Source organism: Cryptomeria japonica, chromosome 8 (assembly GCF_030272615.1).
Source record: "Cryptomeria japonica chromosome 8, Sugi_1.0, whole genome shotgun sequence".
Taxonomy (NCBI): domain Eukaryota; kingdom Viridiplantae; phylum Streptophyta; class Pinopsida; order Cupressales; family Cupressaceae; genus Cryptomeria; species Cryptomeria japonica.
The window spans coordinates 709,322,321-709,394,409 of record NC_081412.1 but is presented as its reverse complement, the minus strand read 5'-3'; the positions used below and the strand labels follow the sequence as shown (position 1 = coordinate 709,394,409).

The following is a 72,089-nucleotide window of genomic DNA, read 5'->3' as shown; positions in this document are numbered from 1 at the left end:
TTTCGTTGTGTTATTAGATGTGCAATGGTTTAATACAAGCACTTGTTCTTTAAAAAAAAAAAATTACTTCACCCTTAGTTGCATAGATTGTGATGTTTTTCCTTTAGGGTTCCTGGCGGGGCATTACATCACCTTGACACTAAAATGTCAAAAGAAGGCAGTGGCCACCAAGTTCTTTAGGCATTAAGCAAATCAAAGAAATATGAAGCCTAGTCCGAAGGATAGGTGGATAGAAAGCATGCCAAGAGAAAGATTAAATAAAAATCACCCATGTTCTATAGTAATTTATTAAATCTATGGTAGATTTAAGCTTTGACTACAGTACTCTATGTTAAAGTATCCATCAAATCTACTAAAAAATGCAAGTATAGTCCTCTCACCCAAATTAATTGAGATTCAATATGACATGAATAAAATAAAATGAACTCGATGAGTTTGAGGACCTTGCAACTTTAAGAATAATATAAAAGAAATATGGGAGTTTTGAATAGACCAAAAGGGGAAGCATTGTATTATAATTTAGTGTTTTTGACTAATTTGATTGAACAAGTCTTTAAATCAAGATTGGCTGATTATTTTTGCATACCAAAATGGCAAATCATTTAGGCATGCACTACGACTGTGTTGAGCAGAGGGGAGATAAAAAATTTGCAGGGTTGTTTCGATGTAGTGAGGATCCTTTGACAAAGGATATTGTTATTAATGTAGTTGAAGAAGTTGTTTGGGAGCAGGACCAGGGTCATGTTCATGTTGGGGTTACCTATATGACAGGTTGTTGACTATTATGGTTCAATCTTTTGGAAATACAATGTGGGGCATCGGTATTGGTAGGCACTTAGTTGCTCCTATTAACTATGGTGTCATCTTGGATTTTGTTAACAAAGTTCAAGTTAAACCAATTTCTAGACTATTAGTAGAACTATTTTACATGGAGGTAGAAGACAAGAAGGGGAGATGAAAAAAGCGTGGAAACTTTTTGAGAAATGAATTAACAACAACAATATGAAGGATCTTAGCTCCTTCTTGGCCAACAACAAGGACATGTTCTCTCCCATGTAAGTAGCTAGGATCTATGAAGTGAGCAAAAGTAACTGGTTTGCCAAGCAAGAGAGCAATCATATGAAATATATCATCTCTAGAACTCAAGCTAAAGTCATGGAAGGTGAACCTAGATAGGAACTCTTGATGGGAGCTCCTTAGCGAAATATCTGAGAAAAGGTGAAGAACAATAAGTGTGTGTGCATAACAACAGATGAGAGCACACAGAGAGAAGAAGAGTAGCACACAGAGAAAAGAAGAGCAAAACACAAAGAGAAGAAGAGCAACACACCAAGAAAAGAACAATAGAATAAGAAGAGAAGAAGAGAATATCAAAGAGAGAGCAGCAGAGGCAGAGGTGCAGAATACACATCAGAGTTATAAAAAATCATTTGTAACAAGGTACTTCGATTATAATTGAAATTTATTGTAATTTATCTGAGTGGGTGCTCAAATCAAGAGTTGGTGTTCCTTTTGGTTAGTGTCCATAAATCTCAAGGTTTGGTGCTCCTTTGGGTTGGTGCCCATAAACTTTAGGGGTTGGTGCTCCTTTGGGTTGGTGCCCATAAAAGTTGTAATCAAAGTATTTCCATCATGAGGCCAAATTAGAGCATAGACTCTAGCAACATTTCTCACAGAGGTTTTTCCCCACCGTGGGTTTTTCTTGTATGCCTTGTGTTGCATGTGTATGCTTTCCTTGTGTATGTGTTTTTATCTCTCTGTATTTTAGTTAGTTGTGTTTGATTGATTAGAAATATATTTTTAATTACCATTGATTCACCTCCCCCACCCCTCTCAGTGGTCTATTTGTGTTCCTTCAAGTGGCCACTTGAGGGTATTGTATAGGCTCACAAGGAGCTAGCTAAGATTTTAGCACGTATGTTGTGTAACTCCCTTAAATGGAGAGATATTCTGGCTTGGAGCCCTAACCCAAAAGACAAATTCTCTACGACCTTGAGTTATTTGGAGTTGGATAGATAGTTGTATGGGAGGGTTAGTGTTTCTTGGTGGCAGTAAGCATGGAATAATTTTTCTTGACCCAAATAAAATTTCTTCCTATGGTTGGCAGCCTAAAATAAGTGTCTTACTTGAAAGAATCTTCAAAGGAGAGGCTTTCAATGTCCTTCTATCTACATGTTTTATGCAATAATAGTGAAGTATTGTAGAGGAGGGGATTTGTTGCCTCTAAGATGATAAATCTATAGAGAACAAATTTATCCACCACTACCTCATTTATATTGGCGTTAAGGGTGAGCTAGGGGATAACAATAAAATAAAACTACACTAATAAAAGAATAGTTGAGCGATTAAAGCACAAAAATGGTGAAATATAAAAATTTGAGCTAATAGCTCGATACAGGCTTAAGAGTAGATTATACTAGAGAACTGGGAAGGTCTCAGGTTTTGGATGCCAGTGCGGTGCATGCACGTTTGTGTGAGGCACTGTCGGTTATACGGCTAGAGAGCATAGAACTCCACAACAAGCTAACAACAACTCTTCTCGACTATGCAGAACCTGTTCATCACCTACACACATAGAGACAAGGGAAAATATTGGGGTTGTATAGGGGCCTGCCTTAGTCAAACCCCTGTTTTGGTGTTTCCACCGCCACAGGAAACCAGATAGATAGATTGGATAAAAGATAAAATGCAAATAGAAACTATAATTTGCTTAGTAGAAGAAAACCCCTATTGCAAATAGGTAAAAAATGATATATTGATAAGCTAAATGCACCTAGATAATAGATACAATTAGAGATATGATAAATAAATTGCATGCAATTATAAAAGATAATAAATGATGAAGAGAAGAAAAGGCATGTAGCCAAACCCCCCTTTTTGAGATACTAGCATGATGAAGCTCAAGATACTTTCTTGTTGTTGCAAGATGATTGCAAGAGTGTTGTAAATAGAGATAGCTTTAGAGCGCTTGTAGAGTGTTGAAGAGAGAGAGATCAAAGAGCCCTAAAGTAACCAAGTGTAGAACCCTTTCAAATGAGAAAATAAGAGCTTTTAAAAATTTGAAAGAGATGCGAAGAGCCGTTACAACTGAAGGTAAGCCATGGGACATGCGTCAGAAGGTGTCTGATTAACTACAGGATGCGAGATTCCATGGATCTATCGGGATGTTAGAGTGGTGCACAGACATCTGCGCGTCGCATTGTCGTCCTCTCCAAGATAGGCCCAAATGGGGTTTCGAAGAAAACATGGGCACTTTGTCTTTGTGGCCCATGATGTCAAAATTATGGGATTTTGATTGTGAGTTTGTCATGAATGGACTGAGTGCCATGCGTAAGTGTCGTAAATGCACTAGATGCAATTTAGGACACTACATTTTGCCCCCACTTTAGTGGACTAATTGACTCAAGGGATCAGGCACACTAAAGTAGTTTTAGAAAGATAAATCCATTAAGCCCATGCAGCATGATGAATGCAATAAATACTTAGCCCAAAAAGGATACTGTAGAGGCCGCAAAGGTCAAGTTACAATTCATGGATGATACCCCCAAATATCCATGAGAAACCACAGTGTTTAGTGTGATGCCTCCAATACTACAAAAACTCAAAAATTTATCATCACGAAAAACAAAGGAATCTACTTCGACGAGAAGAATGCTTAAGAAGAATTAGTACAGGTAGAAGACAGGAAAATTTGATAAAGGTGAGTATATGCCCCATCGTTTTTTACCCCCAACAAGGTGGGGAAAACAGGAAGGAAAATGAGCCAAGATTGGCCCAACATGATTGAGAAAAACTTCAGGCAAAAATTAGGCTATATACTCAAAAGTGGGCCTCGAGAAGGGTCATTTTCACTATTCATCATGTGTACTTCTACTGAGATTTGTATAGAGCCTAAGCAAAAATTCCATGTAGACAGGAGCACAAGGCTAGTAGGATTGAGGAGATTTGGACCATAGTGGAGTAGGGCAATGAGCCTAAGTAGGTACGCCTCGAATTGCACTCTTATGTTTGATTTTATGCATTTTTTTTACATATTCAATTTTGATGCTACACAAGCGTCCAGGAGACGCGTTCGGGTCCTAACACCGCACATTCATCTAGGGTGCGTGTTGTCATCCGGTGGTTGCTCATTAGTCCCTCCTGGATGTTGACATCCATGAGATGCGCTGGTGTCTCAAGGATGCATTGTCGTCCAGATCAGAAGGTTGATAGAGATTGATGAGAAGTTCTTGTTTTCGTGCAAACTTTGCCTGAGATGTGGGAGCATACTTCGGGACATCTGCTATAGACACAGTGAGACCAAGCTAAGGATTTGTCAGCTGCAGATAGATGATTTCTCAAGAGAGTGGGACTATGGTGGACCTTCCATCTTCCAAAGTTCCAGTTTCACACATCTATGCTGCGAGCCCTGATGGAGAGATGGGATGCAGATACCATATCCTTCCATCTTCCCATAGGGGAGATGACTGTTACATTGATAGATGTTTATTGCATCATCCAATTACCCATCTAAGGAGAGAGAGTATCCCTTGTCATCCTGGCGGGAGCAAAGTTGGGTTGACAGCAAGCGTGGGCCCTTTGTTGAGTAGTTGACAGGACCGAGCACATCTACCTGCGAGTGTTGGCCCAGGGATGAGTTTCGATTCCCTTGGTTCAACATGCATCATGATAGCAACTATGGTGTGTCGAGTGCTGATTGATGGCCGCACATCAGAGCTAACAATCAAATTCATGTCATTTATCCGGGAGATGGATGAGCGTAGGACAATGTATGCATGGGGGTGGAGAATGCTCGGACACCTCTACTATGAGCTCTCCCATTAGGTCCACCACGAGTACCAGAGCCTAACAACGTGCACCTTGCTGCAGCTTTAGATTTTTTAGAATATTATGTATACTCGACCAGTTGGATTTCCTGTGCCGATGCCCCTAGACATGTCGAAGGCACATGGCTACCCATTGTGGCATGGAGTGGCAGATTGGGGATCTCACATACTGGAGGTTCACCATTGACCATCTCGGGATTGGCAACATCGTATGGTAGCCATTCCATAATATGGGGGTCTGGACCACAGACCGCACCTAGCTCCCACAGATGCAACATGATTGGTTCTTGCTCGATTGACAATATCACATTGTCATGTCATACTACTGGCCATAGTGTATGCGATAGTTCGAGCGGGTGCAGATCATCCCACCCATCGCCCCCACATATGTTCATTTGGCTAGGAGCATGGTGCGACCACAGGACCTACCTCGCCTCACCCTTGGAGGTGTTCGTGATAGTTCTGAGGGCAGTGGCAATCGAGATATCATGTTGTAGATTGATATTGATGATGACGAAGTCACCCACGACTTCGCAGACTGATGGGGCACAATAAGACCTACACCGATTTTTCCATCGAATGCAATAAGAGGAGACATCAAAACTCTGGGAGGAGACAATGACGACCATTTGTGTACGAGTGATGAGGGTGATAGGTTGATGCTAAGACAACAAGTGGGGATCTCGAGCCCAGAGAGACCAGTGCCAATAGTTAGGGGTCTCCCACCATTGCTTGTCGCACAAGCACAAGCACCACCAATGCGGGCACCGGTAGAAGCTGTGGGGGCATCTACTAGTAGGACGCCTTTGTGGGATCTATATTGGCAGAGGGGTGATCCTGGTATGCATTGTGATTTGAGTTTGTATATTTCATTTTTTCTCATACACACTTTGATATATATACATTCATATATATTTGATGTTATAAATACTGATAGATGGTTTTTGTGTTTGCAGAGGGCATTGCTGAGTGGCTGAGCTTCATCCATCAGGCACTCGCAGAGATCATCCCCGATGTGCAGACTCGAGGCCCAGTACTAGATGCTTACCGACCCCTTCAGACAACAGGGAGGCACACCCACCTGCTTGAACCTGTAGCATGGCTTCAAACAAGGTATGAGGAGGGCCAAGTGGAGCTGGTGCAGGGAGTAGCACAACTGGCCACTGTCACGGGACAAAGGGACTAGGCCTTGTTGGAGGCCTGCATTATCTTCAGAGAGAGAGACCAGGCAGTGACGTGAGCCGAGAATGCTGAGCGGGCATGTGATGCTCTATAAATCCAGGTCGATGACCTCTGACGATAGGTGGATGTTGCATGGCAGGGCGCAATTGATCACCTTGACCACCATGGAGTGCGCCAACTGCTAGTGGACCTGGAGGCGGCTCTCCAGAGAGAGGCTATGTTGCGGGAGGAGCTCATGATGCAACAAGAGACCATGACAGAGCTGCAAGGAGAGCCGAGGGGCCTATGATCATGAAGCATTACAACTATGAGATTATAGTCTACCTCAGTTAGACAACCATCATGTCAGGATCAAAATCCTTTAGTGCTCGCGACCTCAGGGACCCATCCTCCTAGGGGATCATGAGACATTTTGAGTTTTATAGATTGATCCATTTTTTATTCATCGGATGTATAACATTCTTTTTATTTGTATATGGATGTACTGATGTAGTTCGGAGACACATATACCAACATCACACGATTTTGTAGTGATGTGATACATGCACATTGATACTTTATAGTGACATCATACATATATATATATATATATATATACATATATATATATATATACATATATATATATATATATATATGAGAGAGAGAGAGATTCAGCATTCCGATCTTATCTTGTGTCGTTATGAATGGATCTACTTTTAGCTCTATATGCTCATTATGTATGCTCATATGATGTATGGTTTAGATTAAATGTACTCATGATTTAATTCACATATTGTTGTATATATGCATGCTTAAATTCCATGATGATCATTGCATAGATGTTTTTGAGACATAGACAAAACATGTATACATATGCACACACACACACACACACACACACACACACACACACACACACAAACATATATATGTGTAGCGTCCTAAAATTGCGACACTTGCAATTTCGACTGCATTTGGGTCTTCACGATGGCGGCACAACATTGAACCTGAATGGAGACCCCGAAACTTGTTCATGACATCAAAAACTGCATTTTTCAGCACCCTGGCCTGATCCTCCTTGCACCCTGCTGTCCCGGGAGGTGGGACCAGGGCGCCCAACGCCCTGGTCCCTGGCCCTATTTTTGGGCCCGGTCTCTTTTGGGTCTCGGGTCTTTAATTTTGCAAATTGGAAAATAATGTTTCCTGGTCGGCCTAAGGTCGGGAAAATCAGTCTATCAACCCTAATTGACAAGTATATAAACTACATTTCCTCTCCCATTTTGGCAGAGGGGAAAAAGGGTGGAAACGATATTCAAGCATTCAAGCATTCAAGCATTCAAGCATTCAAACATTCCTTCAAGCAATTGAGCATTCTAAGTCTCCATTCAAGGCTAAGTGTTGCATTCAAGACAAGGATTCAACCATTGAAGAGGAGATCACATACAACATACAACATACTACATACATTACACCTTCACATGTAAGAATACAAACATTCTTACAACAAGGTATCAGTACTTGTTTACATTACAAACATTTACATTTACAACATTCTCATTTCTTGGTTAATTCCAAAACCGGGGTTTGACCTAAAGGCAAACCCCTCATCCCTAACCCCCCAATTGTCCTCTCTTTTCTGTGTGTAGGTTGCAGGTACGCGGCTTTAATTGAAGATCTGGAATCCTTGTGCAGAGACGAACAGATCCCCCTTCGTTTCGCGGATTTTTCGGAGGACCGTGTGCACACCGGGCGCCATCGTCCCGTCAACTTTCGCTCAAATTTGCAGAACAGCATCGTCTCGACATTTTACTGCTAATTCCAGGTCCGCAGCTTCATCCCATATCCCTATCTCTATTTATAAGCGAATCTTTCCTACTTTACATGCATTCCTAGTTCAATCTTTCTATCTACATTCTTTACAAAAGAGGGTATCCTTGATGTCTTAACCCTTGAAACTCATTTAGAATCCAATCTTGCATTGCGTGGGATTGGATCTTGTGGGTTTCAACCCCTCTTTTGAATGTAAAGTCTCCCCTAAGTGAAAACCATCAACCCTAGTGACTCTCCCTTCTCTCTCCTTGGAGTTGGGGAGGGGAGAACGACTAGGGTTTGATTTTTCCGCTTTACATTTTGGTGAACCCGACGTGAACATCCTCATTCTGATTATTCATGGTTAGATCTGAAAATTTTGCTTTCCTAATTATATTTCCATGTTTGATCTTTTGCAAATTTTAGAGGTTGATTGCATAAAAACCCTAAAATTTTCTTTTTAGTAATTGAGCTTGTGAAATGTTTAATTGTTAATGCTTTTTTCAGATCTACCCTTCTATTGCAAATTGTCAATTCATATTTGTGCTTTAATTCTGAAAATTAAGTGGTTAAATGTCAAAACCCTAATTTTTAGAACCTTCTTGATTCAACCTTTGACTGATAATTTCACTAATCAAAACACTTCCAAATCGGCTGTAACTTTGGATTCCGCAACAAAATCACAATATCTCTCATCCCTGAAAATTTGGAAAAAAGTTGCGAGGACCATGTGCACCCCAAGCGCCATCGTCCCCGACATTTTTTCCAAAATTTCGGGAGCTAGATCTTACTGTATTTTTCTGCTAAAATCCAAAATTTTGGCTGATTTTATCAATTTTAACACTTTCAAAATTAAAGTCAAAGTTGGTCTAGCGATTGCTTGGATTGAGGCTTCTAATCATTCAAAAATTGTTGAAATTGAAATTTGTATCAAAATTGTGTTTCTTACAGTCCTAAATCTGAAAAGTGTGTTGGCATTCATTCGAAATTTCAGTGTTTTATTCAAATTTTTGCAGTTTGTGACTTTTGAAATTAAGTGTTTAATTGCGACAACCTTGATTTCCACTTTCAAATTCGAATTTTGCATGAAATCGAGTCAACTTTTAAATTTCAAAACTTGCATCGCTTTCAACATTCCCTCTAAAATCATAAAATTCAAAATTTCGGTTTCCCTCTCTTTTTCAAAATTCAAATTTTACATTTTTCAACAATCTTGATAGGGTTCAATTTTGAGATTGCAACTTTAATTTGGCCTATCTACAGATCGTAAAATCACTCAATTTTTTCAAATTAGCTTTAAAATCATCATAACTTTCATCCCTGAAAATTTTGAAAAAAGTTGCGAGGACTGTGTGCACTCCGTTCGCCATGGTCCCGGACATTTTTTCCGAAATTTCGGGAGATTGTCCTGATTGCATTTAACACCTTAAATCTAGGAGATTGGCTGGTTTTATTGAAATTTGCTACCTCTAAAATTCAAAATCTTCTCTCTTTCTTTAGTGCATGAGTTTTACAACAATAAGCCCTACTTACACTATTCCCGTTAGACGAAGCCTTAGAATTAAGTCTTTCCAAGGTGTAATTACCGAGGAGATGGAACCTAATTTGAATGGCCTTTTTCACGAGGACATGGGTAATTCCTCTAATCCTCTTAATGATGAAGAAGCTCTCCATGAGGTTTCTGTAGAACAACTTTCAAAATTGGATAACCAAATTGATGATTTTCGACAATGGATGTCTCAAGAATACCCTGATAGTCAAGCTCTTTCATTAATTGAGGGTCTAAAACGTATGGTTCAAAGTGATAAGAATGGAATTGATATTTTGCATGGTATTGCACACATTGTGGATTCGAATGTGATGCCTATGAAAAGTTGTGCGGAAACTTTAGGTTATACACAACCTCCTACTCAAGTTAATCATTCTATTCCTTTGACAACTCCTATTGCTAGTATACCTACTTTTACATCAAACATAATGACTACTTCAATACAAGACATTCCTCCTATGATCACTAGTCATGGGGGCAATCCCTCTTCTTCAATCAACCCTCTTCCTTCATTCAATTTTGACTTCTTCATTCATTCCTTCAATGAGTGTTCCTATTATATCTCCACAAATGAACATGACGCAAGGGGGCAATTCATTTAACCCTTCCATTCCTCCTTGTAGTGTTCCTCCTTTCCAATCATCTCCTATGACTAACTATCATAGTGTCCCACCACCTTACTCTCTACCTTCTTTCAATAACATAACACATCCATCACAATCTAACACGTCTAATATGAACTCTTCGACTGAAGCAACCATTAACAATCTTGCACAAACTGTCTCTTCTTTACAGCAACAAATTGCCTCTATGAATCAATCTAAGTTTAGTGTGCCCACATTTGATGTTGCGAGCCCACTTTCTCTTGACATTGTTCGAGCTATCCCCCCTAAACATGTTGAAATTCCGCATTTGGAGCTTTATAATGGTAAGGGTGATCCTCTAACACATGTTAAGACCTTTCAAACAATATGTACTGATTTTGCTTATGACCAAAGGTTGCTTGCAAAACTGTTTACTAGAACATTAAGAGATAAAGCCCTACAATGGTATTGCTCGTTGACTTCTTATTCTATTACTTCTTTCGAACAACTTGCAAATGCTTTCATTCAACAATTTCAAAACAATATAAGTCCTAAAGTTACTTTGATTGATTTAATGCATTGTAAACAAGGTGTTAAAGAAAAAGTGACTGATTTCATTGGTAGATATAAGCATTTGTATGCTCAAATTTCTTTTCCAGTGCCTGACAATGATATTCAAAGAATCTTTATTTCTAATTTACAAAAAGATATTAGAGAAAAACTCCTGTTTTCTGAGTTTACTTCTTTCCAACAGTTGTGCGCAACTCTTCACAATTATCAACTGACTGTGAGTCAAATGGAACAAACAAATCCTATGGCTCCGAGTGATAAGGGTGATAGTAGTCAACAACCATTTGGGAAGTTTAAACCGAACAGAGAGTCCATTAAATTCAATGAAAACATCATCAACAACAATGTGAATGCGGCATCAGGTGTGCCTCCTATTTCTAAGTTTTTCAAGAAAGAAAGAAAGTTTACTCCTTTGAATGAATCATTGCATAGTATTATGAATAAGTTATTGGAACAAAATGTGCTTACTCTTCCTCCTATAAGGCAAATAGATCCTGCAAAGATTAACTCACCCTATTTTGATAACAAATCCTTTTGTCAATTTCATCGTCATCCTGGGCATGATACTGAAAAATGTTTTGCTTTAAAGGGTAAAATTCAAGATTTGATTGATAATTATACTATCTCTGTTTCTGGTGTGAATGATAAAGGCAACACATCTGTAGCTCCTCCTAACCAAAATCTTCAGATTTTTACTGATCCATTGCCTTCTCATACCTCTAATGCGATTGATACTAATGATTCCTCTGTCTCAACTGATGATCTTGTGTCCATGACTCCGAATGTGATTAACTTTGTAGAGAAACAGAAAATCCCTAAAGAACCTTCCATCACCTTTGATTCTAGTGAAACTATCAGGGCACCTGATGGTCCTTTATATATAGTTGCAAAAGTCAAGAATACACCTTGCCGTGGAGTGCCTATTGATCCTTCTTGTATGGTTAATATCATTACTGAAGAATTTCTTTTTACTTTGCAATTGAATCAAGTGATCTATGATGAAACAAATGTGGTTGTGAAACTATTTGATGCATTTTCTTCTTCTACAATTGGTTCTATTACATTACCTATTGAGGTCCATAACAAATCCCTTGATGTGGACTTTGCTATTATTCCATCATCCGAACAATTTCGTGTGAAGCTAGGCTATCCTTGGCTATCTTCCATGAAAGCTATTGCTTCTCCTATTCACAAGTGTTTGAAATTTCCCCATAATGGTGAAGTTGTTACTGTCAATCATAGTCTCTTTAAACCAGCTGAAAGAACCTCTAGCATTCCTATTGATTACTTTTGGCCTAAACAATTCCAATCTCTTCCTCCGCGAAGTGATCATCTTTTTAAATCTTATCAAAAGTGGAAGAAAGATATGATCCTATCTCTAAGTGAACCTAGAACACCCAAACTTGACATTCCTATCGTTCTTGAGAAGGAAGTTCTTCCTTTGAAAGATAAAACTAATGTCTTTCCTCAAGAATATTCCCAACCCATCCCTATGGATGTGACTATGCCTATATCTAATAAACTTCCTAAAAGTAGACCTATACCCCCTCGTCATGATGGACTTGGTCTCCTTCCTAAACCGAATATTCCTCCCTTATATGGAGCAGTTCCTCCTCCTTCCTCTTATGGAGAGAAGAGACCTTCCTCTTCTCCTATTATTCAACCTAAGAGACCACAACCTAAACACCCAAGTGAAAAGGATGAGAACATTCCTCCTCCTCAATCTTCTCAACTTCCTACTAAGACTAGACGAAATCGTTCTGCACGTGAACGCCGACGAAAGCGTCGTCTTAGAGCTCAGGCAACTGCTTCTCAAACTTTGCAATCCCCAAAAACACCTTCCGCCAAAATTATTCCATTTTCTCCTCAGCTGACGATTGAGCCGAAATCTCCTAAACATAAGATGCATGATGGCCTAGATCCTGTGCGAGTTAAAGATCCTATTTTTATAAATCTTGATGATGATATAGATGAAAATGTTATTCATGATGAAAATGTTACTACTGTTCATTCTGATAGTGAATATGAATATGTTGATGTTGATAACCATCTATCTAACGAATTTTCTAAAGCACTTATCTTAGCTCCTAGACAAGAACACCGTGGCTTGGGGTACGAACATAGCCCTTGTTTGGATCTTGTGATAGCTCCATCTACTGTGTTGGATGTTCCTCCTCTAGCATGTTTCCTGCCTTCCCGAAATATTGATCAGCAAGATCGGGGGGTAGATGATGTGCTAGACTAGTTCATTAGCATAGCAGACTCTCTCCTCCTCTCTTTTGTTACTTCTTCTATGTGTTATTCTCATTCTTCTATTTGTTGTCCTTAGTGTTGTCTACTTGAGGATGATGCAAAACATTGAGATCTCTTTTGGTCTCTCTCATGTTGACTCAAAAGACACGTGTTCCCTTCTTCTAGGTGACCTTCCTTGATTGGGGAATGAAGAACAATTATGCATACATACATATGATATACATGAATTATCATACAACATACTGACCCCAAGGAAAGCGAAGTCACCTTGTGCTTTGTGTTTTGTGTCTATTATCCTTGGGCTCATCTCACACTTGGGGGCTAAATCCTTGTGATAACGTGCTCCTTTCTCATTTCTTATATGTATCACTACCTTAAAGCAATCACCCCCGGTGAGGCATGTGCGATCACTTTAATGTAGGGGGGCATACATCCCGTTCATATCTTTTCAAGATACTTGAAAATTTCTTGACAAATTTAGCTTTGCCTTGAAATTTTTTTATATCTTTCTTGCATGACTCATAGTGAGGGAACCTTACTACTGACAGTCATGGTTCTCCCTCGTGATCTTCCCTTTTACTTTGTCAATCGAAGTCGTAAGATCCTTAGTCCACTGGGGGCTTGGTGTATCTTGCCTCCTTGACGTGGTGAAAGTTTTTCAATGTTGTTTCCTTGTACTTTACCAAAAGTATGAGCGTACGCTTATACTCCCGCTAAAGTGGGGGCTAAATGTAGCGTCCTAAAATTGAGACACTTGCAATTTCGACTGCATTTGGGTCTTCACGATGGTGGCGCAACACTGAATCTGAATGGAGACCCCGAAACTTGTTCATGACATCAAAAACTGCATTTTTCAGCACCCTGGCCTGATCCTCCTTGCACCCTGCTGTCCCGGGAGGTGGGACCAGGGCGCCTAGCGCCCTGGTCCCTAGCCCTATTTTTGGGCCCGGTCTCTTTTGGGTCTCGGGTCTTTAAGTTTGCAAATTGGAAAATAATGTTTCCTGGTTGGCCTAAGGTCGGGAAAATCAGTCTATCAACCCTAATTGACAAGTATATAAACTACATTTCCTCTCCCATTTTGGCAGAGGGGAAAAAGGGCGGAAACGATATTCAAGTATTCAAGCATTCAAGCATTCAAACATTCAAGCATTCCTTCAAGCAATTGAGCATTCTAAGTCTCCATTCAAGGCTAAATGTTGCATTCAAGACAAGGATTCAACCATTGAAGAGGAGATCACATACAACATACAACATACTACATACATTACACCTTCGCATGAAAGAATACAAACATTCTTACAACAAGGTATCAGTACTTGTTTACATTACAAACATTTACATTTACAACATTCTCATTTCTTGGTTACTTCCAAAACTACGGTTTGACCTAAAGGCAAACCCCTCATCCCTAACCCCCCAGTCGTCCTCTCTTTTCTGTGTGTAGGTTGCAGGTACGCGGCTGTAATTGAAGATCTGGAATCCTTGTGCAGAGACGAACAGATCCCCCTTCGTTTCGCGGATTTTTCGGAGGACCGTGTGCACGCCGGGCGCCATCGTCCCGTCAACTTTCGCTCAAATTTGCAGAACAACACCGTCTCGACATTTTACTGCTAATTCCAGGTCCGCAGCTTCATCCCATATCCCTATCTCTATTTATAAGCGAATCTTTCCTACTTTACATGCATTCCTAGTTCAATCTTTCTATCTACATTTTTTACAAAAGAGGGTATCCTTGATGTCTTAACCCTTGAAACTCATTTAGAATCCAATCTTGCATTGCGTGGGATTGGATCTTGTGGGTTTCAACCCCTATTTTGAATGTAAAGTCTCCCCTAAGTGAAAACCATCAACCCTAGTGACTCTCCCTTCTCTCTCCTTGGAGTTGGGGAGGGGAGAACGACTAGGGTTTGATTTTTCTGCTCCATAACATAGAGATGATTAGATGTCATGTTGATGAAGATATATCATGACATGACTACAATAGAGATCTAAGTGTCACACACATGATACATAGAGCCTTCCTTCTATGCATAATATCTATGTAGGTGCAAGGTGTTGACAGGCTCCTTGAGGAGAGTACCTTCCATATGGGATAAAACATAGGCACCAAAACCATAGACAAAGGTGACGATGTATGGACCCAACCAATTCGGGCTAAACTTCCCTCTTTGATCAAGTGGCACATTGACATTTATTTGATTATAACAAAGAACCAAGTCACCTATCTTAAAGGCTTGGGGTAGCACACTCTGGTTATATTGTTTACACAAAGACTTTTGATAAGCTTGAAGATGTTGAAGGGACTTCAAACGATGCTCATCCAACAACTCAAGCTAATTGAGGTGAAGGGTACAATAATAATAATCATTAATATGCCCTTTCAAGGAGATGAGTAATGATGGAATCTCTAGCTCAAGAGGCATGATAGCATCGACACCATACATGAGGTTGCAAGGCGTTGTCCCTGTAGTCATTCGTACACTCGTGTGATAGGCCCATAATGCATGTATGAGCTGAGTATACCAATCTTTACCATGTTTGGTAATGGTCTTACGTAGAATATATTCAATAGTCTTGTTAGATGCTTCCACTTGACTGTTAGATTGAGGATTATAAGGTGTAGAAAAATGATGTTGGATGTGAAACTTCTTAAGAAACTGCTTAACCTCTTTGTTCTTAAATGGTGTACCATTATCGAATACAAGGGTAGCAAGAAAACCAAAATGAGAAATGATGTTATCCATGATGAATCCATAAATCATGTCAGTAGTGGTTGATCTCAATGGTATAGCTTCGATCCACTTTGTGAAATAATCTGTAGTAGTGGTGATAAATGTATGACCCTTAGAGGAAGGGGAAGATATCTTGCCAATGATACCCAACCCCCCACGTTTGAAAATGCCATGGAGAAGCTTGAGTTTGAAGCTCCTGTGTGGGGGCTTGAATCAAGTTACTGTGTTGTTGACATTAGGGGCATTTCTTGACAAAGGAAAAATAATCTTGTTCTATTGTTTTGTAGTAATACCCCATGTGAATCAGCTTGTGGATAAGAGGATATAACAAGCGACAAGTTTCTGATTCCGCACACACAAGCTCTTGCTAGCATCATTGGAAAAACTTCTGGTTTTGAGATAATTATAAATGCGTGCAAACCATTCTCCTGAATCGATATGAGCACACATGAAATTATCGAATTGGGTTTGATTGGTTATAGCCAGAGAGCAGAGAAATTGTACCACGAAATGATATTCGTCCTAAAAAAAGTCTAGGCCTACAAGGGAAGCAACGCTTGCCATTGCATTCGCATGACGATTTTCTCTCCACAAAATACTATCAATTGTATAAGTAGTGAAATATTTCAGTATGGTTGTGACCAAATCCTGCTCAGTAGGTAGTTTCTCTTTCACATGATCTTGTTTCTTAGGAACTTCCTCCTTCAGGACTTCTTCACTCTTTTTCCCTTCCTTTTAGGGGATGAGACAAGAGTAGAAGCCGTCATTGAAGAGGATAATGTAGGTACAAAATTTTGAAAAGAAGGCACAATCAAGGCTTGACCAACTGCGGCTATTTGGAAAAGGCATATAGCTTCAAGATCAACCTTGATTGTGACAACCTGGTTATTAGCTACAAACTTTACAGATCCATGAAGTGTAGAAGATACAGTTCCCAAAGCGTGAAGCCATGATCTACCCAAAAGAAGATTATAAGGCAAAGGACCTGGAATCACATATACAAGGGTTGGAATAGTAATATGTCCAACCTTCAAGGATAGTATGACCATCCCTACAATGATTTTACCATTGTTATCGAATCCTCAGATAAACAAGCAAGAAGTTGCCAAGGTGTTTGGATCCACCTTGATTTTTGGTAACAGATTCAGGCTACAAACATTAAGCGTAGAGCCTGTATCAATAAGTGTTCATGTAATACCAACACCATTCACATGAACAATTATTAGTAGAGGATTTGCCAAATTTCTCACTTCTAGAGGCAGAAGTTCATGAGGGTAAAATGTAATATTCAACGAATCCGTGTGAATATGATCCATAACCGCATTCACATCCGCTAGTCTCGCAGAAGAAGGCAATAAGATCTTTTGCAAAGCTTCCTGTAGCATACCTTGATATGTCAGAGCATTTTCAAGCAAATCCCATAGTGAGATCTTAGCGGGAGTAACCTTAAGTTGCTTGATAAGATCATAATCACTAGTTCGTTTATCTACTAGTAAAGGTGCTTGAGGAAGACTAGGTTGAGAAGGTGGTAAAGAAACTTGTCGTTGATCAAAAGTTTGCTTATTCCTCCTAGTATTATACATGTGAGCAATGGTATTGTAAGACAACTATTTAGATTGCATAAACTTAGAATACAAATCAGAAGTTTCTCCTTTAAAAAGTTTTTCATTAATGGTTTTGGCCTTCTTTGGAGAAGGACTTGCTGTAGTCACATAAATGCAAGGTCTCTTAGGCCTTTGAGGACCCAAAAAGACAACAATAACATTCATGGACTTCTCATTTTTGAATGAGGATGTTGTGGAGGATGACACTTCTTTTACATATCTTTTGGATAGAGGTGTTCCTAAGAAGTCATCTAAAACTTCTTCCAACATATCAGCCATCCTTAGAGAATGCCTTGTCAAAAGCATCAAATTCCAAGAGGAAGAGAACTGACATTAGGCATTCACGTTGGGTTCACCAAAATGTAGAGGAGGGGATTTGTTACCTCCAAGATGATAAATCTATAAAGAACAAATCTATCCACTACTACCTCACTTATACTAGCACTAAGGGTGAGCCAGGGGATAACAAAAAAATGAAACTACACTAATAAAGGAATAGTTGAGTGTTAAAGCACATAAATGATGAAATATAAAAATATGAGTTAACAACACAATATAGTCTTAAGAGTAGATTATACCAGAGAAATGGGAAGGTCTCGAATTTTGGACGCCAACGTGGTGCACAGATGTCTGCATGACATGATGTCATCTGTACGACCAAAGAGCTCATATCTCCACAAAAAGATAACAATGACTTTTCTCGACTACACATAACCTGTTCATCACCTGCACACACGAAGACAAGGGAAAATGTTGGGGCTATATAGGGGCCTACCTCAGTCAGACCCCCATTTTGGTGTTTCCACCTCCACAGACAACCAGATAGATAGATTGGATAATAGATAAAAGATAAAATGCAAATAGAAACTATACTCCACTTAGTGGAAGCAAACCCCTATTGCAAGTAGATAAAAATGATATATTGATAAGCTAAATGCACTTAGATGATAGATACACTTAGAGATATGATAAATAAATTACATGCAATGATAAAAGATAGATAAATGACAAAGAGAAGGCAAGGCGTGTAGCCAAACCCCCCTTTTTGAGATACAAGCGCGATGAAGCTCAAGATACATTCTTGTTGTTGCAAGATGATTGCAAGAGTGTTGTGGATAGAGATAGCTTGAGAGTGCTTGTAGAGTGTTCAAGATAGAGAGATCAAAGAGCCAAAAAGTAACCAAGTGTAGAACCCTTTCAAATGAGCAAAGAAGGGCTTTTTAAAACAGGGAAGAGGCATGGAGAGCTGTTATAGCCAAAGGAAAGCCACGGGACACGCGTCAGAAGGCGTCTGATTAACTGCAGGATGCAAGATTCCATGGATCTATCGGGACATTATCACGAGGTGTTGCTGTCCTCCCGAAGATAGGCCCAAATGGTTTCGAGGCAAATGGGGTCACTTTGTCTTTGGGGCCCATGATGTCAAAATGATGAGATTTTGATCATGAGTTTGTCATTAATGCATAAAGTGCCATGCATAAGTGTCATAAATACACTAGGCACAATTTAGGACACTACAAGGATGATGTTTTGCATCTCTTCTTCCAATGTCCTTTTTTTAGGGAGATTTGACACTATTGGCGGGGTGCTTAGAATTAGGCCTGTACTCATGATAGTTCTTTGGTTTAGTTCTAGGAAAGTTTGGGTAGGCCTCCAACTAAGACCTCTTTTCTTTAGGTTGCTTGGGCTATTGGTCCTACTTTCATTATTTGGCATTTTTGGATGGAAATGAATCAAAGGATTTTCTAGGATACAAAAATGGTGGTGGTTCAATTGTGGCGAAAGATCATTAGTAGACCCCAAGAGACTATTTCAACAAAGTGCGATATTTTAGTTTTGGTGGATACTAATGATTAAGCTATTACAAGGAATTTAAATTTTATGGATAGGAGCCTTGGTTCCTCTATTGGTAAAAGCACTTGATAGGTCAAAAAGAAGATCCATCATGAAGGAAGACCTGGTATCCTCTTCCTCATGGAGTTCTAAAGGTGAATATTGATGACTCCTCTAGGGGGAATCCTAGACATGCGAGGATTGGTGGCATTGGTAGGAATAGTGCTGTTGGGGAAGTTATGTTCTTCTTTCCCATCTATAAATGGCAGCTCACTAATAAACTCATAAAAGGCCCTTGCTATTTTATATGCAGTCAAAAAGAGGTTGTTCCCTTGGATGGAAATAGATTATTTCTGAATTTAATTCACAAATTGTGGTGGATATGTTGAATGAGCAATGGTTGGAAGGGGCTAATTGGGAACTGACCCTGGTGGTTAGATAGATTTGAGTTTGAGTTGCTCTTTAGAATTTGTTTCCTTTTGTCATATCCTTAGAGAGTGGAATAGAGTGACAAATTGCTTAGCTAAATAGGCTTCTAAGTATTTGGAGGGGTGGAATTTTGGTGATTGGGGAGGTTTGTCTCCATAGTGTTCTCTAACTCTAGAGAAGTTAGTGGTGGAGAATAGGGATGAGTAGTTGGTTTTTTCTTTAGTCTTGCTCTTGGGGTTTCTTTCTTCTTATTTATGGTTTTTCCTTTTTAGGATTGTGGCCTTTTGCTTAGTAATATTTCTTTGAGCTGAATAAAGTTTTACACCTTTTTATTAAATTAAAAAAAAACATTAACAATCACATTGAAAATAAATTATTTTAATAAATTATAGTTAAATTTTTTATATGATAATTTTATAATTTTTTTAAAATTAAATAAATAAAATCTTATAGTTAGTGGAAATATAGTTTATAAATCATAAAATTAATTTTTTTATATGTTAATTTAAAAAATTAAATAAATAAATAAAATCTTCTAATTAGTGGAAATCTTGTTTATTTATAACTAGTTAAGATTCCATTCAATGGAATCAAATAACAAGTACTAATAATATAATAATTTTTTAAATAGAATAATGAACATATATGATATCTTTGACAATTAATTGTTAAATTAATTGACATAATTATACTTTATAACAATATTTTTTTTTTTGATCAATAACTAGGATAATATATTACTTAAAATAGGAAAGATTTACATCTAAAAAGCAGATAGACAGTTTGCCACAACATGGGGTCTCGCCCCTATTACAACAAAGGAACCCGAAAAAGACCCCAAACCTGCAGGGCCATCAACTACAAAAAACCAACATACATACACATACCCCACAAAAAGACCTCGATTGGCCTAGAGGACCTATCTACCGAAACCATCCCAAGGCCTCCTCCCTCGAGAAGTTAGGAATACCTCGGCTGGGCCTTGCATCATGCATCTCACTCCCTCCACCTGGCACTGTTCCTGGCCTGCCACCACACAACGAACCTCGCTCCACCACCTTCGCTTGCTTTCATGGAATCTGATGGCGAACCAAAGGCCTCCCATCCTCATCCAGAGGAGCCTCAGACCGAATTGGGGTCACCTTCCCACAAATCTTCACTCTCTCAGTCAGCCCCAACTCACGCACATACTGCACAATCTCTCTCCATCCCTTCCTTGCGTTTTCCACCTACAAATCAATTGGTCGAGAAGCCGACCAAATTATGAATGACTTAGCTCCCCCACTTCAACACCAATCCTCCGCCATGATCCTTCCATTGACTTTAGCCCTTCGCCAACAACAGCTCGAGCCACCACTTCCTTCAAACCACCCGCCCATTTGGGTCTCAACACCAAAGATGCGACCCGCTGCACTTCCTTCGTCGACTTTCCCACCAGCAAGGCCAGGGCAACGAACAATGACGAGATATCAAGGTTAGTTCTAGGCCGACAGTCAGACACTAGAAATTCCTCCCCCAAAATCAACCTCACTACCCTCCAAAATTCCTCTCCATCCACCCTGAAGACATTCATCAACCTGTTGCTCAAGATCAGGCCGCGAAAAGTAGGCATTTGCCCGTTCGTCGTCAAGGAAAAATTTGCCTCCATCCTGACTCGCCTCTGCACCAAAACCTGCACACACATCCAACACTGAAAACCAACCACTGCAAAATGCCAAGGAGCCAAAATCAAAGGCCTTAAAAAGCCACCACCATCACATGACATGATTGCTCCACACGAATCGCAAAAAAAACCTTGCATCATCACCAAGCCTTCACACTGATTGCCTCCATCATCACCCATCACCGCTAGGCCACTTGCAACATCATCGTAGATCACAATCCACGAGGACCATAACTTCCCACAAGTCCAGGGACACAAACAATCATTTCAAAAATAAACTCGGGTTCACTTTCCTAAGACTAAGCAGTGCAACCAAAATCATGAGAATTACCATTTCAAAAGTCCTCGAACAATCTAAAGTTATTTTCCAAAGAGCCATTCGCTCCCACATTTGAAAGCTTTTTAGCTTCCACATTTGCTTCCCTGAGAACGTGGGTCACCTTAAAATCTTCAAACCCACACAAAAGAAGTTTCATTCTTCGAACATGCTTGTCTAAGTGCCACGCCTCCATTTGACCTCTAGCTATCCCATTCACTACAATCTGAGAGTCTCCCTCCAAATGGAGTTTCTTCACTCCTAAGTTCTTAGCCATGAGAATGGCTTCTAACACCGCTTGACACTCAACAGCGCTGTTCGATCCATCCACCAATCTTTTAGCTCCTATGGCTAGAATATTGCCACAATCATCTCGGACTATTACCCCAACTCCAGAGACCCCTGGATGACCCCTGGATTACCCCTCGACACACCATCAAAATTAACCTTAGTCCAACCTTTATCTGACGGGGCCCACTCTTGTCTTGATTCACCCTTCCTCTGAGGATTAGCCCTCAGAAGCCCATTAGCAAGCCTAAACTTTATAACAATATATTACAAAACAAAATATATTGTATTACAAAACGAAATTTAATTGTTAACACTATTATTTTATAAAAAAATCCTATATCCCAGTTAGTGACCTAGTTTTTTTAATCTAAGAAACAAATATATTCCTTAAGGTTGATATAAATAACGGATAGATGATACGGTTTCCGTAACGGTAGCCGTAGTTTCTGTTTTCAAACAATTTTTTAACCGTCTTCTTCTCCAGTTCGCATGTCAGCAGCAAAAACTTGCTAAATTTGAGGGTTTCAAGGCCTTTCTCGTCAGCAATGAATTCGATGCTACCGACAGCGATTTTGATTTGAATAGAGGTATACACCTGAACTGGCTTATCCGGAAATTGACCGAGAATCCGTGTTGCAGATACATTTATAATTTTTAGCCCTGATTTTCACATAAATCGAGTTGTTTATATGGATCGGCGCCATTTTGACATCTTTAATGCTGTACTTTAAGAATTTTTAAGCTACTTGGATTTTTTTTTGTATGTACTGTATGAACCTTATGGAGGTTATTGATTGCAAGGTTTGTTAAAATGTAATGTATTGCTTGGATTTATTTCATGTGACACCGGTGATTCGAGGAGCACACGAAATTTTACAGTTAATTTAGGTTTTTCAGACATTTGGAACTTGCGAGAGTGTGCTATAATGTAATGTATTGCTTGGATTTATTTCGTGTGAGACCGGTGATTTGAGGAGCACACGAAATTTTACAGTTAATTTAGGGTTTTCAGACATTTGGAACTTGTGAGAGTGTAAGATTTATTCTGATTGTAAAGTATCGTTTGAAAATTTTGATATGCGATTGGTAATTAGAGGGGAATCCTGTCAATGCAGTTGTTTTATGCTGAAACCAGTGAATTTCTGTGAAAAAGCAGGTTAGAGTGGAAGTTTGTTGTCAAGTTAGGGTTCCTCAGACACATTTGGCCTATAGTTGTCATGATTTCTCTTTGATTGGTTTTTAAAAAATGTGTAAATTGAGAGAGTTGGAGGAATTTTTTTGTGTCGAACTGTGTTGTTGTTGATTGACTACAATCTTCTGGGAAAACAAAACAGCAGCAGAGACTCATACTTGAACTCAGCCTATTTATTTCATTTTTGAAAATAGTTTCTCAATTCTTCAGCAATTCTTTGTATTCTTGTGGTGCCATAGACTGTTTTGGTCTAGCTGACTGTATAAAAATATTTCTGTGTTTGTCTATCTACAAGCTAGATGATACATAGGTTCAGTGAAAGATTGAAGGATTTTATGGGAGCTAATTTTGAGGTGAAACTAGTAAATTAATTGCAAAACAGTATTTGAATGGAATATTGCAGCTAATTTAGGGTTTTTCTTGCAATTTTGAGTGATTGAGGATCATAGTTCTCTTTGATTTGCTTTGATCATAGTTGAAAGAATTTGTGTGCTAAAATGTGTGATGTTTCTGACAGGCCACAAACTGGATTGCATGGAGTTGCAGTGGAAGGTGTGCAGTTTGTTGCGGTATGATTAATTCCGTTTAAGATATGCTTTGTCATCTGCTGGGGAGAATCATCACATATGAATGTGTGCAGTCACTCGAAAGGCAGAGAGTGTCCCTTAGAATGGCAGTTTGATTTGTTGGGAAATGATGTTTTCAATTAGCAGTATGATTTTTGGGGAAATATTGAGGCTGCTAAGGTTCTTGTGCGTTTTATGCGGGATTTTTTGCTGTTTTGATCATGAGAGGTCATTGCATGCACATATTAGAGAAAATTTTTCACTTCATCGTGCTTGTTTGGTCAGATAGAAATTTATTCTAAATGCATTTGATAGACTCTGGATGCTGGTGATCATTTGTTCCTGTATTTAATTAGACACACTGTAATTCGGAAAGAATCTCTTGGAATTAAAATGAAGAACTTACCTGGGATCCCAGGGACATGTGGTGGCCTCCTTCTCCGTGTAGGGCAGTTTCTGTTTGCTGCAGCTTCAGTTGTTGTGATGGTAACTGGCGAGGAATTTTCAAGTTACACAGCATTCTGGTCAGCTTTCTGTACATTGTTTGACTTACCTTTGGGATTTTAGGAATTCAAGCTTTGAGATATGCTGCTTTATGCATTTATTTCCTTGAGGCTTTTCTGACACCACCTGTTTTGTATTTCTTAATGAGTGATGCACTCACATTCCCATATAATATGCGATTTCTTCAGTCCTATTAACCATTTATTGCAACTGTAGACATTAACATTTAAATTAATTAATTATTTTTTTCTTATTTAACAAAATGGTTTATTAATTTGTTTAGTCGCCGACCAATGGTAAAATTATTATCATATTAGAATAGACATAAAACTTTAGAAAGATTATCACATTAGAATAGACAATGGAAAATTGCAGTAATCTCGAAGCTTTACAATTAGAAATTGCATAGCCAAGTTTGTCTACTAAAATGTACCAGGTATCCCTTGGTGGGACACTACCTATACAGTTAAGTTCAGCATGCAAAACTTGAAACTATGACAGTTTAAGTTTAGCCTTAAAAAGTTAAAACAATAGCCCATAGATATCTTCCTCAAGAGGACAGATTTGAGTTATAATAGAAAAAGCTATAAAAACATAAAATGTAACATTATAACATTTATCATTGGGGGCATACTCTCTCATTATGCAATCCCATAAAAATCTATTCATAAACAGCAGGAAACAAAATTAGCCTGATGAAGCTCCACTGGCAGACAGCACTCAGCCTCAGAAGCAAGCCAAGAATCTTCACCTTTCACCAACTCTTCCATGAAGGGATTTGTAAAGAATAATTCTTAAAATTTCCCTTGTGGCATTGTAGCATCTATGTAAGGTTGAATTATAGTGGTACAAGGGGCTTGTGCTGATTCGTATGTATTTTTTTTCCACTTGCTTAGGGTTTCTACAGGTGCAAGTCTCTGCATTTTAGTTTGTGTGTGTGTGCCTAAAATTACATTATATTGCTTTGTTAAGCTCTTTATATGTTGATGCAAGTCTCATGAACACAAAATATTGTATGAAATTTGAATAACCATGATTTGGTAGAGGAAAACAATGTTTGAAGGTATTTGCAAGGTATATGTTGTAGTATTCATTGTTATTGCTTTGTTAAGCTCTTTATATGTTGTAGTATTCATTGTTATTGCTTTGTTAAGCTCTTTATATGTTGTAGTATTCATTGTTATTGCTTTGTTAAGCTCTTTATATGTTGATGCAAGTCTCATGAACACAAAATATTGTATTAAATTTGAATAACCATGATTTGGTAGAGGAAAACAGTGTTTGAAGGTATTTGCAAGGTATATGTTGTAGTATTCATTGTTGACGAACAAATGAGAGGCATATCCTCTTTTTTTAGTTCAGGTGGTACCAAAGCAGGTTCACATAGCATGTGGTTGTGGGAAAGAATCATTTGTTGTTGATTTAGTTTATGCCATCAACTAGATCTAGTGGGAGTGGAAAACATGTACCTTTTAAACCTGAGAGTAGTTGAGGAAAGTGAGAATGGCAAGGGAAGATGGTTGAGAAGTGTGCTTTAGAAGGTTGGAAAATGTTGTTGCAAGGATTTCCAGCATTGAGAGGTCTGTTAGACTTGAAAGTACAATGCTAGACTTGATAGGAAAAATGGGGATTTCAAAAGAGCACTCAAAAGAAGGTGAGCCTGAGAAGACTGATTTCAAGCAAGGAGAGTCTTCATTTGGGAGATTCTATAAGGCCAAGGAAAGATTGACATACAACTTTCTGATGACGAGGTTAGTGCAAATAAGTTTGATCAGTGGGTCTCACACATGGAGGTTTACTCCAGCCTTCACAAAATGTCTCCACAACAACAAATCTTGTTTGTAAGGTTGCACACTTATACATGGTATGGAGATTAGAAAAGTGCCACCTATCGGATCATTTCAAAATGCTGCTATGTAAACAATGTTACCCTTTATGCTATGAATAAGAGACAAAGACGAGAAGAAAGTGGGCAAACTTACACAAGTTAATTTAGGAAGAGAGTGGTACGACGGAGTAAAAGTGTCATGGATATGAGGTCTAGATGAAATACAGAGGTGGGTTGTTTGGTCACCTAAAGAGGCTTGTTCTTATGGAAAAACCCCAAGATATTGATGAGGCTTATGCCCTAGCTTATTACCTTGGGTTAGTTAAGGACAACTCTTCTTACGAACACAAACAATAGGATAGAGAACATCAGCTTGATGGTGAGAAAAATGAAGACAATAGCAAGAGAAAGAGTGAAAAGAATGCTACTATCAGTATTAGTTTAAAAGGTGACCTACGAACACAAACATTTGGATAGAGAGCAGCATCTTGGTGGTGAGAAGAATAAAGACAATAGCAAGGGAAAGAGTGAAAAGAATGCTACTACCAATGCTAGTTTAAAAGGTAAAGGTAAGGGAGATTTTATTGTTCCCTTTGTGATAGAGATGGAGATATAGAGGAGAAAAGTTGGAAGCTACACCAAGAGCTGGTAGTTTTGTGGGCAAAGGAAAAGACGAGCATTGTTTGTGGGGAAATAGCAGTAGAGATTGAGTACAGCTCAGATGTGATTGTTTGTGGGGAAAGACGAGTAGAGAGTCTTGTGCAACCATTTGCAAGGGTGTACACAAGGTGGAAAATAGCTCATGTGATGAAGAGAAATTCAACCAATTTGTAGTGAATTTTTTTTCACCGCTTGACAAAAATTGGCAAAAATATCATCGTGTAAGAAGTTGTGGAATATGAAGTGTTTTGGCATTTGAAATTCTCTTTGTAGCATTTTATCTTCCATTTTCTTGCATGTGTGAGGTTTAAGGGGAGCCATCGACTTTTTGTAAATATTTGGTTGATGCTTGTTGGGTGTTAGTCTGTTAGAGAGATTGGAAATTTTATTGAAAACCATCTTGTTCATTTTTTGTGATTCTGTTGTATTATAGTAGGTGTCAGATAGTTAAAATGTTGATGATAGGTGTTATGAGTTGGAATAAGCCTTTGTCAAGCTTTGTATAAGTCAAATATATAGTGGCATGGGGAGCTTGTTCTCACTCTTATACATCCCTGATCACACCATGTTGTTAGACCCATGAGAACCAAGGTGCTCTCTATATCCATGAGCTTCTTCTCTCCCCTATAGGTAAGCTTGTTCCTCTTGATAAGGTGGATGATGTTGTATGTAGACTTGTTCCTCTTTTTAGTAGAGGAGCTACAAAATATGATAAGAGTTGAATGGCAATTGTGGATGTTAGTGATGATGTCCCATTCAATTGCCATACTCAATTGGATCTCCTATACAGAAGCCTCCATTTCTGTCTTTTTAAAAACTCATATAACCTTTGATTTCAGAAAAAGAAGACTTGTCTAGCTCTTGTAGTGGGACCCCAATCAACCCTATATGTCTAGCCTGATCCACATGAATTCATGTCAGCTCCTCAAGTTCTACATCTTAGTGTGTTGTTGGGATTTCATACTCAATCATTGAAATGATCTATTCCCCTTGGAGAGCTGAAAATCTAAAGTTTGATTGTTTAAAGTTGGGGGTTCTTTATTTTTACCTTTTAAATATTAAATATTCTTGCATGCAATATAACAAATGGCCACAGAAAATATAGAATCAACAGTCTTAATTTATTTTCTTTAAACACTTTGCAAGCAATTCAAATACTCTTGAATATATGTAGAATCTGGTCTCTGTTTATTTCAGTATCGAGTAAAATTCTACATTCTTCACATACCCGATAAAAAGCAACCCCAATCAGGCTGCTACCAGGTCTCAAAATCTTCTTGTTTTCTAGCAGCGCCATTCCACACTCAGTCTACCTCAATGTGATCATGCCACGAATGCTGGGGAGATTTGACCAAGCATATACCTGACGGAATGGAATGAATTTTATTGTCTGATCAACTGCGATTTCCTTTAACTTCTGCGCCTTCAATGCCCAGCATCATCGCCTTAAGACTATGGAGAATCGGCTGTAGATGAGATCTGGAGTGGTGTTTGGAGCTGAAATGGCTGAGGAAGGCCAAGCTCACCCTGATCGCCCTCAAAAGCAATGATTATGCATGCAGCGACAGTTATATCAACTGACAAGTCCACCTCAGGTTTGCGTCCAAGGCTGGTAAGCACAGGGTTTTCGTCCTGAGCTAAAGACCAAGATTTGCAGAGAAAGAATTATAAATTTTTATGTCATGAATATCCTCCCTGTTGCATCGATCAACCTTAATATAGGCTTCATCATCACAAAAAGCCATTGGACTCTTCTAGACAATTCTTTCAGCTTTGACTTAGGCCTGATTTTCATTGATAGTATTAATTATTATATGGTCCCCTTGATGACATTGCCTAGTCATTAAATGTTAAGTCTTAAATGGCCCCCTTTTTATGACTAAATGAGCAATTATAATTATTCCCTTTTAATTATTTATTAAATCTAGCTGAGGGAATTAAAGAAGCTAGAGTTTGACTGCCATTTGCTTGTCAAAATGACGGGGACTTTACAGTCCTCCCTTCTCGGAATTGCTGGTCCTCCAGCAATTGCAAGCTAGGATGCTGCAATATCTCTTCTCCTTCCCAAGTAGTGTCCTCAAGAGGTAGATTCTTCCACTTGATTAAATACTCTCAGACCATTTTATTTCTTAACCTCCTCTCTCTCTAGTCTACAATGCCTTAAGGAACTAAAACCAACTTCCCCTCTTCATCTAAAGGTGGCAACTTAGGAGTATCAACTGTATGCTAGCCTAAAGCCTTCTTGAGGTAGGAAACATGAAATACATTATGTATTTTGCTGCCCTTTGGCAACTCCAACTCGTATGCAACCTCTCCTACTCTCTTCAAAATCCTGTAGGGCCCATAAAAACGTGGCTTCAACTTTTCTGCCCCACTTATCTTCATCGTGGACTGTCTATATGGCTGCAAGCGTAGAAAGACTAAGTCTCCCACTTCAAAAGTCCGCTCAACTCGGTGCCTGTCAGCATACATCTTCTGTTGGTTTTGGGCACGATGTATGTTATGTTTGAGTGCTTTGAGAATGTCCTGATAGCTTTGCATAGTTTCCTTATCCCGTGGGACCTTACTGTCATCAAACACTAGATCCATAAATGATAAAGCCTCATATCCATACAAAGCTCTGAAAGGTGACATGCCAATGGACATGTGATAGGTGGTATTGTAGCATTACTTACCAAGATAGAGCCACCTCACCCAAGCACACTGCTGTCCCGAAACATAGTTTCGCAAAATCCACTTATTAACTATTTCTATCTGCCCATCCGTTTGAGGATGGTAGCTGGTGTTGGGTGTTGTTGACGTGTATTTTGTACACAATCATACACAGAATAAAATACCCAGAGGCATCTTATCCTCTCTTGAATAAAATCTCTAACTGCTGAAGATATCGCGAGAAGGATCAGTTAGGGTGACTTCAATGTTCTTTTAAGTAGGGTCTCTACGTGTGGATAAGCACCAGTGGTCGTTGTGATTGCTGTGTCATCAAGGGGCCTTACGTCGCCGAAGATTTTTCCTAAACTAAACAAACTTTCAAAAAAAGCCAAAAGAGTAGGGTTTGCGAGAGGTCTAATCTAATCTAACCCTAAGAATGACTTAATGTGGACAAGGCTTGGTGAGATTCTACCAACTTCAATATTGCCATAAATTAACAACTCAATTGAAATTGATGCGATCTTCTAAGGTAATAAATGATTTTTCAATACATCAAAGATCAAGGACACTACCACGAAGGTACATATCCAAGATACAACAACGATTGAAGGTTTAAGCGATTCAAGTATCTCCAGTCGACCACGCAAGGCGTTCCTACAATCAGCAAGAAGCTAGTGGTTTGGAAAGCGAATCCTACCAAAGATCAAGTCCAACACTTTGTCCTTTGAATTAACACACTACTTTGATTGAGAATGATTCAAAAAAAATGAACAACCATGAAGATAACTAAGAGAATTGCAACAAAACACCATAACTTCAATATTTCATTGATCTCAAAGCCATCATGTACAACAATTGTTTGAATTCCTTTCTCAAAGCTCAATCTTGCGACAAAAGTAAATTGCTTCTAAACTTTCTTATTCTCTAATACATCAATAATTTCTAACTCTCTCTGATTTTCTAGTTCTAGTTTTAAAATGAAAAGAAATGAGGGTATATATAGCATCCTCAATTACAATGAACGGTCCAGATCGAAAGAAGATCAATGGCCAAGATTATGACATCTAAACCCTAATTAGGGTTTTATTACAAAAGTCCCCCTTTTATTGCACAACATTAAATGCATAGCCAATTATTAAATTTGGCACGAAAATCTAGGAGACATAGACCAATGACAATTAAGGTGCCATGTCATCTATAGCAACCTCTCATCTAGAATCTTATTCCCTTTCCAATGCTCCTTTTTAGCATATGCAATGAATCTAGACACGATTCCTTCGATCTCAGCAATTGGAATCTTGGGAAGATTCTTCATTCTCTCTTCCAAGTGGATGACCTGATCAAATGCCTGGAGAAGAGCAACGTCCCAACCAGATTCAAGTTCCTTAGTCTTCTCAATCAAGAGCATGGTAGCAAACATCCGGTCCCGTTGCTCATCTGTGATAACATTAGCATCCTTGCAAAAGATGATTTTGACTTTATCCTCCAATTCTTGCACATCCAAATCTGTCTCAACCTCGATCCTCCTGCCAAGAATGGTACGTAGTACCTCAAATACTCTGTCCTGGATCGGGTGGATAACCTCCTCAACATGGCTACATCTAGTACTGATGTCCTCAAAGAGAACTTCCTTCATCTGGAGTAAGGTTGACCACTGAAGCAAACTATGAGGTCCTCCATCCATTATCTTTTCCTGTGCCAGGACCTTCCTTGATGTTTGTCTGATTACTTGCAAGACAGGAATGATAACATCTTTAGTATGAGCAAAAGCGGCTACCGTTATCATCAAGTTGTGGATAATCTCAAGAACCTGAATAGCTCGGTGAATGGTCTGCATCATCTTTGTTGCAAATTCAATAGCAACCGTATGGGATTTGTCAATCCATGAGCTCATAAGCTGAACCAAACTCTTGACTCTCTCTGCCTCACCAATTGATTGAAGGGGAAGTGCCTGTACGGGTGATCTTGTTGGATCCTGACGTCCCAAAGGTTGATTGAGATGGCTGAAGTATGTTCTCCATGCACCAACTTCTCTCTCAAGCTTTCTATTTTTCTCCATTTCTTCCCTAAGCTTATCTTTCAATGCCTCAAATGAATCGGTGGCATCATCTAGTGTCTGCTCGGCCGTGAGTGGACCAAGCTCAAATGTCTCTACATCATATTCTTTTGCAAGGATCTCACCTTCATACTTGTCCACGGCCGGTGTAGCTATCTGCAATATTCTGGATCCAGTCTCATCTCTAATCATCTTGGACATCTTAGTAGCCTTCCTCTTCTCTGTCACTTCCTGGGAATGTCCAACGAGACTCTCCAAATCAATCACATTGTCCTCATCCTCGACCACAATTACCTTCATTAATCTTTCCTTTAACCAATCTGGGATGGCAGATCTTGTTTCTTTAACCTGAATCTCCTTAAGCAATTCTTCTTTTCTGGGAGGAGATGTCACTTCGTTATCTTCCCTATCTTCATGCAACTCATTATCTTGGAGAGATCCACCTGGTGACCTTTGAGATGCCTGTCCTTCTTTATCATTCTGCACCATTGATTCCATGGATTCCTCTATCTCAAATGTCCTCTTCTCCTGTCGAGAAGATGTGCCGGATGAACGATCTTGGTTGGCCTCTTGCTTCTTTTTGGAAGATTCTCTCTTCTCAGGTCTTTCTTTCCTCTTCGAGCCTCTAGGATGGAGATTGCCTTCACTTGCGCTTCGAAGGTTGCCTTCACTTGTATTTCTGAGATTAGGATTACCTTCGCTTACACTTGCCCCACCTTCAACTGGTCTCTCTTCCAAAGTGAAAGTCATAGCTATGCCCTGTTCCCTCAACTTTTGATGCTGCACATCAACCCATCTGCGAGTACAAGACAAGACTGGAGCCATCAAGGCATCTAGATCCACAACCTCGGGCTCATTCCAATCTAACTTCACTGATTTGCTTTCTCGACCATAAGATGATTGAAGATGTCTGCCACTGTCCTGAGCTTGGTCGGCCACTCTGTAAATTTTGCATTTCCTGATGAAGTCCAAAGGTAATCTGGAATGCATTTTCCTTTTCACTTCAAGATCATCTAAGAGATTCATCATAAAATCTTCTATTTGAAACTCATGCTTATATTTCCTACCGACTGTCTCTTCTATATATCCATGTGGATCAAAGCTCTCTCTCGAGGTAAAGAATGAAAATGAATACAAAGCTAACTCCTTCTCTGCGTCATCCATGGCTAGAGCATTAGGACATACCTCAACTGAATTTCCTAATATGATAGGTACAGGAACTCCATTTCCATGTCTGTGTCTGAATGCCTTCGCATAAGCTGCCAACTGTCTAGTTACTTCAAGTAACACTATTCTGTCTGTCGGATATCTCGGCAACATGTATGGAGGTGAAGGACATCCATGAACTCTAATATAAGTAAATTTCGGAAATTGGATAAACCAAGCACCGTACCTCTTTACTAGCTCTTGTGCATCCTGCGATAGCCTATTGTGAATCCTGCCTTGCAACGTCCTGGTGATGTTCATCGTGAAGGTATCATTAACTAACTTGTAGTTACTTCCTGGTGGATGATGCAAGTGGACATAGGAATCACAAACTCTGACCTCACCGGGTCCTCTTCCAATCACTCCTCTGTGGGGTAGTCCTGCATATTCAAAGCTCCTGATTAAGGCATATATGACGTATGAACTCATGTGGAAAGACTTGGTAGCCTTCAGTCTCCTTAACTGTACGTCTAAGCAATGGCTAATCATTCTAGCCCAATGAATTGTTCCTTTTCCCTGAACTATCACTTGGATGAAGTAGAACATCCACTTCTCGAAATAGAAGGCTTGAGGAGCTCCTGTGACTCGGTTGAGCATCGTTATCAAATCTCTGTACTCCTCCTGGAAATCGATCCTATGTGGTGTGTTCGGGATCTTGCTCAGGCGAGGATGACTCTTAAGTAACCAATTCTTGTTGATGATGCTTAGGCAAGCATCTGGATCATCTTCGTACATGGACTTGGCTCCTTCTAAGCTTTTATAAATCATATCTTTATGTTCTGGTAAGTGAAAAGCTTCACTTATAGCCTCCTCTGAAAGATAAGCAAAAGTATCTCCTTCCTTGGACACGATCGTTCTGGACTGAGGATCATAATGGCGAGCACACTCGATCATCAACTCATGGCACTGGACTGCTGGAGGGAAGCCGGCCGCCTTAATGATGCCACTTTCAATTATCCTCCTGGCGACAGGTGATGGCTTGCCAATATAAGGGACCTCTCGAAACTTCTTCGTACTGAAGTTGCCCAAGTTGGTATCTCCAATGTTGCTCCACTTAGACATGATCTTGGTCTCCAGTTCTTCGTTCTTTTGATCTTCTTTCATAAGAGCTGGACGACTGGTGGATGCTCCCGCCTTCGGGGTCGCCATTGTAACACCTACACAACATTCCACAATAAGCAACTAGATTTTGCAAGGTATAACTATAGATTAGAGATTAAATTTAGGAAACTTCATGATAAGTCTTTGAGTTATCATTTCCTAAATATGAACGAGCTACTGAAATTCAAAATTTCAAAATTCAAAATTTAAGGCTATGACGATCAAAATTCAAAATAAAAGAAGATTTCACCATACCTTTCTTGAGAGCTAACTCTAAAATGCAAAATTAAGAAATTCGCCTAGGCAAAAATCGGAGTTCGGAAGATTTCAACGTGATTCCCTTCAAACGAACGTCCTCCTTAGCAACTTCGCCACCTTTGGGGTCTTCGATGTCTTGATGGCAAGCTCGCTTCACTTGAAACTAAGTTCGCACTCCCCTTTGATGATGTTTCGCACCTCCTTTATGAAATTCGCACTTCTCCTTTATGAAATTCGCACTTCTCCAAATCGCATGCAAAGGAATGTTCGGATGATGACTTGAAAATGAAATAATTCACCTTCCCTTTATAGGCGCTCACCCTCTCATTCACCTCTAGGCCGACTTTGCCAAATAAGGCAATTTAAAACAATTTTTAAATAAAAACCAAGGGCCGACTTTGTAAAAATATAAGATTTGAAATTTAAGCGCTCACCCCACTTTAATTTTTATTTAAAATAATAATTAATTCATTTAATGCCCTTGCAATTAATTAATTTGATTTTTTAAAGGCAAAAAATAATTAATTAAATGTCCATGCGCAAATTTTACATGCTAACTTTAATTGAATATTCAAATTTTATTGATTTTAGCATTTAATAAAATTCAAAAATGTTATTAGCGCCAAAATTTGGGAGATGGAAAAATACAAACCATATCGCTCTGGTCCTTGGGAGAGGGACAGGAGCGAATTAGCATTTTAGCCTTGATTCTTTTGTCTTTTACGTTCAAAACTACCTTCTCCACGTGCAAACTAGCACCTTCGTTGGGTTTCTCGAGCTTGATTGATTCAACTTTGTGGATAAATGCCTCTTAAGGTCAATATCGCCCTGGTCCCTTGGTGAGGGACAGGAGCGAACCTTGTGTTCTCCTTAATCCTTGTTTCTTCGATCACCAATCTTCATCACGAGGCAAGTAACAACGTTATCCCTTCATAGCACGCATAATTTACTTGTCTTTTACAAGGCACATTTGATGTTTGAAGGATTTTCGCCCTGGTCCCTTGGTGAGGGACAGGAGCGATCCTTGTGTTCTAGCCAAAACTCGTCATCTCTTAACCTTAACTTCTCGTTCATGACCTTTCAAATGACATATTCGACCTTGTGTACCCTTTGCTTGACGTGATCTTGTGGGACGAATGATTGATTTAATTAATATCGCCCTGGTCCTTGACTGAAGGACAGGAGCGATATTGTCTCCTTGCTCAAGTTGATCACTTTTTGACGTTTGATTTCTCGCATATCACCTTCTCAAGAACACTTTTGCCCTTGTGCAACCTTGTACGTCCTTGCCTTGACGTGATTTTTGAAAGAACTGGCTAGTGTAGTGAATATCGCCCTGGTCCTTGCCTGAAGGACAGGAGCGATTTTTGATGTCTTGGGCTCATCCTTGTTTCTATCAACTCTTAATTGCCTTCACAATGTAAAACAATGTCCTTTGATCCTTTGTGAACGTATGAAACGAGATTGACATTCAAAACTTAAGCACACCTAGAGATTTCGCCCTGGTCCCTGACTGAGGGACAGGAGCGAACTTGGGCATATAGTGCAAATCCTTCATCTTTGGCGATCTTTGTAACTTCATTCTTTGTCGAGGCGTTCCAGACATCATTGCTTCCTTGTACCCTGACTTGGAGTGATTTAAAACTTGGAGGAAAAGCCACATAACTAATATTTCGCTCTGGTCCCTGGCTGAGGGACAGGAGCGAATTTACACTTGTAGGCTCAATCGTGCTTTGCTAACTTCCAAATTTATCTTCAACGGACTCGTTGTGCCCCCTTTCACTTATCCTTGGCATGGTATTTGTTTCAACTTGGTGAGAAATTGGTACAAGGAAGAAATCGCTCTGGTCCCTGACTGAGGGACAGGAGCGCCTAGGCAAATATGGGCCTCGCTTCGGTGTTTTACAATCTTCAAATTATCTTCAATGGGTTCGTTACACCCTCTTTACTTGCTTCAAACTTAATCTTCACTTGATCTTCGCCCAAATTTTGCCCTATAAGGAAATTCGCTCTAGTCCCTGGGAGAGGGACGGGAGCTAACATCAAATTTTGCCCTGGTCCCTGGCAGAGGGACAGGAGCGATTTTGCTTCTAGAGTCCATTTTCCTTACGTTGGCAGTTTCAAGTTATATTCAACTGATAAAGTACACTTCCTTGGTTCTCCTCAAATCGCGAAATTGTTGAAATCTTGCAAGGACAAGGCAATGTTAGATTTTAAGCTCTGGTCCTTCAGTGAGGGACAGGAGCGATTTTTGCTCTTGGCAAATCTTCCTGTTTGCGGAATTCTTCAAATTATATTCAACGGAAAGAACATGCCTCCCTTTATCTCTTCCAATCCGAAAATCATCTTGATCCTGCAAGGACAATAAAATTTTGAGAAACAAGCTCCGGTCCTTCAGTGAGGGACAGGAGCAATTTTGCTTCCACAGGCCAAAATATCATGATTTTAAGGGTTTAATCACTTGACAAGGTACAATTAAGCCATTTCCAATACTCGGGATCAATTATTAAAATTTTCAAAATTTGGTCAAAATCATTCAATTAGACAAAATTCCATAATCTATCATTTAACACTTAGGCAAAAATTGGACTTTGCATTCAAAATTCCGACTGAAACTAGATAGATTCACTTGACCACCTGACGAATTCACCCTATTCAAAATTGCATCCTACGGGAGGAAGCTCAATAGCTCTCAAGATTAACTGGATTCTGGCCTGAAAACACTAAAACGGGAACCCTAAGGCTTGACCCTAGTCCAGACGACTGACATACTAAACCAAAACCCTAAAAAGCAGAGAGAAAGGCGAGCAAAAACGAGCAAAAAGAGGGGGTCCCCATTTTAATGGGGCGATGTGTGAAATGGTCACAACAGGTGTCAATTCAGTTCCTACCAATCTGAACAACTCTTGCCAAAACATACTAATAAATCTGCTATCTCTATTTGTCATGTCGAATTCGCTCTTAGAGGCTTTTGCATAAAGTGACTGAACCTCCATGATGCCCAACATTGCATCCAAATGATGCTAGTGATCATTCCAAGTTCTGCTATAAATCAGGATGTCATTAAAGAAGACCAAAACAAATTTTCTCAACTGCTCCCGAAACACATGATTCATACAAGATTGAAATGTGGCCAGCGCATTTGTGAGTCCAAAGGGAATGACTAGGAACTCAAAATGCCCGTAATGGCAATGGAAGGCAATTTTGGGAATATCCTCTTCTCTGACTCGTATCTGATGATAATCGAAGCGCGGATCTATTTTGGAGAAGTACATGGCCCCGTGTAGTTCATCGATCAACTCATCGATCCTGGGTATGGGATATTTGCTTTTTATAGTTTTCTTATTCAATGCCTTGTAATCTATACACATGCGCATCGTCCCATCTTTCTTCTTAACCAGAACTACCGATGAGGCAAATGGGTTCGAACTGGGCCTTATATGTCCCATACTGAGAAACTCTTTGATTGACTTCTCAATCTCCTCCTTAAAGTGACGTGGGTGCCGATAAGGTGTGGTGATCATGGGCTTTGAGCCCTCTTCCAACTCAATCACATGTTCAAATCCTTTGTTAGGTGGCCGACCAGGAGGTATGTCTCCAAAAAATGCGCTATGCTTATCTAACACTGTCTATATGTCCAAATGGTACTCTGGTTTCCCGTTTTCGAGCAGCACCATTCCACTCAGTCTACCTCAATCTGATCTTGCCATGAATGCTGGGGAGATTTGACCAAGCATATACCTCACGGAATGGAATGATTTTTATTGTCTGATCAACTGCGATTTCCTTTAACTTCTGTGCCTTCAACGCCCAGCATCATCGTCTTAAGACTATGGAGAATCGGCTGTAGATGAGATCTGGAGTGGCGTTTGGAGCCGAAATGGCTGAGGAAGGCCAAGCTCACCCTGATCGCCTTCAAAACCAATGATTATGCATGCAGCACCAGTAATATCAACTGACAAGTCCGCCTCAGGTTTGCGTTCAAGGTTGGTAAGCACAGGGTTTTTGTCCTGAGCTAAAGAACACGATTTGCAGAGAGAGAATTATAAATTTTTATGTCATGAATATCCTCCCTGTTGCATCGATCAATGTTAATATAGGCTTCATCATCACAAAAAGCCATCGGACTCTTCTAGACAATTCTTTCATCTTCGACTTAGGCCTGATTTTCATTGATAGCATTGATAGCATTAATTATTATATGTCCCCCTGGATGACATTGCCTAGTCATTAAATGTTGTCTTAAATGGCCCCCTTTTTATGACTAAATGAACAATTATAATTTTCCCTTTTAATTATTTATTAACTCTAGCCAAGGGAATTACAGAAGCTAGAGTTTGACTGCCATTGGCCTGTCAAAATGACGGGGACATTACAATCATCTTGTGATCCATGGGACCTATGGCACTTACACATCCACAAACTTCTTGTCTCCTAAAGGTAAGCTTGTTCCTCTTGATAGAGTGGATGAAGTTGAATGTAGATCTGTTCGTCTTTGTAAAATAGGATCTACAAGCCTATGATAAGAGTGTTGAATATTTTGTCATTGATGTCAAAGTTCAGTTGTTGAGGTTCAAAAATTGATTTGAAATTTCAGTCGAGCTGCTTTCCTGCTTGGTTGCGCTGCTTGCTAGTCTGTTTGAGCTACTTGCTTGGTTGCTTACTTAAGCTGGTTAAGCGCCAGCTTAAGCTGCTTGTGTGTCTATTCACCTGCCAGTGTGTTTACTTGTAACATTACACAGCATCGGTTTGAATTTTCAGATTTTGACTTGTATGGAATTAAATGTGCCTCAAATCGAAATCTTTTGGAATAAATTTGATTATGTAGCTGTACACGTGATGTGTTTCAAATACGAGGATGATTAAAGATGTTTTCTCTGCTGAGCGTTTCATAGACAACAAATCATTTTGACCTTCGTAAAAATTAATATTGTGTAAGTGCATGAAAAACAAAAATTGGGGAATACTTTTACGGTATAATTAAAAGAATTTGCAGTTGATTCAATGGATGTTTTTGTTGGCATATAGTGGTTCGATGTTCTTGCAGAGTGTAACGGAAAAGCTTCCGTTTCTCTTGCATCTTCTGAATTACAGTGTTTGTTCTTTCTTTTGGATGGATATCAGAATGTTTTCAAATACATGGAGGTACTTGCTAATGTTCATTTTTTTGGTGGCTTTGGGTTATTTAAAAACGTTTTTTCTCTTTGCTGAAAAAAGGTGAAATATATTTTTTTTTCATTTTATCGGCCTGAAGTAACAGAGGTTTTTGTTGGAAGTTTATTTTTCTCTTCTATGCGATGATGTTGTGATGCGGTTGTAGCTGTGCAAGGATCATACCAATTGCTTTTGCAGGTTGTTTAGGTGATAAAAAATGATATTGTTGGTAGTATAAGTAGTGTGGGTGTTGCAGATTGGTTGTGGGTCAGCAGACTTTAAGTTGTGTTTTACACGAACTATGCAAAAAAAAAGGGGGTGTTGGTTGGTAATACGTTCTCAGGATACATAACATAAAGATTGGTGTGATTTTCTTTTTTTTTTAATTTTTTAAAAAAATTGAAGGCTGTTGATTTTCTAGTGACCTTAGTTTGCTGAGGTGAGAAAGTTATTACAGGAAGTGCAGAGAACGTATCTTGATCAATAATGTTTTTTTGGATATGTATACCAGGTTATGATTTGGGGGATTTAAGATATGACGGCAAAAATGTTTGAGCTAATTTTGATCTGAGGTATTCCGTGTTCATAAAAAAGGGAACATTTTGATATTTATGCTGTAGCACAGTGAGTTGAGAAGGAATATAATAGCTTTTGAATAGTGGTTATATCTACTGGAGTTTGTTTTCATTGTGTGAGGCTTTGAAGAACATTGGATGCACAGTCAAATTTATGTATCAGAAATGGAGTCAGGATTTGGAGTCAAGGTTTTACATACTTGATTTGCTTGCTAAAGATTTTGATCTGAGTTCAGAAGTGAAAGTGTGTAACTGGTATGATTAAACAGAATGCTAACTGGACTCAGATTTCTGCTATAGAATTGCTGAGTGTGATTAGTTTCTTCACCTCGAATCTTTTCTAAATTTGACGTTGATGCCTCTATTGTACGAAGTTGGTTCTTCAAGGAGGGTTGGTGCTCACTTATGTAAACTGGGTTGGTGCCCATTTGTTATTTAAAAAGCTTTTGTGCTGTGATTTTTTACCTGAAAGGATTTTCCATGAGAATCTGGTGTCTGCATCTAAATGCCTATTCCTTTTAAGATTGTATGTGATTCTATGTTTCTGGAAGTTTAAAAATCTGAAATATTGATTGACCCCCCCCAGCCCCCTCTCAGTATTTCTTGTGTGTTTTTGAAAGAGTTGAATGGTCATTGTGTATATCAATGATGCAGTTTCAGACAATTGCTACTAACTCCTTGGGTTCTCCTACAATGAAGTCTCCCTGTCTATCTTGTTCATACTCATGGTTTAGAAAAATTTGGTCCACTTGTGTCAAATCAATATGGCTTCCTTTGCACTATACATCTATCATGTACATGAAACATACCACTTTGAGTTTAGTGCATGGATGGCCATGTGCGAAGGAATGTTAAGGCTTTGTCACCTTTATTGACTGATATGTTGAATCTACTCATTGTCGAATTGCAAGTTGCGGCGTCTTTGTTGAACGACTTTTATTTGGTTGAGCATCGTATTGATGCACATATCTCCCCAAGCTTGGGAGTGTCAAGTGTCTCCATATTTGATCACCATGAAACCGAGGGATGTGACAAAGGTTATGTGTTTGGCGTTTGATCAAGATACATCATTCTTCACCACTTTCTTCACCCTCAACTCCCCTATCTTTGTCTTGGCCAACCAATCATCATTTCCTTGTGATCATTAGTTGTGAGGGCTCTTGCAAATCAATCAAACTTTTTATTGGAATGAAGTAGGATGCATTTTTGGTTGTACTCAATCAAACTCTTTAACATAATAAAGTAGGATGCATTTTTGGTTTCAATGGGTTTGATAATCTTGGAGGACTAAGGAGAGTGTAACACCATGGAATGGAATGCAATTGGCAAACAAGAATTTGCTAGTTACATCGTTTGCCTCCTCCTTGGGCATAATCATCACAAGGTTTGGAGTTGAACCTCATCTTTATGCAATTGACACAAAAATAGGAACTTGCACATGTCACGTACCACTAGTCCTAACAATGTGTTGGTGCCAACGTAAGAAAAGGTGTGGAGATCTCATCATTTCATAATTTCATCATTTCAGCCTTTTTTCAAGTAACATCTGATTGCATATCCAATCCCTTTACCTGCAATGTGTAGGTGTGCATTTACTCTTGTAATGCTAACATATTACTCAAGGGAGCAAAACTGGTATTCCTATAGGCGTGTCACCCATGAATTAATAGATTTTTTGACATTTAATGTTGTTCCAAATTGTGTAAAGGGCCTCCTTATTGAATTGACTCTTTGAATACTTTTCCAACAACTTATTAAGGCAATTGAAATCCATTTATTCCCAACTGAACTATCACTTAAGTCCTCTTTGGATTCCCTTTGCTCCATTCCCCCACACTGCCTCCTCCCCCTCCTCCATTCCATTGCTAATTTCTGATTTCCCCCAACACATTAAACTCCTCATAGTCACTTGGTATATAGAAATTGCAACCCTTTATTGAGTTATTCAAGACTCCTAAGACAGTCACTAGTTGCTGCAAATATTAGGATTCTACATTTTTTCTTTTATAGGTTGCATTAGGCACAAAAGTAGAGGATATATAAAAGTTGCAATCCTTCTTTGAGTTATCTAAGATTTGTAAGACATTATTTGATTAACTCATTGTAACTAGGAAATAAAAACAATCACTAATTGGTACAAACACATTTTCCTTTATTTTTCTTACTTAAAGGTACCTGAGATGCAAAAATAGAGGATACATGAGGTGCAGACACATGATGTACAGAAGTTGCAATATGTATTTCAGTTTTCTTGGACTTCTAAGACATTATTTGACTAGCCCATTGCAACCGAAAAATAGAAAAACAATCACAAGGATTTTCCTTCTATTTTTCTTACTTTAAGCCACACGAGGAATAGAAGCAAAGGATACACAAAAGTTCCAATTCTATTTCATTATTTAATATTTAACTTATAAAAAATAAAAGAAAAACCCTTCATACATGATTTAATTTGAAACAGAAACTCGGAAAATGGGAAGATGGATGATCAATGGGTATTGCTAATATGCCTCAAGGAGTTGGTGTTCTTTAGTTTCCTCTTTTTCTCAATTCTTGTTCTTCTCTTTTAGTGATTGCAAAAGAGTATGACCTAGGTTTTTTAGGTTTGAGAGGCCTTGGAAGACTCCCTTTAAGTTTTAGGTTTAAGGTAGGATATTTCTTGTGATTTAAAAAAAATTGTATGTTTTTTTGTTGCCACTACGGATGCGCTAATATCTCGGGAATGCTCCCTAATTGCCCAAGATTTTGCTAGGGACGGTCCCACTTTAGGGGTCATTTCAGGCATATATTCTATAATTGCTAGAAAAATTGCTGATTCATGATGAAAAAAGCTGGGCAACTCATGATTTTACTTGCTGGTGGTCTTTTCATAAAACTCGACAATTTTTTCATGACTTAACTTGCAAGAACTCGCGAGGCTGATTGGAAAATGCATAAATATATCATGGCTAGAAAAGTACTCAAGAACATCATTTTTCACAATTTCTTTTTCCACCCTCCTTTTCTTTGTCATGTTGACAACTTTTAGTTCATTTGGAATTGATTTTGTGTGAGCTTGGACTGATTTTTGGTAGCAGTCGTAAGGTATAAGTAACATTTAATCTAACAAATTAATGATACCTCTGCTATGTTTTTTTATTTTCAGATTGTTGTTTCGTTTTCCCCTCCCACTGTAGGGTTTTATTTTTCTTTTATAAAATATCCCTATTATTTACCAACTAGCTGCTATGGTTTACATTTAATAATCTTCATTTTTAAAAATTTATCCAGGGTTTTGAATTCAATTTTTTTTTGATATAGCATCTGCAAACTAACATTCAACCCTAGAAGTAGAGACATGAAAAGTAATATGGCATTATTGTTGGAAAAAGATTAAAGGCATCAACCACTTCAAATATCAACTTGCATGGATCTCTGGAAGAGATATCAAACTTAGTGGTCAAGTAGAGCTCAATGTTACATGAGAGGTTATGACTTCCTTTTTTCATATGAAAAGAGGTGGCAGAATAGGCTGCAGAATATGTAGCAGCCACCAGCATTGGTACATATCAATGTTAGGAATGCCAAAATTTAAATTATCTTGTGTGACAGCCTCAGTTGTAAAACCTCAAAAGAGGCATGTTTATATCTTGAATTTTCTGCAATTGCAAAGGTATTGGGAACATTATTCTAGCAAAGTTTGATGCAGCATTTTTGCTGTTGTGCCCTCTTTTGCACAGCTTTATTTCAAGGTTACCTGTTTTTGTTAATAGTTTGCAAGAAATTCACTTGCTGTGCGTTATTAAGATATTTGACATAAATTACAAAGTTGTATGAGTTCAATCTTTCAACTACATCAAGAACTTGTCAAAATATTAATATCATCTCCGCTCTCCAAATGTAAGGAAGATTATTTGTAACGTGCATGCAGCACTCTGAACGAAAAAAAATAGCAAATCTTCCTCTTAACAAATATTGATATTTGATAACATTGTTTTTAGTTTTGAGAGAAGTCACAGGCAATGGCATTGATTATGGATGGAATAAATATGCAAAATTGAACAGTGGAACTTATTTCATTGTGTTTTTCTGAACTTTTGGTTCCCTAAGTATAATTTTGTTTGTTTGTTTAGTATTTCCGAGTTTAATTTTCCATCTCCATTCAAATGGCCCATGTCTGTACTTTGCTTACAATATAAATTTTCCATTGTCATAGATTCGTGTCCACAGGTTATATTGCAGTTTTTCAAAATATCAATGTAAGCTTAGTATTCTGGCATTACTCATAGTGGAGCAATCAAAATACATCTGATATGAATTTTCTTGTTCCTGTAGTTATTTGGTTGCTGCAATGGGTTTACAATTCTTGTGGAGTTTTGGATTAGCAACTCTTGATGCATATGCATTATTAATTAAAAGAGGCTTACGGAATCCAGTGCTGGTTAGCCTGTTTGTGGTGGGAGATTGGGTATGCAAACATGAGTCATCTTTATAGAACTTCCAATCCTGTTTCTTTCAATAGTAGGCATTCTGTATTGGCAACACAATTACCATCATATTGAGTTGTATTAAGAAGATGATTTTGTCAATTGTGCCACTCCACAGGTTACAGCTACACTTTCATTTGCAGCAGCATGCTCGACAGCAGGAGTAGCTGTTTTGTTTGATAATGATCTAGGCTATTGTGCTCAAACACATTGTCGCAGGTACCAAATTTCGGCTTCATTGGCTTTTGCGAGTTGGTTGTTGATTGGATTGTCATCCCTCATAACATTCAGGCTTCTGGCTACTGGATGACTCAAGCTTATCCTATATTGCTTTCAACCGTACAACAGATATGTTTAATCTACAATTGTGCCACATTCTTATTCTGTAATATCATTGAAATCTCAGATCTGATTTATTTGTTTATGTTACTTGTAAATTTTAACAATATGCTATGGATCTATGATCATGATGTTTAAGTTGATGAAATGGATCCATGATCAATCATTAAGGTGCTGAATTCATTCTTTTAGCAAGTAGATTACTGAAAGTCATGAGCTGTGCTGAGCTTATACAGGACAATTGTAGATATCATTGTTCACACGTTTCAAATTCTTGGCTTTGGCAAGGGTCATTTAATTGGCAATTTGTTAAAGTAATGATTTGTTAAAGTTTTAACAGAGATTCTTTGATATCCTTGGCTAATTTGAATAAGTGAAATGCAGTTATGCTTATATTTTAAATCCGTGCACATGCTTCACTAATTTGCTATTATATTTAGATGCAAAGACTACTCTTTGTTAATGCTTTCAGTTTTCTTTGACAACCTTCAAATTAATGTCATCAACAATCCACGCATGGTTCCTGTACAGACTGCGTTATTAATCTGTACCAAAGTGTGCCATGGAGCTCTCAAGAAGGGAACTCCAATTATCAAATATGCCAGTTGTAAAGGAGATAAAAGCACCAGGATTGTCTTGCTGTTTTGAGTATCTGGCATTATAATTTGCAAACAGATCATGAATAAGCGAAGGGAATTTCATTTCTGTGTGTGTAAAGTTGTTTATATATGATCACATGCCCGACCACTGGATGCACAGGAAGCTGTGCAAATTTAACCTGCATGGTTAATCTGGGTGAATGGGTGAAGACTGAAGAGTCTTATTCTATAATACATTAGCCTCTTATTACACGTGTATGTATTGATTACAAGATGTCAATGGATAAGTGAGAGAAAGGATGATGTTGACCCTTAACATTCCTTTGCCTACACAGTAAATAATATTACATAAAAATAAAGTTTGTCTTGAAAATTGGGCAAAACTTTGGCTATTGCAAACATTTTGCATAAGGATCTTTTGTATTGTGAAGCTGATAATGTATTTGCTACATGCAGTTCAGAATCATGAGGTTCTGTACCAAATGCTCTTTTATTCCAAGTGAATAGTTTTAGCGCTTCTGTTAGTTTATTATATGGCATTGTTCTTGCATATTTCTTATTCTTGTTTAGAAAAACAAGAATATAACAATATATCAAATTTGTTGATTAGACTTTCTAGAATGGAAAACAATGTCATGCAAAATGTCTGAGACTTTTTTTCTGTCTGGCAGGGGTTTCTTTATTCAGTCTGCTGTATTTGCACTTAGAACACCAAATTGATACCCGTGTTAACATGCAAATGGCTTTTATTATCTAAATGTACTCATCATCACTAACCAGTTATACATTATCTGGGCGACTTGAATTTGAGAGAAAAATAATATATCTTAACTTTGCTTTCTCACAATCATATTTTGTAGCCTGCTGTCTTCGTTGCTAATAATTTGTTGGGGGCTTAGGTCACCTAGGGCTGGGGACCCTGGTCTTGCAAAAAAATTGAATGAAGGTTATGTCACAAATAGCATAATGCCCATTGAGACCATAGATAGAATACGTAATCTCACACACATTAACGGATAAACATGGAATTATCTTTTCACCAGCCACCTCTCAGCTCATGTCTCTTCATTTATTCTTAAACACAGGCTTCCTATTTGTTATCTAATTCATTTGCACATGCTGCTATAAAATTAGCATATTATCATTTTTCATAACATAGTTTGCAGGAGTGCTTGGCAAGTCCAAAATTTTCGTTTAGGCAAAAAAACAACAAATACCAAAAATTCAGCAAAAACTCAGCAACTTAGAAATTTCTAAAAATTAAATTTAACAAAACATTTTTTTAAAATTCAATTACAAAATGTATTAAATTAAAAAATAAGAATGCATGATTTTTATAGAAAAAAAAAGAGTGTACCGCTTAATTTAGCCATAAATATGGTATTATACATTCACATTTATATGTTTTTTTACTATTATCATTTCTATCAAGGCTACAGAAGGGTCTGGGAATTTATCACACCCAAAGTTTTAATTCATAGTCCCACTTATGTGCTTGTCGAATTACACAGGTCAAAGCCTGCCTAGAATAAAAATTATGCGAGTTTCTGATCAAAATCAATACCTATCAAACCTAACAGTGAACTTATTATTATATTAATACATTTTTTAATTATTATTATGTTAATAACATATAAAAAATAAAAAATAAAAAGTAAACGTAAAAGAATGTCTAATCTGCACTGATTTAAAAAAAATGTAATTATTGATCCTCAACAATATTGATGTTATAAGATACAAAATTTAGATAAAAAAATTAATTAAAATAATGTTTTTATTAATAATTACATCATCTTATATGGTTAGTTTATTGTTTCCTTTCAATTTTTATAATGTAAATGTATATACCTTGATATTTTATAAAAGTTCTACAATATAATTAATTTAGTGTAAAATTAATTTATTTGTTGCAAGCATTCACTTATTTCTAATTTCAAATGACATCTTTTAAAAAATATAAGAATCTTAACTGTACTGATTAATTTATGATTATTTTATTATTTAATTGTTCTTATGCCTATGTTAACCTGAATTTTTAAATCAAATTTCTGCAAAATAATCAACAAAATGATTTTAATAAAAAAAAGTGTGCTTATAATTGAACTTCAACATCCTATTATATAAAACTGTATATATATATATATATATATATATATATTCATTCATTCCCCACCCAACCTCAACCTAGCATCCATTTTGAGGCGAGACTAATCCTTGTACATTACACATTGTACAAACACTGGGTTTAAGCAAACCCACTGCCCAAGCCAACTCTCCTACCCAAAACCAACTCTCCTACCCATTGCAGAGTCCATATCATCTTTAATTGAAACAATGCAAATATTTAAAAAAAAAAAAATTAATTCAGATATATGTACATAATTATATAATATTAATAAATTACTTGAATGTGGGCAACTCTCCTACCCATCGCAGAGTCCATATCATCTTTAATTGAAACAATGCAAATATTTAAAATAAAAAATCAAATTCAGAAATATGTACATAATTATATAATAGTAATAAATTACTTGAATGATTTAAAATAAATCACTGTAAACAATTCTAATATAATTTCATTTATGTTGCTGCCACCAAACCCCTTAAAATGACAGCGTGTTTTCAATTTTTTGCATGCTCATTTTATGTGGTTGTGTGGATGTGTTCTTTTATTTCCTTTGTCTGATTTTTAGTTCCTTCTTTCCTTATTCGTTTTTCTTTTCATTTTTATTTAGGATAGTACTTTTTGTTTTTTAATTTTTAATTTGGTGTTGTACTTTTTCTCTCCTCTTTTTAAGTGTTCTCCTAATCTGGAACCACTCATTTTCCTTATGTTCTCTTTCTCTTTCATTTCTCTCCTCTTTTTAAGTGTTCTCTTAATCTGCAACCACTCATTTTCCTTGTGTTCTCCTAATCTGCAACCGCTCATTTTCCTTATGTTCTCTTTCATCCTGATGATGGATCACGAAGTGTAATCCAAAACGTTGATCAAAAACTTGCACACAATCATTAATCCAGAAGCTTACTACAGATAATTTATCATTCCAATTAAATATACTACTAAAATTTGATCATAAAATGAATAAATATAAAAAAATTAAAATATCTCTTATTACTAATACAACCTAAACAAAAAGATAAGGTTCACTGCCCATGCTCCTATAATTTTCTTAAAAAAGAAATGCACAACACTAACACAAATTGAATGATCAATTCAATCAAACAGTTCATTACAGTTCATTATAATTAAGCAAAACTGTGAGAAGAAACCAAATTGTAAGTTTAATTGCTGAAAAAATCTCCCACAAATGTTAAATTTTATCTTCCTCTTATAGAAGCAATCCCACATATTAGCTATATTATAATTTAGCAAAAACTCTGAGAAGAAAACAAATTGTAAGCTTGATTGAACAAATGTTAAATTTTGTCTTCCTCTAATAGAAGCAAACAAATATTTTGACCCACTTCACATTACCTAATCTTTTTATTTCTTCATAAATTCAACAAAAATGAAAACTATCGCTCGACATTCAGCCTTTCACTACTTGTAATTCTTGTGGTCCAGAAATATTAAACTGAAAATCACAAATTTGCTTAGATTTCACCATCCCAAAGATCCTCCACCTTCCTGTATGGGCCACATGTGTCATGAGTAAAGAACTGTCCGCGAAGTAGCCTCTCCTGTAAAACACACATCAGTTACAACAAAAAGGTACAGACATGCCAGTTTGGTTTGTTTATATTTATGTTTAAATAGTCACTAAGAGATGTCGGCATGGTAATAAACTCCTGGTGAAGACCAAAAATTAAAAGTTCAAAACTTCATTAGTTACCTGTTCAATTTGTTGAAACTGGTCCATCAAATCTTGCGGTATTGACCAATCAAACACATCTAAGTTAGATTTTATTCTTTCCTCACTGGTACTCTTAGGCAGCACGCTGCAGCCCCTCTGTATTCCCCAGCGCAGCACAACTTGTGCAGGTGTCTTTCCCAATTTCTCTGCCACTTGCTTCACAACAGGCTGTTCTAGGACATTCACTTTTGTTTTAACAAGTCTACTGCCTGGAGAACCTAGGGGTGAGTACGCCTGGAAAAACCAACATTTTAAATTTCATCCCTTGAAGAACAAAATTACACTTTTGTGACCAATGTTGCACATCATCATGCAAAACAAGTGTCATCATACGTGAAACTTATTTGTAACAATCTGAATACCAATCTAAGTTGATTGACAAGGAAATCAGATCTGTAACCTAGGATCTTTAGGGATTCATGACTTACTGTTATGTGTATACCATGTTTCTTGCAAAAATTGTGAAGATTGGTTTGTTGCCACATAGGATGGCATTCCACTTGGTTCACAGCTGGCATAATTGCTGCATGCTTCACCAATTCCTCAAGCTTCTTGGTAGAAAAATTGCTCACCCCAATAGCACGAACTTTGCCAGAATCCAGAAGTTTCTCCATTGCTTGCCATGTGCTGCGGATATCAAGTGGGCAAAAGTTTTCGGGGGCAAATCCCTTTGTACCTTTTTTCAATCGCATGGGCCAGTGTATCTGGAATATAGCCACTAACGGGATTAGAAGGCCTTATTTTCTTTTCCAAAAGACATAAAATGAAAATAAAGACTGTTGATATAGTACCAGGTAAAGATCAAGATAGTCGAGTTGCAGTTCCTGCAGAGTACTGTTCAAAGCTTCAGGCACGTCTTCTGGAGCATGATGGGTGCACCTGCAGCACATGAATGGAGTACAATAAGCCATTTATACATATAACATGAATGATGTAGAAGATGAAACACAATTTCTTAACTTGTTAGCCATTAAAGAAAAACTAACAGAAAATGATCAAAATTGCAAATACTAAGTGTTGCAAAGAGCACTGAGAGATTCGCTCACTTATTTGTGGACGAGTTCCTGCAGCTTATGTCCTGAAGCTTTTAGGAAGCCTCCATGAGCACTAAATGAGTCCGTGCTTACAACTCAGCCCATGGTCTGTAGGCCAAATTTTATTTTTTTGGTAATGCACACTAATGAAGCAATTGCTATGGTGTATTTCATAAGTTATTTAAAAAACATTGAGCAAATGGAAGAAGGTAGATGACCTAAGGTTGTTTTCAATGACATATTGTGCAAAAGATAGAAGATTTGATTACAGCAAAACAGCAAATGGACGAGTAAATGGAGTATCTACTTGAATGCGTGCCCCACGAATAGTAAAGAAATATTGGAATTTGTGATGGCTAGGAAGAGAAAAATTATCGAGTTCAATCTCACTTTTGATCATCATCAAAAAGTGTACATAGGGGGCTAATATTTCGTGGAGAGCCAAAAATCTTATTGCTCAGTTGAGAATTAACTCTCAAGTCTGCTGTGAAACCATGCGTTGGAAAAAGCCAAAAGAAGTTTGGGAAGAAATTGTGTATTTTTGCACTTCTGGTAATATGAAAACAGAAAAATATTTCATTTTAGAGTGTGATGCCTTCAAAGACAATAGGAACAAGTATGCAATTATCTTGACAGCTGGCTCCCGATATGATTTATTCAGCAAGGGGACTGTTGAGAAGTTGGGGGCACTCATCATCACCATGTATAGAAAAAGGATGGAATTGCAAAAGTCGGTTTGATCAGGTGGACTGTCCCATAGAATATATTTAACCTCGTGAAGGTTAAAAATTTCTTCCCTCAAAAGGAGTATACCTAGGGCTTAAGTGAAAGATCATGGGCTGACTCCCCTTTGTATTATGAATGAAATAAAAAGAAAACCCTATGCTAACCGACATGTTGGTGTCTAAAACAAATTAAAACTATTTTTGCTTTAGGGCTGACTTCCTTTGGACAAAGACACAGGGCATATAATAAAGAGGTAAGGTGCGATCCTCTAAAGGCATGAAAAATAAATAAAGAATGAACAGAAACGGCAATTAGAATACTTAAGCAGGCAGCAGCGATCTAATGAAGAATTAACAAAATCGCATGGACTAGTGTTATTACTTTAAAATAAAATAAGGATTATTATTAAGAAGGCAGCGGCTTATGAAGGGTTATGATTTACAAAGGGTTGTGTCCTCTGCTGAAGGGTCAGCAACTTCCAAAATAAACCTACCTTCATGGAGCGATTAAGATATATATAGAGAGGGCCACGATGGAGAAGGCATCAAGAGAAGCATGTCAAAAGCATCAGTAAGAGCAGATAGGGACAGATCAAAACATCTGCAGCAATCAATAAAAAGAATGTTGAGCAGAAAGTGCAAAATGGGATCAGGCCTACAACAGATCAGATCCAAATTCATTGTATCAAACATATAATAGCATTAATATTCATCTTTGTGGGCAAATTCAACAGGGGAGATTACAACAGGACAAAAAACAGCTTTATCCTATACCAACAACTGCCAAATAAGATAAATGGCGCTGTTTAAAAATCCTAATCCAACAATAATAATAACAAGACAAGGCTAATTGCAGACCTCGGTCTTACACCCTACAAGATAAAAGGACACCAAATGAAAATAAATCGCAAAAGTAAGGCAGCTTCTGGAATAAGTTTATATTTGATCATTTTTTGAGGAACATGGATTGTGGTTCAATCGATTTGTAAACGAAATTCTTTTAGGTTAAAAATTAGAGAACTAGAATCTCCGAATTATATTGCTGAAAACCCTTATTCTGACAGATTTAGAGACATTTCAAAGCATTCCAGTAAAGACGAATCACTGCAGAAAGAGACACCTTGATCATTCTAAACTATTTTCGGAATATTATATCTGATTTCACACTTAATTATTAGCAAAAATTTCTAGATCATAAAGATTTTATATTTATAATTTATTCTAATTTTGGGTTTATTATATTCAAAGTAAATCAAAAGAAAATGTAAAAGGGACATTACTTTTTTTGTTTCAAATTAAGTGCTTTTGATTTATCAAACTTTTGGTGAGACGCCAAATCAAAGCAAATTTGGGTTGGCCAAATTTTTGGTAGTTTTAAAACTACAATATAAGAGACAGCAATATGAGATATTTGAAGTTAAAAAAATCCTAAATAAGCCAATCAGAAAAAGATTGGATGATATATTTTAAAACTAGGAAAGCATAGACAATGGTGTAATGTTAATTAAATAGTGAGGTTTATATAGGGGCTACCGCCCAAGAAAAGACAACAAGAAAGCATACAACTAATAATAAGAAAAAAAGACACCACCCGCCACCTAAGAACTACCTATTAACAGAAAAGGGTGCTGCACTAGCCACCACCCACGAGTCAAAACTACCTCCACCATCATACAAAAAGGAGCCTGCATCTACAAAACTTACTTTGGAATGCCATCCAGTTCTTCCTATATAGTGGATAGACAGAGCTAATGTTTTAAGGATTTGCCCATAGTTTATTCATGGGAGAGAATCCAAGGCGAAGTAGATCCCAAATGGCTATGTCATATAAGCAAATTTATTAATAGATTGAAATGGCAAAAACGAAATGCCATCTTCCATGAGTCTTAGTGTTATCTAGTGATTTTCATCTTGCTATTCTGACAATGTCATACCAGTGGAGACCCAAAAGAGGTGCACACGTCAACTATAATCTTATAATTAACTTTGAACATTAAATAAAAAAATTGGACTAGGAAGTATATGAGAAAGGGGTCTCCCATACCAGAGTTTGGAGGTAACCCATAGATTCTCACGCTTTACAACATTCTTTTGGATCATTTCTTTGAGTGCAAGGCCAATCTGTCAGCATGAAAGACCAAAGTAAGGTGGTTGCAGTAAATATTTTGTGATTTAGCAAATTCAACTATTTTGAATACCAGTGTTACAATGGAAGTTGAAACGAACAGTGACTTGATTATGCAATGACTCATTCTCTAAATAGGAAGAGTCAATAGAAAGCATAACAAACTTCTGTATGAAACACACTATTAAGAATTGGAAGGCAATGGATGGTGTGCTTTAATTGCAAACAACATTCACAAGATGGCTTACAGAAAACTTTTATAGACTGAATTAAGTAAATCAAGGAATTGTCAACAATGTGGGTAAAGAAAGTGAATTGAACATGGTTAACATGAACTTCAGATCTCCAAGTTCAGATTTGAAACTACACTGACCTCCTTCTCATTGCCATATATCTTTGCACAGTCAATATGTCTGTAGCCAGCCTGCATTCATTAGAAAAAATTATAGTTAACCATAAATTCCAGGAGGAGAAGCAAACATGGCATAAGATGACAGAAAAAGCAAGATTACATGTTTCAAAAGTTCATAATATCTGACAAATTGCCTTAGGATCACATGCATGGACAACTGTTCATCAACGATGGTTACAAAGAGCATAGGCTCAGGCACCATAAGGGATGGGAAAATATGAATGGAGTTCTACCAGTTGACTAACAGTTTTCAGACAAAACTAATATGAATGGAAAGTTTATAAAGACCGAGAGGCATACTTAGCAGAACAATGCACCTATTTGAGCTAATAAGTAATAACCAACCAACAAGAAAACTGATACGTCAGCATGAAGCATAGAAGCAATTGACATTTTGATCTCCAAAATATGGAGCATAGTCTTTTCAGGTATTAACATATGTAACCAAATATCAGGCTTACATTCTCAATAGCTCAAGAATTTAAGATCATGTTTTAAAGTGCAAATCTTGATTGCGGCCAATAGTATTTGATGCTATATTTTAGTACACCTCATATCAACCTTAAACATGGTGCAAAAGAATCTAACCGAACCAAAAATTAAAACCTTACATATTCATCCATAACATCACATTCAGTGATCTATGTGAACCAATTGAAAAATTTATAACAGGAAACTCTAGATTCATTTGATAGGGCATCATCAAATAAAATAAAATTTTTTCTTCATGTTAAATCTAACTTTTATGTTATAAACATCAGATTTCAGTTGGCATAGGGTCTTCAAAACTTCTACTAGCAAGAAACTGTGTAGTTTTTCCTAAAATCTTATACAAATCATAACCATTATTTAACACAAGCTTTGTGCTTAAAGCTCTGTTTTTCTCACTTAAGATCTCAAGCTCTGCTCTTCTAAAGCTCTTTGATAGGAAATAATACCATCCCTTTGAGGAACATTGTAATTTTGTGATCCTATTTGCCAAACATTCCCTCATCTTTGTTGCTAAATGTCATCTTGATTTTAAAATTTGCAGGTATGAATTAGATTCATGTCTTCATAAAACAAATAATATGAATGTAAATAAGTAATATGATATGTTTGTTATCTTTGTGCTTTAACAATGAACCTGGGTCATCCTTTGCTACAAAGTTTTAATTGTTCCACCAAGATCACTCAAGCTTGTGATACAATGCTTGCCACCGAAATACACTTGAGTGATACTCTAGTTTTGAATAAGTTAAATGGCTGTTATCAACACCATCCATGAGGAAAAGTCATTCTATTCCGTAGTAATATAGATCATAATCTGGGGTTGCAAGATGGGGTGAAAGCATATATTGTATTATATAAAACATAATTCAGCAAGATTGAGAAAAATATAGTAAATTTTTTGTTATTTCCCAACAATGGTGCTCAGGTCATTGACTCATCTCCAATCTAAAAATGGTTCAATAGAATGAATTAAGTAAATGTTGTGAGTATTTGGATATCTTTGAGGATCTCACTTCGAAAGATTTACACACACTGAAATGTAAAGTCAACAGAAAAAATCGAGTTAATGGCAGAAAACGTTGGGATATCTGCAAATATTTTGCATTTAAAGATTTGGAAACCCTGAAGTTGAACATCAAAACTATAATTGATTATAAACTTTAGATCTACGATAGGATTAAGTAACAAGAAGTCCTATTATAGAAATATTATCAATGCTGAAACTAGAGCATGCAACATTAAGTATTAGGTATCTCACCTCAAAAAGAAACTAATGATTTTAGAACTTAGATAATATCAGCAACCCTATAATAGAGCATCAACAGCTGGTACCTCAAAAAGAGAGTCATAATTGGACAACTAAAAACCAATTCATATGTCTATACCATTAAACTATTTGTCATAGCCTATTTCTCTTCAAAATTGCTCAAAATTTGTAAAAGAATTTCTATTAAAAGTCAAACAACCATAAAAACAATATTTATACAATTTGATATTGGAAGAACAACGAAGTGTAGGATCTAAAAAACCTTACCTCTATAGCCATCTTCACTGCATTTCCCACAACACCAGGATCGCTCTGCCATGTTCCTAGTCCTACAGCTGGCATCTTCGCCATTGTATTTATTTTGATTGATATCATGGTTTCTTTTTATCCTATAGATTCAGCATGAACAATCTGAAGTTAATCAGAAATTTCAATACAACGAGTCTGGTAAGAATAATAGCGGCAATTTATTTCAGCAGAAAATCTCGGTATCAACAATCTGCCAAATACATTAGAGGTAATTTAGTTAAGAAGAAAGTAAATCTCAGGCCAACTCTGTCACCTCTAACTATAATTATTTTAGAACCATGAATTTAAAGTTGGAAATGAAAGTTGAATGAGATGAGCCCAAGTAATAAAAGCATTGGCACTTCCAAAGTAGAGAACTGGCTTCAAATTCCAACTGGTGATCATAAAATGTTGAAATGGGGTAAAACACAGTTACACAACTTACCACAACAGGCAAAGCTCTTTACTCACATTTAAAAATTTTCATGCCACCAAATCGACGAAAAATAGGTATATACTATATAGAAAAAAGATTTCAGAACAACTTCCCAAGTTTCCACAAAATTAAGTGTTTGGAGTCCAAAAAATCACTGAGATTTTCTATGTGAATCCTGCTTTTGCCACAAAACCAACACAAGGGATCGAACCAGCACCAGAAACTTGCTAAGCCTTCTAGTCTCGAGTGATTTGCAATTTTGCCAGTGTGATTTTTTTTTAGTAATAGACATTGACAAATCTCAAAGGGTATACTACCATTAAAAACAAATTCATGAACATGAATTAGGCTGTTGTATCTAGGAGCTTCTAGAAGGTTCACAAAAAGAATAATGATTTGCTCAGATCTTTGAACTATAGTAACTACAATTCTGTCAATATATAAATCAGCAAAATACAAGTGTAAATTCAAGCCACTTTTTATCCTTTAACACAGATATGTAAAATATAGGGTTTAGCCCGATTGAAATTCTCTGAAAATGCATGCCCCTTTCAAGTAAACAAGAATCACAGATCGTAACTGGAGACCTCGTTTCTTTTATTGATTTGTTAGCAGCACTTATTCAAGGAGCTTTTTCCTTTGCAAAGATAAATTTAGTCATTTTAAAAAACTCATTACAACTGTTCCATAAAAGTTTGTTTGCACATCAAAAGACCAGATATATTTTATATATCAACGGGGTGGTTGACATTGACAAGTAAAGCCGAATCGAATGAACTTAATTGCTTAAGTACTGAGGCTTTCAAAGTGGAGCCCAGGTCCTTGTAATGTGTTGAAATAAAGTAAAATACCACATCCACCTTGATGGGTAGGTAGAAGTAGGTCGAGTATAAGGTTTGGGTGAATTTGACCGAATAGGGCCTATCATGCAAGTTAAAGATAACTCAGGAAAGTGAAGTCTCAATCAACAGGATGAATTTTGATCTTCCAGTTTTGAAGAATCATCAAGACTATGAACAATTAGAAAGCTCAACAAAAGTTACGTTTCATTGGAGCAGATTAATCTTGCTACCAACGAGAAGCACAATTAAAGTTCAAAACCCTAGGCTATTGATACCACGGGCTTCATGCCTCTGCTGGGAGCTTGGACTGTGAGTGCAAAATATATCCACTGAGGACAAGGGTACCAAAGAAAAATTACAATATTACCATTTTTCATATCATCCAAAATACAGTAGATATAAAATATATCGCTTTAGGTATTACCGGAGCCAAGATGCTGGTAAAGCCTAATGCGTGTACCCATATGCTAATTCAGAGTTATACATACAAATTTCCGAATACAATTTCCGTGATACTAATAGCATTTCAATCATTGCAAGCTTTCAAAACAAACCTAACATAAACTATCCGCAAAATTTGTGAATTTTGTTTGTGCGCAAGAAATAACGAAAATTCAGATGCACTGTCTGTCAGAGTGAAGAAATACTAAGAACAAATGTAACGATATATCCATGATCAAAACAAAAACATATATCCAAAGCAAGTTCATACAATTCATATAAAATACTGTTAGTCTACATCTCTTGTGCAATACCGACCAATCTTAAATCTTTCAGAGACTTCAAATCTGCTTGAATTTACTATCGAGAGAAAGCTTACTATTATGGGTTCTCCAAAATGCTAATTATAATGGGGAGAGTCCAATTGGGAGTTGGAAAGATGGGAGTACCGGTGGAACTGTACTCTTGTGGCGAAGAATAAGGGAAATCTAAACCGCTCTTTAAGTTGGTAAAAGCAGCGCACTGACAGGGACATATCGAAAGTTTATATTTGACCTTTTTAATGCTAAATGAGAAAGTATTGATTAAGACAAAATAATTATAAAATATTAAATATATTTTTTATTAATAAAAATATATAATATATATATTTTTTCAAAAATGACAAAGATCACATGTATTAGAAACTGTTGATAACTATTATACCTACTTTATTATTACTTCAAGAATGCAAAATGACAAAACAATCATTTATGTCGTTTGGAATGATGTGATAGGTTTTGTTGGTTGCCTTCTTTGTATTATTCTTTTGTAATATAGTTTTTGGTATATGGTTGAAAAATTTAAGATTCTTATTGCTTGTCTATAAGAAAATATTAATTAATAGTAATAATTTATACTTCATAAGATAAGTGATAAATATTTATAATAGTAATTCAATTTTTTGTTGGACCCTTATTTTTCTTTGCAAAATGTCTACAAACATGGAATACAATTTCAACAAGGATTGAAGATGATCTAAAGGTCAAAGATTTGTTATGTTCGAACTTGTTCACTAGCCTTGACATATGAATATAGTTTGATAAATAAATGAATGTGTTCCTTTTACAACTCCAAATGGATCAAATGGAATCTACATACATGGAATACAACTTTAATAATGATTGAAGATGGTCTAAAGGTCAAAGACTTGTTATGTTCAAACTTGTTCACTAGTCTTTTCTCCCTTATTTGACATGTGGATAAAGCTTGATAAACAAATGAAGGTGTTCCTTTCATAACTCCAAGTGGATCACATGGAATCTTGTTTTTGTGAGTTTAGGTAGAGAACTAAGCTCAATTTACTTTCTCAAAACTTACTCTATTTTAAAAAAAATAATTTGCCAAAATATTTATTTTATATTAAAAAAAATCATCCAAACATGTCTACCAAGTTTGTGCTTGTTGCAATTATATAAAAATTAAGAAGAAGAAAAAATGGCACAGTTTGGCGAGAGCAGAGCAGAGCGAGCGAGTGGGTGTGAAGGTGCCATTAGGGAGGTAGGGGAATGGGCTCAAGATGCAGAAGACACCTATTCGATGGAGGTCATCCTACAACCAGTATCAAAGGAAAAATGGTCGTCACCAAATTATGGAATGTTCACAAGAATTCAACATAGTTTTGATGATTGTAGAGGAGGAAGTTTGAGCAGATGGGTATAGCAGAATTCAAACTGAAATATCCATATGACACATATTCCCCAATGGGTTTTTGAGGATGAAAGATGGGTTAACAAATGTGCCCCTCCCGAGTAGGATTGGTAGAGATTAGATTATCGACTAGCAAGTAACAATGGCTTCGACAATAAAATCCCTCAAACACAAGGTGGGGGACAAAAATATGGAATAATGCGAGGAAGAAAAAGAAGATCTGGCTCTCCATGGTTGCAAATGTGGGGAGCAATATGTTGGAGTAAATAATTTATATATTAATTATTCACTTAATTGCATTAATTCACTAAATAATCGATGCCTTAGTTAGTAATTAATTATTGGCATTTATTAGTTAATTAATTAATTAAGTACGAATAATTAATTAATATTTATCTCCGTGCATAATGCAAACTAGGAAAAGCAAACCATGTTTAGATTTTTGAGAATTTCATGCATTAATCAGTCTATTATGCTATTTGTGCATACATGACTGATTCATGTATTGTGTTTCAAACTCTCAGTCTATCTTGTAGACTCCACCTTTTAGGGTTTCTATCTTTAGAGTTAGATTTCTTTATAAGGATGTAATATCCTTCATTGTAACTCAAGCAATAAGCAATACAAACAATTCAATCAATCAATTATTGTTATTGTCTTCAATTATTTTGTTGTTCAATTTTCTCTTATTGTGTGACAGGTATTCTTGCAGAAGATAACTGGCCTTGTGGGATTTGCATTTCATGAATTCTAACATGGTATCAGAGCTTTAGATCTGAAGATTCTTGTTCGCATTTTTTTTGGAGATTATTTGCATGCACAATAAGTCGTTCATCTTGGGTTAATTTGGATCGCACAATTAGTTCCAGAAGGCTCGAGAAAGTCAAGATTGCCTTTTGTTTTATTGAAATCGGATACACAAAGTCCATTTTGCAAGGGTTTGAAGTTCGAGGGTTTTCTTTGTTCCAGAGAGTACCTGAAAATTTGGAGATTTTTGGGTCCAAAAGGACCTCACGATTGGATTTAGAAGGCCGATTCCATGAATTTTGATATATAATTTGCCTATTTTCAGTGACAGGGGCATGCTTTTTTATTGACACGTTTTTTGAGGCATAAAAATCTATATAGTCGTACTTGCACTTGCGTCAGAAATATTTAAAAAAAAAAATCAACTTGCTGGTAAAAATAAAAAAATTGATTGATGGGTTTTTAATTTAAAAAAAAAAATAAAAATCAAGTTGGTGCATATTGTTACAAAAATATTATTATTTAAAAAAAAAAAAAGTCCACCCTTTGCAGTAAAAGTACATTGCATCAATACTGACATCATGTTGACGTCAGTGGTACAGTTAGCATGCATGGCCTTTTGAACCCTCTTTATGCCCTAAAAGAGGTTTTTTGTTTGTTTTGGCCATAACTTGGTCATATGGGATTGAAATTGAGCAAACAAGATATCGTTGGAAAGCTCTTTCCAAGAACTATCTAGGTATGGAGGTATTTTTTTTTTTCTGGTTTTTTCATTTTGCAGGTTTTTTCAAGCCCGTTGAAGTCAAAAGTTGTTGTTTGCACTCTCGGGGGCATATCTTGTGCATCCAGATTCCGTTTTTGCAAACGATATATCGTCGGAAAGATGATTCAGAGCTCTATCCAGATCTGAAGTCCATTTTTTTAGATAGATTAATATCCCAATGTCTCTTCCTTCCGAAGTCAACAATGCTTTTTCTGGCCCTATTCTTCCCTCATGTGATCTTAGCTCCATCTTTCTTGTCTTAGATCTCTATTTTTTTCAGCATCATGGAGAATAGAATTTAGATTTAGTGTACCTATCATACCTCTCCCTTGTCAGCATTATGGGGGAGTTTTTTTTGTTGGTGCTAATGCTTCCTTGGTTTTGTGTTGGTGTTAGCTATGAATTCAGTACTCGTTCCTATGTACTAGGAGATGCATCGCGACCATTTACCCATTCATTTCAGTGAGATGGAATACTTACCATATTGACAGTCTTGCATTCCTATTTTTGGAGGTTAGATTTTCAACATAATAGCAGTCTTACTATGACACCATTTGCAGCTTCTTCATGCTTCATGTTTCTTCACACTTGTCTTTTGTTTCTCTTTTAGAGAGGAGTTTTGTTCCCATTTAGGGTTTTCTCCTTTGCTCTGTTTATGAGAAACTTCCATGTTTGTTCATGTGTACCTCATCAGGCTTTATGTCGGGACCCATCATGCGTTCATCTTTGCCTCTCTCCCAGTTGTGCATTCAAGGTGGGTGTTGGAGTAAATAATTTTTATATTAATTATTCATTTAATTGTATTAATTTACTAAATAATCGATGCCTTAGTTAGTAATTAATTATTGGCATTTATTAATTAGTTAATTAATTAATTATGAATAATTAATTTATATTTATCTCCATGCATAATGCAAACTAGGAAAAACACACTATGTTTAGATTTTTGAGAGTTTCATGCATTAATTAGTCTAATATGCTATTTGTGCATATATGACTGATTCATGCATTGTGCTTCAAACTCTCAGTCTATCTTGTAGACTCCATCATTTAGGGTTTCTATCTTTAGAGTTAGATTTCTTTATAAGGATGTAATATCCTTCATTGTAACTCAAGCAATAAGCAATACAAGCAATTCAATCAATCAATTATTGTTATTGTCTTCAATTATTTTGCTGTTCAATTTTCTCTTATTGTGTGATAGGTATTCTTGCAAAATATAACTGGGCTTGTGGGATTTGCATTTCATGAATTCTAACACAATATACCAATGAACTAAAGTGAAAGATAGCAACTCCATGGAGTGCATCACAAAATTTTTACAAAACAAAGGATTCAAGAAAGGAAGGAGTGGGTGGTTCAAACAAATGAAAATTCCCGCAACAGATTGGTCGAGCAACTGGAGATCTAAAGGGCCCTTTTCACCTTTTCACACCAACAAGGAGTGGAGAAGAAAAATGAACAACACAAAAGTTGGTGGCCCCTCAAACAAGCTTGAAGAATCTAAAGTCAAGTCTTGCGAAAACCCCCTTAATACGATCTGTTTGGAAGAAAATAAGATTAAGGAAATTAGAAAAAATCTCAAAGAAAAAGGAATATTTGTTAAGTGGGGTGGGGGAGCCTAGAGCAAGGGAAATTTTGCTAATTGGTGTAGGGAACAGTGGGGTTCAGGGATACATATCAAAACCCTTCTAAATGACTACTTCCTAGTAGAATTTTGCCATGAATCAGAGCAATGGAAAGGTCTAAACAGTGGCCCTTATATGCTGGATGGGATGGGTGTACATCTGATTGATTGGTGCCCCAATTTCAACCCTAAAACTCACAAATTAGATGACAGTCCAACTTGGATAAGACTATACAACATTCCAATGAAATACTGGGGGATTGACATGCTAAAAGAAATAAGTAAAGGATTGGGAACTTTCATCTCAGCGGATGACATTCTGAAGGATAGGATATGGGGGAGCTTTGTGAGAATATGTATTAGTGTCAACTCTGCCTTGGCCTTGCCAAACAACATTGAAATTCAAACAAATGGGAAAGTCTGGATGTAGAGGGTGGAGAGAGAAGATTAAATGTTTATTTGCCCTAAGTGCTTCTCTAAGGAACATACTGGGTTAGATTGTATACTCACAACCAAAATCATGAAGACGTATGAGTGCATTCAAACAAAGATAATGGAGCCAAGAGGAGATGAAACCAACACACATCTGACAAGATCGTGACGGAAATTCATAGATCTATTAGTAGAATCTGTTGGATCTTCGATGTAGATTGAGGAGATTGGATGGAAGAAGTCTTAGATAGAACTGTCAATGAAAGAAATTATGGGTGCTACATCTCCATGTCATAAAGAAAGTGTTAGAGCAATGGACCCTTCATATATGGAGAGAAACACTTTTATGCCATCACCTATGGAATTCTCTAGGTAGGGAAGGTGTGTCGAACAAACAGAGTTGCAATCTCTACTGAAGGAAGAAATCACACTACATTCAGAGATTAAACTACAAATAAGAGAATTCCCATCAGAGAAGGATTGGTCTATGACAAGGAACATGCATGACACTATGAATGAATTTGGAGATATCACAAGAAAATAAAAGAAAAGGTCGTCCATCTTGGTTTTTGAAAGGTCGTCCATTATCTGTGATGATGGAACTTGGGATGCCATATCTGCAGATTAGATAATTAAGAACGAAGGAGGCAATTTGCTTTCCAGTTACTGTGGTCATGGGGACCGCTTCAATCCACTTGGTAAAGTATTATGTTGCAGTGATAATCAACTTATGTCCATTTGAAGATAAAGGGTGTATTTTACCCACTAAGTCCAGTCCCCATTGGCAAAAAGGCCAGGATGTTGTGAATGGCTACAGTTCCTATGCTGGTGCATGTATAAGATTGCCATGGATTTGGCATTTAGGATATTTCTTTGCAAAATGATAAGAGTCCTTGTCCATTGTCAGTCAGTAATATCCCATTCTTAGAAGTTTTTTAGCAAGAGTAGGACCACTTGAATGTGTGCCATAGATACCTTTGTAAAGCTCTTGTAAAGCAGAGTCAAATTCATTACGATCAAGGTAATGAAGAAGAGTACCATCTAGACCTCGACGGTACAAAGTATCAGCAGTGAGAGTATAACGAGCGGCTTGCCGGATAAAGTTGTGTTTTTGGTTTCGAGACAGGTCAATGGGTAGGGTATTGGTTTTGAGATAGTCATATATTGTTTCGTATAATGGAGAGTCTGAACCGGTTAAGGCATAGATAACATGGGATGCAGAATGGTCATAGGTTGGGGAGAACAATTGCTCTACCAAAAACTCGTAACGACTCTGTTGTTCTGGAATTTGTAGCAGTGAAGCAATAGTAGCCATTGCATCGGCTGCTCTATTGTCCAACCTAGGTGTTTGCTCGAAGGTGATGTGTACAAAATATTGTTTGAAATCATCCATCATTCCTTTAAATGGTAGCAACTTGTCATCTTTCGTCTGATAGTCATTGTCGATCTGATTTATGACTAGTTGTGAATCTCTGTAGACTTTTAATTCTGTGATTCTCCATTCCATGACCATTTTGATTCCTATAACCAGTGCCTCATATCCAACAATGTTATTTGTGCATGGAAACACGAGTCTATATGATCTTGGTATGGTGTGTCCATCCGGAGTGATGAACAAAATGCCAGTACCTGAGCCATGTTGAGTATAGGATCCATCAAAGTATAGGGTCCATTGCTTGGTGTTAAGAGTAAGAACATCCCTATTGGGAAATTCGATTTCCATTGGTTGTTTATCTGGTAGTGGTGCATCGGTTAATTGATCTGCAATTCCTGTCCTTTGATAGCTCGTTGCTCTGTCTAGTGGATATCAAATTCACTGAGAATCATTACCCATTTAGCCAATCTGCCCGTGAGAGCTGCTTTGCTGAGCAAGTATTTTAGAGGATCAATTTTTACTACTAGCTTGATTGTATGAGCTAACATGTAGTGTTGGAAATTTTGAGAAGCAAATACCACTGTTAGACAAGCCTTCTCAATGAATGTATAATTGAGCTCATATCCATTCAAAGTTCTATTGATGTAATAGATAGCTCGTTTCTTGCCTTCTTGATTTTCTTGTGCTAACAATGCCCCCAATGATATGTCTGTTGTTGATATGTAGGGAATAAGTGGCTTCCTTGCTATGGGTGGTACTAGAACTGGCAGGTTCATTAGATATTGCTTGATTTGGTAGAATGATTTTGCACATTTGGCCTCCCATTTGAATGGTACATTCTTATGTAGCAAATGATTGAATGGTAGACTTTTATCTGCTAGTTGAGCGATGAATCATCTGATTGACTAGAGCCGTCCTTGCAAGGATCTGAGTTGACTGATGTTCTTAGGTGGTGGCATCTCTATGATGGCTTGTACCTTTGCTAGATCTACTTCAATTCCCTTTTCTGAGACTATGTAGCCTAATAATTTGCTTGATGTAACCCCGAAGACACACTTCTTAGGGTTGAGCCTGACTTGAAATTTTTCCAATCTGTCAAAAATCTTTTCTAAGATGCTTAGATGTTCTGCTCGGGTAAATGACTTAGCTAGTAAATCATCCACATAGTCCTCCATGAAGGTATGCATCATGTCATGAAAGATTATTGTCATTGCTCATTGATAAGTCGCCCCAACATTCTTTAAGCCAAAAGGCATGACATTCTAACAATACGTTCCCCAAGGACAGGTAAATGTTATTTTATCTTGATCCCTTGGAGCTATCTTGATTTGATTATAGCCAGAAAAACTGTCCATTAGTGATAGCATTGCATGGCCTGTTGTGAGGTCTACAATTATGTCGATACTGGACAAAAGAAAGTCATCCTTTGGACAAGCTTTATTGACATCTCTAAAATTAGTACATATCCTGATGCTGCCATCTGGTTTTGAAACTCTCACAATGTTGGAAATCCATTCAGCATAGTTTATAGGTCGAATAAATCCGACATCTAATTGTTTCTTTAGCTCAACTTTGACCATGAGTGCTACATGTGGATTCATCTTTCTCAATTTTTGCTTAATTGGCTTAGCTCTTAGAGCAATGGACAAGTGATGCATGATTAACTGTGGATCAATCTTGGGCATATCTGCATATGACCAAGAAAAATTGATTTGTTTTTCTGTGAAAAATTGGATAAACTCTGATTTTTCTTCCTCTGTCAGAGATTCTGCTAGGTGTATGTTTTTGGGTGCTTCTGTTGTACCAATGTTGATTGATTGAGTGGGCTCAATCAATATGGGTGATCGCTCCTGATAATGTTCAGGAAGAGTGTCAAGTCTCTCATCTTTAGGTGCCTCAAAAAGGTTTTCACCTGCAAATGTGTCCTTTAATTTTACTTTTTTGTGATCTAGTGCTGCCATTGACTGGTTTTCAGCAATAGATCCTTTATTTCTTTCGTTTTTGCGATTGAGAGACTTGGCACTCCCCTGATTATACATGTCGTTACTTTGTTCGTTGGTAGAGTCTGTTTCTGGGTTGACAGTACATAAGTAATGGATAATGAAATCATCGTATGGAAAATTGTCATGTCATGATTATTAGGTTCATCCCAGTCTATGAGGTCAGGAAAGATAAGTGGTAAAGAGTCATTGGGTGGGTCGAGTTTAGCTGTTGTAAGTGTCAAGATGGAGGTATCATCCAGGTTGGCTGGGATATTGAATAAGTTAATGATTTTGTGGAGTTCTTCGATGGTATCATCTTCTGTGTAAACTTGCTCATAATGTTGCTTCTCGTTTTCTTTGGCGTCATAGATATTCTATGGACCAAATTCAAGTAGTCTAGGTTTTGTGCCTTGTTCTTCTTGAGAAATGGATGTATGACTGGTATTTGCAATAATATCTTCAATAATATTGGAACAACTGCCCCATTCATATTCATTTGAATCAGTCTCAGAGGTATTATCCCAGATTCTTTCAGTGTTGTGGACTGGTATGTTGTAGGGTGAAAACAGGTCCTTGATGATTGATACTAGTCTGATAGTTTTCTTTGATTCTGTATCAAATCTTGCTTCTACTCTTTGCATCTGCTCATATATTGTCTCTCTTTGGGGAGTAGTGATGTTGTCAGGGGATGATTCTTCTTTGTTTGAAACAGGTTCTTGGACATGATGTACCTCTGTACAAGGTGCTTCTTTCTTTTGATTGACTGATTTCTCTTGATGTTTCTGTTTTTCTTGGTATTCACATTCCTTTCGTATTGCTTCTGCTGATTCAAATAGTGCCTCCTGCCATGAGTCTTCCTTGAATTTCTTCTTTGCTTTCCACTAAGGTTTTTGGTATTTGCTTGGTGTCTTCTTTGGTGGTAGAGTGTGTTCATAGCCCAATCTTGTTTTGTCTTTACAAAATTGTGAAGGAGGATCTAATGGTTCTATAACACCTTCTTGACGCTTGCCAATCGGTCCTTTGCCATTGTATCCCATCTGTTGCATGATTAGGTATCCTTTTCCATATGGATGTGTTGGTATAGCTACTTCCATAGTAGCTGCTATGTCTTCTTCCTCATCCTTGTATAGCCAACTAAGGATTCCCTTTTCCTTTGATTCATGTGCTAGTGTGCCTAGTTGAATGAATTCGCCATCAAACTTGGTGATGGGTTGTGTTGCTTGATGTGTTGATACTGAAGGTAACCCATGAGATTTAGGCGATGCTGGTAAGTTGGTTAGACACAAGGGTTCCAAAGAGTATTCTCCCATGCCTTGTTCTTTGATTTTCATTTTCTATTTGAAATCTATAGATAGAGATTTAGGCTTTTCTTGCTGAAAATCTGGTGTTGAGGAAATTTGTTTTTCTCTGTTATGGGGAACTAAACTGTCTTGGGCTGCCCCCATGGCATTACAACATTGAAAAGGGTTATGATTTGCTGATATAGAAATCTCATGTCCATTGTAGGGGAACTTAACACACTGGTGATAAGTTGAAGGTACTGCTTGCATTTCATGTATCCAAGGTCGACCCAATAAAATATTATATGTGAGGTCTATGTCTAAGACTTGGAACATAGTGTCCTTTTGTATTAGTCTCACTTGAATTGGCAACACCACTGTTCCTTTGGATGATCTTTCTTCATCATCATATGCTTTGATAATGATCTTTTTGTGTGGATCAATAGATTGCTCAGAGAAGCCTAATGCATGGATAAGTTTTAAGGTACAGATTTTGAGTCCAGCTCCTCCATCTATTAATACTCTTTTGACTCGATGCTTGCAGACCAAGACTTCAATGTGGAGTGCAGTATTGTGTGGATGGCTTAATGAAATATTATCCTATTCAGAAAAGATGAGATTATGAGGCCCTGTCATGTGATCCACCATGGCTTGGAATTTGTTAGTATCCAGATCTTGGGGTACATTTGTTTCCAATAGTGCTTGTTCCAAGATGTCCTTGTGTTTTGGTGAAAGTTTTAGCAACTCAAGTATAGATATTTGAGCAGGAGTTTTGCGCAGTTGACTGACCAGATCATATTGAATCTTGGGTATGGTGTTTGTTGTTGACGTATGTCCCTTCAAGACATATTTTTGAGCTCTGGTGGTTACATTGATTGATTCATGTTCACGCTTGTCATTGATTGTAATAACATTTACTTGATTATCCTCAGTTGATATATGATTGATGGTGTTATTGTATATGTGATTGATACGAGCTCCACGTGTATCGTTTGAGGTCGAAGCTCCATCTTTGTTGTAGTTTGGAAGAGAATTCTTAAAGGCGCCATGGTCACCATTTGTCTTGAGACCATCGACTATTAAATCACCTCTATCAATCATGTCTTGAACAATGTTTTTCAGTCTCATGTAATCATTTGTTTGATGTCCTTTGTTTTGATGAAAATCACAAAAGTGTGAGTTATTCCACTAGGGTGGTTTGATTTGTGGTTCAAATTTGTTGATTGCTAGTAAGGAGATAATTTTGTTTGCCAGGAGCTCTCTGAATGCTAACTCCAATGATTGCCCTAATGGTGTGTAGACGCGTTTTGTAAAGTTGTTGGTGTTACCTCGTGAGTTTGTATTAGGTCCTCGATTGGTGTTATTGTCTTGGGTATTGTTGCTGTTATTTGTGTTAAGATGATCTTGATTGGTAGTTGGTGCATAAGTGTTAGTACCTTGGTTAGCACCTTTTTGATTCTTGGTAGCCTGAGGATTACCTGATAAAGCTAACACTGGTTGTTTGGACTTCACATCATTAGTTTTGTTTCCTCCTTCATTTCCAGTATTTTTGTTTCTGGTCCAAAACCTGGATTTGTCTAAGTTGTTGTTGTTTTGGTTATTGTAATTAGAGTTGGATGAATTCGTCCCTTCTTTGAAAAATTTCAATGTTCCTTTCTTGACACATGCCTCCTCTACTTGGATGCTATTTTCAATCAATTTGGCAAAAGATGGTATGCATTGGAGCTTGAGTCTGTAACTCATCTCACTATTCAAGTTGTCGATGAAAATTTCCATCTTTTCCTTTTCAGGCACATCTCGAGGATATCTTGAGACCATTCATCGCCAGTGTTGAAGGAATACCATGAATGTTTCGTTGTTTTTCTGTTTGGTATTGCAGACATCTAGCATGGTGATGGCATGTTGAATGTTGTAGGAATATTGAGTTATGAATTTGTTGACTAACTCATCAAAGGATCTGACAGGAGGTGTAATTTTGGATAACCATTCCATTGTTTGTCCTCCCAAGCTTCTTGGGAATAATCTCATCAAATAGGTGTCTTCATGGGCAAATTCCAGGCTCATGGTATAGAATTCTCGGACATGATCATGAGGATCGCTTTTCCCATCATATTTGTTGAATTTAGGAACATCTGAATTTGGGGGAAAAGGTACCATGTTTAATCTTCTGTCAAAAGGATAAGGACAAATTTCATTCAAGGAATACCATATTGTTGATCCTTGTTGCATGTCTTGCATTTGTTTTTGGAGCATTTGCATTTGTTGTGTGAGAGCAACCAAGGGTGCATTTGTTTGCCGAGGGAAGAGTTCTTCCTTCACATTGTTTCTAGTTTGGAATGGCGTGTGTAGTGGTATGTTTTGCTCAAGTTCACCTGCAGCTTCTTCTCTTTGTTGTTCTTGATAAGTATAGAGTTGAGACCTTGTTCTAAAAGTGTTTGAATCAAAGTCTTCTAGAATCCTAACTCCTTTGCTTGCGAGCATGAGTAAATATTTTTCTTTATCAACCTTTGAGTCTTTCCATGAGTCTTTGGAATGAGGTACTTTCTTGGCATTCCTGAAGGAGTTCTTCAATGATCTCCGTGTCTTCTAGATTTGGATAGTCAAAGGGATTTGATAATCGTCGCCCCATACTGGACTCTGGTTGTGTTTCCCTTTGTTTGTTTCATTAAGAGCGAGTGATAGCGGGAATCTAGTAGAAACTCTCTGTGATGAAGGGAACAAATTCCTCTTCTGGGTCTCGTTCAAGTGTTGGTGGCTCTACTCGAGGCGTGTTGTAGGTGATGCAAATTTCTGGGAAGAAAGATGGATTGACCTTTCCCCCTTGATTTAGGCATTGACTGAATGCTGATTTTTGACAGAATGCTCTACTCCTCAATGGTTCCTCGTCAAATTCCTTTGTTTTGTCTTGAAGATACAACCGCATATGACAGAGGAATTTTCGATGAGATTTGAAGAGTTGGCGATTTATGTATAAAAACCTATTCCGTTTAGCAAGTCTTAGAGAAATGGGTTGCTGTTTCCTCAACTTAGTGTTGTGATAAATACTCTTTCTTCTCAGAATATGAGGATTAGTCATGCACAGGTGATCAATGGTTTCCTTTGATTTGTTTTGGATTCAGATATCTTGTTTGAAAACTTCAAGTTTTACTTCCATCAAATGAAGGTTTAGATGCTCCCTCATGACATGGAAACTTGATTTGACAACTTTGAGTTTGAAACAAGTATGTTTTTGGGATAAAATCCATTTGTTTGGATGACCTTTTGATACGTGTGATGGTGTTACTTGATTCTGATAGGAAAGATGTGTTAATCCTTTGACTAGTTTTTGGGTTTTGACAACTTTGTTTTAAGGAGAACTTGCTTTTGGAGTAGTTTTGATACTTTGATTTTGATTTTCTGTCTGATGGAGTCCAAGTGAGGAAAAATGGCTTTCTAAACTGTTTTTAGAATTTTCAAAAATAGTTTCAGTTTTGCCCTCTGTTTTCTCAGTTTTGGCTATGCGCTAAGCCAAAAACCCAATGCGCTACCAAATACCCTCAACGTGCTACCAAATACCCTCAACACACTAGAGAATGATATCAACGCGCCAAGCTGCCTTTCTGACGCGCTAACTCAGACTGTTTGATTTTGGTTTGGTTTGAAAAGCTATGCGCTAGTATGTCCTATTAATGCGCCAGCTGTTGATCTTAATGCGCTAATGTTTGATCTTGACGCGCAAAGCAGTTGGTCCAACGCACTGGAATGTTTTCAAAAAGTGCTAAGGTTTGAACTGTTGAATGCTGGGATTGATTATGCGCTAAAGTTTAGAACTGATGTGTTATGTTGAAGCTTGGACGTGCTAATATATGGTTCCAAAGTGCTAAGATGTTGCTCTTACGCGCTACATTGCCCTGGTAGTTTGACTTGGTGGTTTTCTGTGATTTTTGAACTTTGTCTTTAACTATGATGGATGATTTTCTGAAGTAAGAAATGAAAGCACAACACAAAAGAGATAACCATTTTTCTTAGTCTAAACAATGAGTGTATGTTCTGGGAGGATGTTTTCAAATCCCCAGTGTTTTAACAGGTTTTGATACAGAAAATACAATTCAATCAGACTCTTTATTCAAGGGTCATCGACAATACCATAGCTCACTAGTTTTGATACTCCGTCAGCTCAAACAACCTTGTCACCCCCTAGGGGGCGCCCATTTTTTTTCCTTTTACCATAAATTAACTCAAAGTGAATTGCTTCACAATTGAGTAGTTATCTTGGGAGATATATGGTGAGTAATCTTGGGGGCAGATTCTTCCCCACCCCTGCACTATGATACTGAAAATGTTTGGATACTGACTCGACTCAAAGTTTCCAATGCTAAAGTTTGTAATCAGGCTTCCTGTTCGGTCGTCAGTGATAAACTCCCTCAAGAGGCTTCCCAACCTTTAGAACAAAGGCTTTACGTATCGTAAAGTAACTGGGGGAAGGCTAATCGCTGCATGCAACCGTCGAAAAGGGATTTTGTCACTTTCCACTTTTGAGTATAGTGGGTTGGAACACTTGGCTTCAAAGCCATTCCACACTTAGGTCATTCCCCTCACACCGACCAAAGAATGACTTTAAGAGTTGTTAACTCCTTGGGAGGGCAGGCCTACTAAAGGATTTAATGTTTTAAAAACACTGAAAGCGTAAGAGTGGTTTGGCTTTTTGATCACCCAGTTAAGGGGAGAGCATATATTTGCCACTTTCGAAGCAAAGCACACAAGTGTTCTTTTTAGCCTTTTATTGCAATGATTTGTTAGTGTCTATATGGAGATATTGCTCCACAAAAACATGGTGTTCATTTTATTTCCTCAAATCAATGATTATTTGATCTAGGAAAAGAAACCTGACCAAGAAAGCAAAATTTTGATTTTGATCAACAAAATAAATCGACAAAGGGGAAGAACTTCCCTCTTTAACTTGGAATAAAATTGGACAAGTGAGGTTCTTTTACTTTGCAAAAATTTTAAACTTGATCCTTTTAAACACCAAAGGATGGTGAGGTTCTTTTTAAAGCTCTTTTTGCAAAAATGAAAGTTTGTTGATTCTTTTTAAATGTCTAAATGAAAATTTTCTCCTAAAAAGCAAGAAAGATTCTTGTTGTTGTTCTTTTTAGGTGACCAAAACGAAATGTGAGTTCAATTTTAAACAAGAAATGAAAGAAATTTTAATTTTTGAACTAACTTAAGCAAAAGCTAGTAGAAAAATTAAACTACTTTAATCCTTAAGTAAAATAAAACCTAAACCTGCAGAAAACCAGTTAGCCAGTTAGCAAAAAGAATGGTTTTGTGGACTTCCAAAAGTCTAATTCTCGAAGTCTCTGATACAAATTATTTCTTGCCCTCTATCTGTGATGCGCTACAGAATACATTGTACGCGCTATATAATGCCCCGGATGTGCTATCAGACAGAATCAACGCGCTAAGTTGTTTGCCAAATGTGTTGGACTATTAAATTTCTATGTTGAAAGATACAGGAAA

The 72,089-nt window shown here is 37.4% G+C and overlaps 2 protein-coding genes across 7 annotated transcripts; one reads left to right on the top strand and one right to left on the bottom strand.

Moving 5' to 3' along the window:
- Positions 1–22,037: 22,037 nt before the first annotated feature.
- Positions 22,038–45,311, top strand: LOC131071288 (CASP-like protein 5B1). Of its 4 annotated transcripts, XM_058007077.1 has the most exons (6): positions 23,136–23,168; positions 23,333–23,384; positions 23,800–23,905; positions 43,690–43,822; positions 43,960–44,060; positions 44,712–45,311. In XM_058007077.1, the coding sequence occupies exons 1-6, from the start codon at positions 23,151–23,153 to the stop codon at positions 44,722–44,724; spliced, it is 423 nt and encodes a 140-aa protein (XP_057863060.1). In that variant the 5' UTR covers positions 23,136–23,150; the 3' UTR covers positions 44,725–45,311. The 4 variants fall into 4 exon arrangements, with proteins under 4 accessions (XP_057863062.1, XP_057863060.1, XP_057863059.1 ...); XM_058007079.2 differs by lacking the exons at positions 23,136–23,168; positions 44,712–45,311 and adding an exon at positions 22,038–22,210 and having other exon boundaries at positions 43,960–44,510; XM_058007076.1 differs by lacking the exon at positions 44,712–45,311 and having other exon boundaries at positions 43,960–44,510.
- A 2,849-nt stretch (positions 45,312–48,160) lies between these two features.
- LOC131071290 (NADPH-dependent aldo-keto reductase, chloroplastic) lies at positions 48,161–57,228 on the bottom strand. 3 transcript variants are annotated; one of them, XM_058007080.2, is made up of 8 exons: positions 57,075–57,228; positions 54,956–55,077; positions 52,891–52,941; positions 52,437–52,513; positions 49,425–49,512; positions 49,062–49,337; positions 48,613–48,867; positions 48,161–48,460 (listed from the first exon to the last, which is right to left on the bottom strand). In XM_058007080.2, exons 2-8 carry the CDS (start codon positions 55,061–55,063, stop codon positions 48,374–48,376), a joined length of 942 nt encoding a protein of 313 aa, XP_057863063.2. In that variant the 5' UTR covers positions 55,064–55,077; positions 57,075–57,228; the 3' UTR covers positions 48,161–48,373. The 3 variants fall into 3 exon arrangements, with proteins under 3 accessions (XP_057863063.2, XP_057863064.2, XP_057863065.2); XM_058007081.2 differs by having other exon boundaries at positions 57,014–57,210; XM_058007082.2 differs by having other exon boundaries at positions 56,967–57,076.
- Between the last annotated feature and the right edge of the window lie 14,861 nt (positions 57,229–72,089).

Coding starts and splice junctions, on each gene's coding strand:
- LOC131071288 (XM_058007076.1), top strand. Junction 23,385..23,799: donor AAGGTGTGCAGTTTGTTGCG/GTATGATTAATT, acceptor CTGGGATCCCAG/GGACATGTGGTGGCCTCCTT. Junction 23,906..43,689: donor TCAAGTTACACAGCATTCTG/GTCAGCTTTCTG, acceptor TTGTTCCTGTAG/TTATTTGGTTGCTGCAATGG.
- LOC131071290 (XM_058007080.2), bottom strand. CDS start 55,063: ATGATATCAATCAAAATAAATACAATGGCGAAGATGCCAGCTGTAGGA. Junction 49,513..52,436: donor TGGGTTACCTCCAAACTCTG/GTATGGGAGACC, acceptor CATGTGCTGCAG/GTGCACCCATCATGCTCCAG. Junction 49,338..49,424: donor ACTATCTTGATCTTTACCTG/GTACTATATCAA, acceptor GCTATATTCCAG/ATACACTGGCCCATGCGATT.